This window comes from Peromyscus californicus, unplaced genomic scaffold (genome assembly GCF_007827085.1).
Source record: "Peromyscus californicus insignis strain IS unplaced genomic scaffold, ASM782708v3 Scaffold_3__1_contigs__length_106647218, whole genome shotgun sequence".
In the NCBI taxonomy this organism is placed as follows: domain Eukaryota; kingdom Metazoa; phylum Chordata; class Mammalia; order Rodentia; family Cricetidae; genus Peromyscus; species Peromyscus californicus.
Genome location: NW_026294551.1, coordinates 26,760,132 through 26,825,836, shown reverse-complemented (window position 1 = coordinate 26,825,836; position 65,705 = coordinate 26,760,132). Strand labels below are relative to the sequence as shown.

At 46.3% G+C, this 65,705-nt stretch overlaps 3 protein-coding genes across 5 annotated transcripts; 2 read left to right on the top strand and 1 right to left on the bottom strand.

The window, feature by feature from the left end:
* The first annotated feature begins 16,438 nt into the window (after positions 1–16,438).
* On the top strand, positions 16,439–21,017 carry Gip (gastric inhibitory polypeptide). Its single transcript, XM_052756485.1, has 4 exons — positions 16,439–16,524; positions 18,877–19,023; positions 19,573–19,662; positions 20,903–21,017. Exons 1-4 carry the CDS (start codon positions 16,439–16,441, stop codon positions 21,015–21,017), a joined length of 438 nt encoding a protein of 145 aa, XP_052612445.1.
* An 8,516-nt stretch (positions 21,018–29,533) lies between these two features.
* On the top strand, positions 29,534–40,605 carry Snf8 (SNF8 subunit of ESCRT-II). 3 transcript variants are annotated; one of them, XM_052756312.1, is made up of 8 exons: positions 29,537–29,676; positions 29,950–30,000; positions 33,319–33,457; positions 35,919–36,023; positions 37,673–37,745; positions 38,600–38,741; positions 39,548–39,622; positions 40,376–40,605. In XM_052756312.1, exons 1-8 carry the CDS (start codon positions 29,623–29,625, stop codon positions 40,511–40,513), a joined length of 777 nt encoding a protein of 258 aa, XP_052612272.1. In that variant the 5' UTR covers positions 29,537–29,622; the 3' UTR covers positions 40,514–40,605. The 3 variants fall into 3 exon arrangements, with proteins under 3 accessions (XP_052612273.1, XP_052612272.1, XP_052612274.1); XM_052756313.1 differs by lacking the exon at positions 35,919–36,023 and having other exon boundaries at positions 29,534–29,676; XM_052756314.1 differs by lacking the exons at positions 29,537–29,676; positions 29,950–30,000 and adding an exon at positions 35,735–35,795 and having other exon boundaries at positions 33,369–33,457.
* A 1,254-nt stretch (positions 40,606–41,859) lies between these two features.
* Ube2z (ubiquitin conjugating enzyme E2 Z) lies at positions 41,860–60,692 on the bottom strand. Its single transcript, XM_052756311.1, has 7 exons — positions 59,837–60,692; positions 57,871–57,943; positions 55,741–55,928; positions 53,175–53,286; positions 49,068–49,180; positions 47,890–47,980; positions 41,860–43,806 (listed from the first exon to the last, which is right to left on the bottom strand). The coding sequence occupies exons 1-7, from the start codon at positions 60,166–60,168 to the stop codon at positions 43,636–43,638; spliced, it is 1,080 nt and encodes a 359-aa protein (XP_052612271.1). The 5' UTR covers positions 60,169–60,692; the 3' UTR covers positions 41,860–43,635.
* Positions 60,693–65,705: the final 5,013 nt, after the last annotated feature.

The window sequence follows — 65,705 nt, the reverse complement described above, 5'->3', positions numbered from 1 at the left end:
TTTCTTCCCATGAAGCAACAGGAATTTAATATTACGAGCTATTAGTTGCTTAGTCGGGAAAAAAAAAAAATGTTTTCTGTCCACGAAGGTGGGAGACAGCTGCGTCTCTGTCCCCACACGCCCTCCCCGACATCCCCCAGCCCCCACTAACTTCGTATTTTGTCAGCTCTTGATCACAACGTAATTTTTAACAAGCTAAACCAATGAGCTGGAAACAGTGCCTGCCACATAGTAGGCACTCACAGTAAACATTTTTGAATGAAAGAAAAAAACTGCAGAGTAAAGAGAACTAGAGAAAATTAAAAGTCCAGCGGGGAGGGATTCTCTTGGCTAGAATGTGGGGATCTGTTGCCTGGGGACTTTTCTTAGTGGTGTGTGTGTGGATTTTTGAAAAGGGCTAAAAGATGGTCGCAGAAGCTGTCTGCAGTAGTCTTTGGGTCTTCATAAATAGTAACTCTGTCTCCAAACCTTTTGTTATATTTATTGGGGGACGAGGGAGAAGGTACCTAGGCAGGACACCCCAGCTCCCAAAAACTTTAGCAAACTGTTTGTTTCATTTACTTTAAATCTTTAGGGGTTGATAAAAACCCTTCTCAGATAATCTCCCTGGGTAATCAAACCACTGTTCCCTTTCTTCCTAAAACAAAAGCAACTTAACACTCAAAAAAACAAAAACCTCTACCCGGACTTCTAATCTCCTACAAAATGCAACCCATCGTTTGCTATCCTAGAGTTCAAGAAAACCCAAACTAATATAAGTAGTAATTTAATTCAATTCCCTTTGAGTTTTTTTTTCCATGTAAGAAATAAATTAATTTAAAAATTTTTTTCTTTAAATGACAGTAGAAGAAAAAAAATAGAAAACCTAGAGTAGGCTACTTCCACAGTCTATTTTTAAAATCTCTTAAAAAATTATTTCATTAACAAAGTACCAATTATTTCTATTCACAGATTCTTTTTCAAAGTTAGCTGTTTCACTAAATTCTAATCCTCTCTCCTCCCTACCCCTTCCCCCCACAAGACAGGGCTTCTGTGTTTACAGTCAGAGGCTGCAAAAGTTTTTAAAGAGCCCAGAGTAGTGGCAGCTGGGGTAAGATGCAATCTCCAGCCCCCACAGGAGTTTTGCCTCAGTGACCTGGCTATTTTAGGTTGAGACTGGGGGAACTACATGGTGTTGACTAACGATTTATCCCTCCTCAGTGGATGTGCCCAGCACTAAAATGAACCTGCCAAAGGGTTGTGTCTTGCTAGGACTCACATTCCTAGGTGGGTATAAGGGGATAGAAGACATTTCAGCTCCCTTTACTAGAGTTTTGCTTTAGTTTTGACATTAAAAACAAACACTGTGTTATTTTTCCTATTTTTAAGAAAAGATGAATCTTCGCAGAAGTTTCTGTACGAGTTAAAAATATTCTGAAGGAGAAATCTCTCTTTAACAACTGCATTTATTATGTAATAATAATATTCACAATTACAGTTATTATACTCCTTGCTTTTTGTCTCCTTTTCTTCCTGCTCCTACTTCATTTCTTTCCTAAAGAAGTGTTTGGTCAGCTCCCCTCTAACTACAAAATCCTGAAACTGGATTCCATTTTAAAGATGGAATTCTGTCCATTTTCCTTCAAAATGAACATGCAGAGAGAAAAAAATATAAAAGAATAAAGCCACTTTTTACAAAATTGAAAAGTGAAAAAGCAGTTCCAAAAAAAATCTAATGTTTTTATTGTCACACAAAATTCAACTTAGTTTCAAGTGTTTCAACGTTTTTCAGTTTGTAATAGTTTTATCTTTTTCTGTCTCCGTTTTTCACTGCTGTAGCATGGCCCTTGTTACACTGCCTCAAAGTTTTAATAACTAACTGTTTTATCCAGGATAATAGGGACAAGTAATGTACTGTTAGAAAAATACGTTGCAGTATTTTTAAACTTTTCTAAGTAGTGTAGGAGGAACAAATAGTGCAGAAGATATATTTTTGTAGATTTTTTTCTGCTTTTGTATTAACTCCTTTGGATAAATACCCAATATCCATATTGCAATTTAAATCTAACATTTACCTGTGATTTCTATCTTAAAAAATTTGGTATGTTCTATAAAAGAGAGGACACACACACCAAAAAAAAAAAAAGACAGAAAAAAGAAAAGAAAAAGAAAAAACCTAGAAAACTATTTAGGGAAATTATTAAAATAGAATTCCTTATTTTGTGTTTTCTAATGAGTCATAGTTAATTTTAATATACTTATGGTTGATACGCAAAATAAGTGAAACATCTCCTGAGGACTCTGACTTTAAAGTTTCTGGAAGTTTTGAGGTGCTTTGGGTCTGGGTTTTATTTTGTTTATTTTTGTTGTTATTTGCTTGTTTTATTGTTGTTACTGCCTTGGGATGTTTTCTTTCTTCCTGCAGTTGGAAGTGTGGTTCTTTTTAAATGCCTATAAACTTTGAGAAAGTGTAAATTAGTCCCAGTTTTTAAAAGGACAGGCAGCATTTTCTCCTGTCAAATAAGTAAGGATAATTATGTGTTTAGGATATCTCATGAAATAGAAGAGAACCATAGGCAGAAAAGACATTTTCCTCATTCAAATCATCATCCACTCAAAAGGGTTTCAAACCCTTAAAGGAGTGTGCTTTTAATTCTGGAGCTCGGAGGGTTCAAGGGAGAGAAGAAGAACTTTAAGAACAATTATTTGTTTTACTGAGTCAGTGTGTGTAGAAAAAAGCCTCAGAATTAGTGTGGAAACCTTAAAGCAAGGAAGTAAATACTTTATTCTAGTAAATACTTTTTTTTTTTAAATACATGTTTCCAAATTCATTTGCTAATAAACTCCTCTATTCTGCCTGTTTGGTAGGGTACAGCAGTCTAAAACATTCTTCATACTCTTGCAGCTTTTGCTTTTTCTGTTTAACTCCAAAGTCATTTGGTCAAAGATAATGAGCAGTTTTGTCTCCTGTTGAACAAAGTGCAAAACAGGTCCCTGGTTTCGTTTGTAGGAAACTGCACAGTTCCAGAAGAGACAAATGTTGTTTTCCCAAATAAAACAAATTATGAAAAGAGTGAATCTATACCTAAATATTATTTAACGTGGAGGTAGTAATGAGGTCATTTTGTACTTGAAATCAGAGTTATCGTCTAAGTATTTAAAGTATTTTGATTAAAAAGGGATGCCTTAGGATGTCAAGCCAGATGAAGTTAATTCAAGCTTAGCTACCAGCATCTATGCATTTCTAAGAGAATGTTTTTCTAGCTAAAAAGTAAATTATTTTCGTTTGCTTTTTACAAGTTTTATTCTTAAGATGACTTGATTTTCCTAATGTTACTTGTAAGGATTCCTCCACCCCCAGGAGCTGCCTCACATATTGCAAAGTTCTTATGGGAAAATGTTGCAGTGAGTTTTTAGTTTTTCATTTAAAAAATTAGTACACGGATCACTTCACTAGTATTTCATCACACACACACACACACACACACACACACACACACACACACGGGGTTCACTAGTATTTCATCACACACACACACACACACACACACACACACACACACACACACACACACACACGGGGTGGGGGAGGGAGGGATCATTAGAAAACACTTCACTTTGTTTCCATGTACAAACCAATTTTACAAACAGAAGGGATTCAACCCAAGTGTTTTGTTTTTACACTGGTTGTTCGACTAAACCAGGATATGATTCCTGGTTTTCAGCAGTTAATTTGGGGAAAATTTTGATTCAACTATCTCTCCCAGAAACACTCCAAATTAAAAAAAAAAAAAAAAATTCTTACTCTGACGACTAGAATTTCCACTCTAGAACCTAACATGAAAATATTTGTTCAGCCTTTCTGTGATAAATTATTGAACCATTTATTTTTCACCCTTTCATTTCTGCAATGTGCTTATACAGTGTGCAGGAGACAGAGCCTAGAGTTCTTTCTAAATTGCTTTCAAATGAGGCTCTTGATCCCATCCCTTTCCCTTCCTCTTCCTCCCAGCCCCTCCCCCCCTTCCTCCCCCTCTCCTTTGGTTCCTCCATTTTTCTTCCTGCTCCCGACGACACTGTCAGTTCCTCCCCTCCCCCTTTACCGTCGCCCTCTTTTTCAGTTTTTCTGTCTTCTTTGTTGCCCCTCTCTCCCGGGTTCTGGTGCTGCTGCCCCTCTGCCCCTCAACTCTGCTCTCCCCTCTGATTAATCAATATGCTTATCCACACTCCTTCTTCTTCCCCTTTCCCTTTCCTCTCCCACTTGTTAGCATTCAAACCGTTATCTCTGGGGCCAGAGGGGATGCAGAAGTGCTGGAATTGTCTTACACACCAAAATGAGAGAGGTGCCTTTTTGTTTTTGTTTTTTTGTTGTTGTTGTTTGTTTTTTGTTTTAAAGACGAACCCAGAGCTCCTTCACCCCTACATTCCCAGCATTCACTGGAGAACGGTCACAGGACACTTTGACATTTTTTGTATGGCTTTTCCTTGTCTTGTGTTGCTTAAGATTAATTTTGTTATTAGTTATGTATGAAATCTTTGAGAACAAAGACTGTGGATCACCCAGGGAGTTTATCACGATGCTGACAGATGTCCACCAAAAATACATTGAATAAATCACTATATAAGAAGAGGTGGACAGTGTGATTAGATAAAATGCTGCTTTGGGCTGTTTGCCTTTTTATTTATTTATTTATTTTTTTAAGTAAATGACAGTATAGCACAATCACACTGAAAAGGCTGATTGGTCTACACAAAGAGCAACCATGGGCACCTCTGGGCTTGTCATGCCCTAGCTCTGTGCTCATGGCAGTCCTGTGCTGGATATCAACTGTTGAACCTGTTTCCTGAGTTGAGTCAAACAGCCTGAGCATCCTTCTGCACCCAGGGTTTCAGGTAGACAGGCAACCACATCAGCTGCTTGCCACATGCCTTCCTGTACTGGATTCCCCGGGGCCAAACAGCCAGGCGAGCAATCTCCAAGAAGGGCTCCACTTAAGGCTTGCTGCTGAGAGCCATTGTAGCATCTTCCTTCTGGGACTGTCACTCATACCCATTAACCATAGAAAGATGACTTATTTTGTTATGTCATTCAAAACTGTCACTTTGAAAGAGCTTTTCTTGGTGATCCCCCAAGCCCTCTGGGGTTCCCTTCTTACTTATATCAGCTAGTTGGTAACTCAATGTTCATACTAAGAGAAGGCAAAAAAAAAAATGTTTGTAGTGACCTACGTTGAAACTAAAATTAAGCATGAAAGTGTGATTGGATTTTAAAAAGAATTCTAAGATTCGTTACTAGAAAGAATATAGTGAAATAGTACAACTTTAACCCCAGAACTCAAGGGGCAGCGGCAGGCAGATCTCTGTGATCTACAGAGTGAGTTCCAGGACATCCAGGGCTATGTACAGAGAACCTGTCATACATATACACACACACCCATGTCCCATGTGGTTTTATGAAATAATTTTTTAACCTGTTGAAAAGGAGAGCAATTTTAACACAATAGGAAATACCCTTTAGCCAAGTGGTATGTGCACTCCTTTAATCCCAGCACTCAGGATGCAGCAGCAGAGACAAACAGATCCCTGTGAGTTCCAGGCCAGCCTGGTCAACATAGTTCCAGGACAGCCAGGTATATATAGTGGAAGGAAGGAGGGAGGGAGGGAATAAGGGAGAGAGGGGAGGAGGGAGGAAAGAAAGAAGGAAGATGAAGACACTCTAACAGCAGGGAATGATGTGCACATTAGCCCCTAGAGACATATGCAACATTATCATGGCCAGTACCTTTACTCAAAGGTAAAGATGCTTGTGAACAAGAACCTGAGTTCAGTCCCCAGGACCCATGTGGTATAAAGAGAGCACCAATTTCTGGAAGTTTAAACACCCACACACAATAAATAAGTGTAACAAAAGGTTTTAATAAAATAATATTTCATGCAACACTTGTCATAACAGAACTAGAAACCCCCAAAGCCTGCCATAACGGTGTTGTGGGGTAGCCATGAGCAGTGACGTGCACCAGCAGTACGGCTGACTCACGGTGATCCAAAGCTCTGGGAGTGAGGAATTACACGCCTTTTGGTTCTAATTCTATAAGTTCAAGAATGCATAAAACTAAGCAGCAAATTGTTTAGCTATACATCCGGAAGAAGTGAGGCAAAGAAGAGAGAGAACGCTAGACACGAAACTGCAAAATGTGCTTGGTTCCTGCAAAGCAGCTCAGGGCTGATCCCAGAAGGACAAACGGGGCACTTTGAAAGTATTGGGGTTGTTCGAGATCTTACTCTGAGGGGCAGCTATGTACAGGATTTAGCGATGTTTGGGAAACTATATAAACTTTGTGTATTATCTCTATTCATTATAGATAGTTCATAGTGGAGTCCTGTGTGTGATTCCAGCACTTGGGAGATGGCAATAGGAAGCTCAGGAGCTCAGGTCCATCCTTGGCTATCTAACGGTACGTTTGAAGCCAACCTGGGCAACATGAGACCCTGGTCTGGGGGGTCGGTGTGTTAAATCAGAAGTCTGATAAGAAACCACAGCAGTGGGAGGGTGGTTGAAACACTGAAATAGGAACTCTGATAATTCTCTTTGGGAATATTACTCACCAACGTTCTCTCTCTGGTCTCATTCCCTCCCTTCTCATATTTTTTAAGACTTCCAGACAGAATTCACCATATTATTTACTGCAAACTATTAAAACGTCAAATGAATATTCAAATGACCCGTCCGTGAATATGCTTATAACCCGGGTCAGGAGTAGTTTAGAATTGTTTGTTGTCTCAATTCGATGGCACCAGAATTTCTCCCATTAGCACCCAAAGCTGAGGGTTAACTGCAGCTTTTCCAGCTCAATCCCGATGCGGCCTGACTTTAGCTAAGCGTCTGATTAATTATGCATGTCGTCATAGTAAAAGGAGATGGTGTGTGCTGAGACTCAGGGCCCACCCTATGCACAATGGAGGAACAATCACTCGAGTCACACCTGGTCCCTCCGTTCTGGACCCTGAGGCATATCACTCCTCTCAAATCCTGAGTCTTTCTTTTCATTAGATCCTCTGGAATCCTCTGGAGGTGAAGCCAGGGAGTCTCCTTCACCAGTTCTGGAGTTTCTTCCTGTGGGATCATGTTCTCCAACACACTAGAAACCACAGGGCATCATCCGTTCTGCTTCCTCTCTCTAAGTGAGTGGTTCCCATTATTTTCACCACACAGACCCTCTGTTATATCTCCATGAGCTCAGGGGTTTGAAAAATGTTATCTATTGAAAAATTCCATTGATCAAATAATAACAAAGGATTCTGTGGCCCCACAGAACATCTGCTCTACACAAATTGCAAAATTCCTCCAAAAGCAAAGACACTGAAATTTGCCCATACAAGCCTGGTATGGTGACCTTCACCTTTAATCTCAGCACTCAGGAGGCAGAAGCAGGTGGATCTCTGTGAGTTCGAGGCCAGGTCGGCAGATCTCTGTGATCTACAGAGTGAGTTCTAGGACACCCAGGGCTGTGTAGAAAGACACCATCTAAATAAAAAAGAAAAAAGGAAGAAAGGAAGGAAGAAAATTGCCTATACAGCCTTGCCTTTCTTCCCTCCTAGAGTCTGGTCTTTCTGGAGTTGGATTTTTAAAACATAACCTTGGACCAGTTCTCCTTTTCTATCATTTTCCCAGGAAGAGTTTGCAAAGAACTTTTCAAAATATGGCAAATAACTATGAACCAGATTATATGGTTGTTTCTATTAAAAATGTTATTTCATGTTATGAGTGTTTTGCCTACATGTATGTTTGTGTCCATACGCATGCCTGGTACCCTTGGAGGTCAGAAGAAGGCATCAGTTACAGAGAGTTGTGAGTCGCTATGTGGGTTCTGGGAACTGAACCTGGGTCCTCTGTATAAGCAACAAGTGCTCTTCACTGCTGAGCCATGTGTCCAGTCCTGGTTTCCATGTTTTCAAACGTCATTGTGTACGTGCATGGATTCTGTGAGTGCGGGTACAACGTGTCACGGGATGCTTAGGAACATCAGAAGACAGCTTTGTGAAGGCTGATCTTCTGTCTCCACCCTGATGTCGATCTGGGGAACAAACCCAGGTTAGCAGGCTTATACAGCAAGGGCTTTAACCACTGAGCCACCTTGCCAGTCACACTTTGTGTTTGTTTGTTTGCTTGTTTGTTTTTGTTCTGGTTTTTCGAAACAAGGTTTCTCTCTGTAGCTTTGGAGCCTATCCTGGAACTCACTCTGCAGACCAGGCTGGCCTCGAACTCACAGAGTTCTTGTGCAGACCAGGCTGACCTCGAACTCACAGAGCTCTGCCTGGCTCTGCCTCCCGAGTGCTGGGATTAGAAGCATGCGCCACCACCGCCCAGCTGCCAGTCTCACTTTTTAAAAATAACTGTTTGCAGGTTGGCGGTGGCGGTGGCGGTGGCATGCTGAGAGGTTCGATATTGAGTAGGTAACCACGGCTGTGTGAGTCTGGGGTAGGTTTTCTGAGAGCAATGCGCTCTTCCGTGGCTATTGGTAAGCTCAAAGAGGAAGGGTCTCTGACAATCATTTGCCACCAAAGCTGCCTGAGCCCAGTGGCTTCCGAGGTCATTGTCTCACGACCGAGAACAAGAAGGACACTCCGATAAGGAGTGAGCAGAATGAACATAGATTTACCAAGGGAAAGCAAGAACGAACTCCCCAGAGTGGGAAGGACCCCAGGGAGGAGCACTCTGTGCTGTCACACAGTGGGGACTGGATGGAGTCTGAGGTCATCTCGGTTGTGATTGGCCTTTTTTCACCATGTCACTGGCCGAGTCAGTAAGAGGTCCACATACATTATCTTGCATCTTGTTCCCTCAGCCCTATTTAAGAAGTGCTCCAATGTCAGTCACTCAATCATAGGAAGGATTATGGGTGCTATATGATTAGTTCACGATCCACTGCAGGCCCTTCGTTTTCTTTCTTTCTTTTTTTTTTGGTTTTTCGAGACAGGGTTTCTCTGTGTAGCTTTGCACCTGTCCTGGAACTCACTTGGTAGCCCAGGCTGGCCTCGAACTCACAGAGATCTGCCTGGCTCTGCCTCCCGAGTGCTGGGATTAAAGGCGTGCGCCACTACCGCCTGGCTTCTTTCTTTCTTTCTTTCTTTCTTTCTTTCTTTCTTTCTTTCTTTCTTTCTTTCTTTCTTTCTTTCTTTCTTTCTTTCTTTCTTTCCAAGACAGGGTTTCTCTGTGAAACAGTCCTGGCTGTCCTGGAACTCTCTCTGTAGACCAGGCTGGCCTCGAACTCACTGAGATCCGCCTGCCTCTGCTTCCCGAGTGCTGGGATTGAAGGTGTGCACCACCACCACCTGGCAAGACCCTTTCTATGTACAGGGAGTCAACTCCTGTCTCAAGTTGATGGGTGCAATAACCATGTCTTATCTAGAAGACAGCATTTTACACACGACTCCCTATCCTCTTACGTGTCCTGCTGCCTGCTCCCTGAGCCTTTAGTCGGGGTGTGGAGGGAATAGAAGGGATGAGATACAGATGTCCCACTTATCACTCAGCAGTCAGTTCTTCTCAGCATTTGATCAGTTACGAGTGTCTGCATCACCACGGCCCACTGCAAAAGGAAGCTCCTCTAACCAGTCAGTGTTCAGAGCACCTTTGGGTATAAACACAATTTTAAGATTTATTCTTGTTATTTGGAGGGGTGTGTGTGTGTGGTTGCAACTGCTTGCCCAAAGCCAGAAGCATTGGATTGCCTGGAGCTGGAGTTATAGGCAGCTGCCAGCAGCCTGACATGGGTGCCAGAAATCAAACTCGGATCTGTCTTCTGCAGGAGAGCAGAGCACACTCCCAAACTGTGAGCCACCTGTCTAGTGTGTGTGTGTGTGTGTGTGTGTGTGTGTGTGTGTGTGTGTGTGTGTGTGTAGTGGGTGAGGTACCCACAGAAGTGAGCTACTGGGCAGTAGATTTTGTTGTTGGGTGGTTGGTTTGCGTTTGAGTGTTTTTTTTTTTCTTTGTTTTTGAGAGAATATCTCCTATAGCCCAGGATTAGTCTCAAACCCACTACCTAGCTAAGACTGACCTTGAACTTCTGATCTTCTGGCCTGTGCCATCCAAGTGCTAGGATTACAGGCATGTGCCACTACACACAGTTTATACAGTGCTGAAGATCAAAAGCAGGAGGCCGCCGGGCGGTGGTGGCACACGCCTTTAATCCCAGCACTCGGGAGGCAGAGCCAGGCAGATCTCTGTGAGTTCGAGGCCAGCCTGGGCTACCAAGTGAGTTCCAGGAGAGGCGCAAAGCTACACAGAGAAACCCTGTCTCGAAAAACCAAAAAAAAAAAAAAAAAAAAAAAAAAGGCAGGAGGCCGCCGGGCGGTGATGGCACACGCCTTTCTTTAATCCTAGCACTAGGGAGGCAGAGGCAAGCGGATCTCTGAGTTCGAGGTCAGCCTGGTCTATATAGGGAGTTGCAGGACAGCCAAGGCTACACAGAGAGACCCTGTCTCTCAAAACCAAAGGGGGGGGGGAGACCAAATGCAGGGCTTTATTCACACTTGACAAGCAGGCTGTCAACTGAGCTCCGTCCCCCAGCTCCTGAGATGGACTATCTAAACTGATTCCTGGCAGTAGACAGCCAGGGAAGTCTGTAGGTAGTCTATTCTGTTTTGAAAAGCCCTCTGGAAAGAACGTCTTTTCATGTAAGTGAGTTGGACGACGGGACAGGGGGACATGTTAGTGACTGTGCCAGGGGTCCTTCTGGGAACCAGAGCAACCAGATGACACATCAGCAAGCTTTGTGTCACCTCTGGCCTCCCGCTCTGCAGGAGGTGGAGGGGCATCAGAGAGGGATGTGGCTTTCTGAGTCAGCCAAGGAGTTTGGAGACCAGAGTACTTCAAAAGCAGAGTCCAGGGCAGGGAAGGTCTGCTCTGAGTCAAGTCGCCACGGAAGCAAGCTGGACCTGGAATGTCTGTTTCGGGGAGGTGGTGGTGAGTCACCGGTTGGGGCTGAAAGAGCCAGCAATCTGAGAGAAAACTGCTGTTGTTCCAGCTCAGAACCCAGGAGGGGCCAGGGAGTGCGAGCTTGCTTCTCACATCATGCCGCAGTACACGCCACTTCTCTCGCTCCTGTGCGTGTGCGTGTGCGTGTGCGTGTGCGTGTGTGTGTGTGTGTGTGTGTGTGTGTGTGTGAGAGAGAGAGAGAGAGAGAGAGAGAGAGAGAGAGAGAGAGAGACAGTGTTTCACACTGTAGCTCAGCCTAGCCTGGAACTCACTTTATGTCTAGACTAGCCTCAAACTTGGAATTCTCCTGCCTCAGCCTTCCAAGTGCAAGTATTACAGGCAGGACCCACCACATCGGCTTCTCTCTACCTCATTTTGAACTGCTGATTTTCAGGGGTCCCTCACATCTCCTATTTTACACATTCTCTTCACCTGTCTAAGTTTGGGGCCGGTTGAGGTGTCCTCATGACTCACATTGCCTGTGTCCTTTGACCCCTCACATCCTGAACCTTCCTGCAGTGAAATAGGTTGAAGGGCACTCTGCTCCCTCCTGAGCCCGCCTCCTGCCTCCTCCCACCTGAAACCACACCCACCGAGCATCAGGGCTCTGCTCCTTTTGGTGTGGTCTGGCATGCTGGGATGCCTCTTGGCTTGGATTTATTGAGCTATTTTGATAAAGTCCTGCAGGCCTGTGCTGAGGGTGCCAAGTAGTGGAGTGCATGCTTAGAATTCGTAAAGTCCTGGGTTTCATCCTCAACACCGCAACTAAAAGGAAAAAAATTCTATCAGGTCTTTCCAATCTCCAGAAACTTCCCAGGACTAGCTCCTCCACTTTCCTGCCTCCTAAGGCGCCCTTCGGGGACCTGTGGCTAGCTAGCCCTGGGATGTCTGGCTTTTCTCTGGTCTCCACGCACCATCTCCTCTTTGCTTCTTGTTGGTCCTGGGAAGAGGAGAAATTTCTAGACTTCAGCCCACCACTTGCCCTTCCCAAAGCCCAGGGCACATCATCTTTGATTTGCCCATTTCAGGGCACAAGAACTACCTCATGATCAAGGAGAAACTTTTGTTCATGGTACATGCCGGCAATCCCAGGGTTTTGGAGACTGAGGCAGCAGGGCCACATAATTGAAGCCATCCTGAACTACAAAACAAGACTCTGTCCCCCAAACCAAACAAGCTAGGTGTAGTGGTTCGTTCCTGTAATTAAGCATGGAGGAGGCTGAGGCTAGAGGATTTCTGTGGGTGGCCAGCCTGGGCTATATATATATATACATATACATATACATACATACAGTTTCAGGACAGCCTACGCTACAGAGTAAGACTCGTTCTCAAAAAAGCAAACAAAACAACAACAGCAAGACAAAACTGGGCCCGGTAGTGCATGCCTGTAACCCAAACTCTCGGAAACGCCAGAAGAATCAGAAAACCAAAACCATTCTCCGCCATAGAGTGAGTGAGTTAGCCTGAGGCCGAGCTGGGTTACCTGAGGTCCCCGTCTCAGACAGACAAACCGGACATGGTGGCACCCCCCTGTAGTGCCAGCACTAGGAAGGCTGAGGCAGGAGGATTACCTCAAGTTTGAGGCCAACCTGGACAACAGTAACAACAAAGAAATCGAGGGGCAATTGGCAGACAGCTGCAGAGTCCGGCAGAAAAGGAGCTAAGACTGTTCCCAACCCTGGACAGAGGACTCTCTTGGTCTTGGGAACTTACCACAGAGCCTTCCTTCACTACGCTTTGGCCCCAGATTCCAGGGCCCAGAGAATGGTGTCTACTTTTTTCGGATACCCTCCACCTTCAAACAGGAGTGCCCAGGCTTTGATGCAACCCCCCACACAAGCCCATTAGCTAGGTTTCTCAGCAGGGTACAAGATCTCAAGCAGCCCCTGCCTCCCCTCTGGAAGCTAAATCTACCCTGACATCTAATCTCAGCCTGTTGGTAGCTGGGAGATGCAATGCAAAGCTTGCTCCCAGGGAAGAAGGCTGTCCAGATGACCAAGTGATGGCTGAGTAGGCGGCCTGGGTTTCCAGGAGGCAGAAGGGAGCAGTCTTTCCAGTCCGGTGACCTCTCATCCCACAGGGGCACTTAACTGCATACTGCATCTTCCACTGAGGCCACCAGAGCAATAAAGTGACCTAGGTCAGCCCCCGGAGCTAGGGCAGGACACGAGCTTGCTAGGTTAAGGGTTCCAAGAACCAGTATGTTGAAGAAGGAAAGGTTCAACGAAGAGGCCTTCCGGGGCTGTCAAAATGGAGTCCGAACCCTGTGGCCAGAGCCAGGCTCTAAGGACTTGTGGAAAGGCAAGGAAAGCTTTTCAAGGGTTTTTGGACAGAGGGGGAGACAGCCCCGAACCCCAAGAAACTTCACTATGGTGAAAGGATGTGGTCCTTTGTCATGGCTCCGTCTAGAGAGCCTTCAGACCCATAAGGGACAGAAGGCCCTGTGTCAGAGCTCAGAAGTGACCTCAGAGGGCCCCACGAAGATAAGGGAGGCAAGAGAAGGACAAGCTTTGGCATTTGAGGAGGGGCTCGGGTCTAAAAACAAACAAATTGTCTTTCTTTTCAAGACAGTGTTTCCCTGTGTAACCCTGGCTGTCCTAGAACTCACTCTGTAGACCAGGCTGGCCTCTGCCTCCCAAGTGCTGGGATTAAAGGTGTGCACTACCACACCTGGCTTTTTACAACTTTATTTATTTATTTATTTATTTATTTATTTATTTATTTATTTATTTATTTATTTATTTAGTTTTTCCAGACAGGGTCTCCCTGTGTAGCCCTGGCTGTCCTGGAACTCGCTCTGTAGACAAGGCTGGCCTCGAACTCACAGAGATCTGCCTGCCTCTGTCTCCTGAGTGCTGGGATTAAAGGCGTGTGCCACTACTGCCTGGCTCATTATTTATTTTGAAGATTTGATGGTTATGAGTGTTTCGTCTGTCTGTCTGTATGTATGTGTACTATGTGTATGGGGTGGGCCACAGAAGATGGCACCAGATCCCCTGGAACTGGAGTTATGGATGGCTGTGAGCTGCCATGTGGGTGCTGGGAACCAAACCTGCGTTCTCTACAGAAAGAACAAGAGCTATCCAGCTCCTTGATATTTCTTTTCATGGATGGATTAAAATTGATTGAGTCAGGGTCTTGTTATGTACCATTTGCTGTCTTCAGACTGGCATTCTCTTCTTGCCTTTGCCTACCAGATGCCAAGATTATCAACATGCACCACTATGCCCAGCCTTTTTTATTTTATTATTATTATTATTGTTGTTGTTATTTTTGGTTTTTCATGACAGGATTTCTCTGTGTAGCCCTGGCTGTCCTGGAACTGGTTCTGTAGACCAGGCTGGCCTCCAAACTCAGCTGGGACTAATGACTTGCACCACCACTGCCCAGCCCTTTTTATTTTTTGAAATGGTTTTATTGTATAGTCCAGACTGACCCCAAATTCTCAGCGACCCTCTTTCCTCAGCCTCCTGAGTACAGGCATACTTCACCATGATTGGCTCATAAATCTTTACAGGGCGCTAGGGACGTAACAGCTAGGAGCATGCTTGCCTAGCATGTACAAAGCCCTGGGTTCGATCCCCAGCACTGCACAATCTCAGCATTTACGAGGCAGAGGGAAGAAGACCAGAGGTTCAAGGACATCAGCTACCTATCAAATGAGACCAACTTGGGCTATGTGCCTAAAAAAAAATCTGTGGAGGGAGTTAGATCTTTCTGGAGACTCCAATACATAATTGTGCCCTGTGATCCAATGTCATCCCACCCCAAGTAGGAAACCATGTGACTGTAAACTCCAGGTTCACCAGAATTACTAGGAGTTCTGAAGACACCCACCCTGGGTAGCATCATTTCTGCAGTGTCATCATGACCAATTAATATCTGCTGTGATGAGTTAGCTGCTCTCGCTATGACCTTGAAGCACCCCTCCTAGTGAGACAGCAGCTAACTGCTACATCTGCCTATGACCTTGAAGTACGTGTCCCTTGGGCGTGGCCGCTTGGGACCCTTAAGAACTGGGATGCTCAGATGCGGCTCTCACTCCTTCGTGGTTTGGACGCTGAGACGGACCAGGCAGATCTCAGACTAGACAAATCAGCGTGGGACATAGCTGGCCTTTCCAGGACCCTACGACAAATCTTCAGTGCTGTAGTGAGTTAACCCCTAACAAATCCCTTTGCTCATTAAGTAGGCTCCTTGGATTTCTCGCATTCATCCATATCTGGGATTCAGACTACCATGGTCTCTTCTGTTCCCCCAGAAGTCACCTATGGCTTTGCGGGGATGCCCCCTCCATCAGAGAGTGCCACTTCAGTTGACCCTCACCGAGGTAACCCTTTCTACCCACAGCACCCAGCAGGAAGTAGGGCAGAGAACAGTGGGCCCTGTGCCCAGAAAAGAAGAGGGGAGAGGAAATGGGGTGCTCCAACGACCCTGCCCACCAAGCAGGTTCCAGATAGGGCTGGAGATACCCAAATGTTAATCACCTATTAGCACAGCCCAGGTGGAAAGGAAAATGTCATTAGGTGTACAATGGGCTTCTCTGGGCAGGGGCAGTGGGCTTGAGTGCCCGAGATAAGAGGCTTTCAGGCTAATCAGCGGCACTAAGGTGCCTGGATATAAAGAGGCTAAGAGAGGGTCTTGAAGCAGGATCCTGAGAGCCAACAGAGAAGAGGAAGGGACCCTATCCTGCCCTCTGGAAGAGCTAGAAGAGCAGTGGGGTAAGAGAGAGCCTGGGATATTGATGGGCTGACCTGGGAGGAAGTGGGTCTCCTGGCTCCTTACTGTCTCCTTGTCCATACATGAATCCAGGAGACAGTTCAAAGGGATTCCTAGGAAGACCAGATCTTGTAGCCTTAGGCTAGATCTGGCTTTCAGGGATCTGGAGGAAGGTTTCTTGCTCTGCTATCTCTCCAGAAGACTGAAAGGGGTCCAGACCCCAGAAAAAGTTCAGATGAAACTTTAGGAAGAACTTCTGAGTTGTGATAGTTAAGTTCAAGCGTGTGTGTGTGTGTGTGTGTGTGTGTGTGTGTGTGTGTGTGTGTGTGTGTACAGGATGGTTCTCTGTGTGGTTTTCATTTAGGGGAGGGATATGATGGCTGAGTAACAACTTAGATGGAAGCGGGAAGGTAGGCTGCTGTGAACTTCGTTAGGGCTTTAAAGGGATAATCTTGCCAAATCCTATCCCTGTGATGTCTGGTAATGAGCCAAGAAGGGAGTTCCCACCACCTAGGCCTTTGCTACTTTCTTCCCAGACCTTCCATCCCACCCTACTCAGAATCCACAAAGCAGGATCAGCTCTGGGTCAAGGCCCCATGTCCCTTCCAGTCACTTCATGTAACCCCACTTGTTCCTGCCCCGCCCCAGCTCTCAGCACTCACCCAAGTCCCTGCATCAAGGGGTCTCTTAGATCCCGGCCCCCTCAGAGCGGTAACGGCGGCCCTTTTTCTTTTCAGCTCGGGCACACAACCTGAGAAGATGGTGGCTATGAAGACCTGCTCTCTGCTGCTGGTGCTCCTCTTCCTGGCGGTCGGGCTGGGAGAAAAAGAAGAGGTTCAGTTCAGGTAGGAGTGGGAGGAGGAGGGGGGCTGGAATATAAACTGGTTTGGGCCAGGGGCGGTGAGGAAGGGAGGGGATCCAGCCTGAGAGGAGGGAGGTTAAGGAGGAGAGCCAGCCTGCAGCCCCAGCATGCAGTGAGGAGAGAACTGGAGAGTTATTTATTAAGAGTTCCCGTTGCAGTGAGAAAGACGGGGGTTAGCTAGGTCTGTGGAAGGACTTTTTGGTGGCAGAGTCTGTAATGTTGGGTCTCCCTTGTGAAAACTAATGTCGGTCATGCCTGCATACATTCACTCAGATCTCACAGGAGCTTCCTGTGCACCAGACCCAGGTCAGAATACATGTGAACAAAGGTCCACTGATGGCTCCTGCCTTCAGTGAGCACATGGACCAAGGCAGACACAGAAAAGAACCACATAAACATGTCACAGAGTGCAGTGGACCAAAGCAGAGACAGTGACAGGTTAGGGCTGAGCGTGGCAGGTCAGTTCTATAACTCCAGCCCTTGGCAGGCAGAGGCAGGGGGATTGAAAGTGTGAGGCTAGCCTGGGCTACATAACAAGACCAGAGTCTGGAGGGAGATAAAGAGAAAGAAAAGGAGGAAGAGAAAAAGGAGGAGGAGGAGGAGATGAGGGTGAATATAGCCAGGGCTCTGATAGTGTGTTTGATGACTGAGGCAGAGGCTTGTCAAAGTAGGACTGGTTTCTCTCAGTTGCAAGGATGGTCCATGTACCATACAGAGTTGGCACATGTAAAGTGGGAGGAAAAGCTGTCAGTAATAATTACAAGGAGGGCAGATCTTGTGTTTGATAAGAAAAAGACTCGGGATGAGCAGTAGTGGTACACGACTTTAATCCCGGTACTCGGGAGGCTGAGGCAGGCAGATCTCTGAGTTCGAGGTCAGCCTGGTGTACAGAGTGAGTTCCAGGACAGCCAGGGCTACACAGAGAAACCCTGTCTCAACAATCAAACAAACAAAACAAACAACAACAAAGTCCAGGAATGGTACACATATCTTTATTTCCGGTACTCTGGAGACAGAGGAAAGGGTAAGTTCCAGGTCAGCCAGGGCTACAGAGGGAAACTGGTGGTTTGTCCAGACGGGGTCTCTCTGTGTAGCCCTGGCTGTCCTGAGTCTCACTCGGTAGACCAGGCTGGCCTCGAACTCAGAGATCCAGCCTGCCTCTGCCTCCCAAGTGCTGGGATTAAAGGTGTGTGCCACCACGAGGCTAAGAGTGGTAAAACTCTTTTCTCTTTTCTCTCTCTCTTTTTTTTTTAATTTTCATTTATGTGCATTGGTGTTTTGTCTTTATGTACGTCTGTGTGAGGGTGTCGGGTCCCCTGGAACTGCAGTTACAGACAGCTGTGAGCTGCCATGTGGGTGCTGGGAATTGACCCCTGGACCTCTGGAAGAGCAGCCAGTGCTCTTAACCGCTGAGCCATCTCTCCAGCCCAAGAGTGGTACAACTCTTACCTGGCATGTGCAAGGTCCTGGATTTGATCCCAGCACCACAAAGAAGGAGAGAGGAGGGCTGGAGAGGTGGCTCAGTGGTTCAGAGCACTGGTTGTTCTTCCAGAGGACCAGAGTTCAATTCCCAGTTACCCCCATGGTAGCTCACAGTCTAACTCCAGTTCCAGGGGATCCAGCACTCCCACACAGATATACATGCAGGCAAAACACTAATGTACAAAAAATAAAAGTCAGTTTTAAAAAGGATTAAAAAAAAAAAAGATCTGGGAGGCGGTGGTGCACACCTTTAATCCCAGCACTCATGAGGCAGAGCCAGGCGGATCTGTGAGTTCGAGGCCAGCCTGGTCTACAGAGTGAGCTCCAGGACAGACTCCAAAACTTGCTCTGATCCACCTGCCTCTGCCCCCTGAGCGCTAGGATTAAAGGCATGCGTCACCACCCCCCAGCTTTCTTTTTCTTTCTTTTTTTCTTCCTTCCTTCCTTCCTTCCTTTCTGTCTGTCTTTCCTTCTTTCTGTATCTATTTGTTTGTTTGTTTATTTATTTATTTTGAGACATGGTCTTTCTATGAAGCTCTGGATGTCCTGGAACTCACTGTGTAGACCAGGCTAGCCTTGAACTTATAGAGATCTATCTGCCTCTGCCTCTTGAGTGCTGACTATTATTATTTCATTTTTACTATTATAGAGATGGTCTCTTGCTACACAGCATAGGCTGGCTTTGAACTTTCAGTGATCCTCCTGCCTCTACCTTCCAAGTCCTGAGATTACAGCTCTCACAACCAGCTGAATTCACTTTGTTACTATGAACCAAAGGACTTAATCAAGCAATATGGTCTTCCCAACCTTTGTCCCTTCACTGGTATCCTGGTTTCTATCTCTTACCTCTCAGATCCCATGGTAAATTTGGTAGCCCCGGGCCTCGGGACCGGAGGTATGCAGAGGGGACTATCATCAGCGATTACAGAATTATCCTGGACAAGATCCGCCAACAAGAGTTTGTGAACTGGCTGCTGGCCCAGAAGGGGAAGAAGAATGAGTAAGGGACTCCCTACCCCCCTCCTGTCCCCATGCCGAACTCTGCTGTGCTTACACCACCTCCTAGGAGACCATATGGGCTGTGAGGTGCTCAACTCCACAGTCGCCTTTCAGTCAGTGAGGATGAGGAAGTGGCCAGGGCCCTGAGACTCTGGGCAATAGAGCAGTCTGGTGCAGGATGAGGTGTTCTCCCAGCCTTTATTTCTAAGGGGAGGAGCCAGAGAAAAGCATGGAAGCCCCAGGGGACTCCAGAGGTCTGGGGATGAAGGCAGGAGGAGCTGGGTTGCCTGTTTGCTGGTGGCTACTTTGGACTCTGGGAATAAACCACTACTGTGTCTCTCCCAACCTACGCCAAATCTCGTGCTGCTGTTTCGTCAGTGATGGAGGCAACTGACTACAGGCGGAGGTGGAGGTGGGGTGTTAGGCTGTAGAGTAGAGGAAGAGGCGCCATTGCTCCTGCTGGGTATTAAAGATCCCAGCGTCCCCGGGTGGGGGAACTTCAATTGTTCCCTCCAGCAGATTCACACCCAAATCCTCTTCATCTCACCAGCTGGAAACACAACATCACCCAGAGAGACGCCCAAGGCTTGAAGCTGGCAGGACAATCTCAAAGAGATGAGGAGACAGAGGGACAGCAGAGGTGAGTCCACCATGAGGGGAATCAGGCTCCAGCCCCCAGGCTTGGCTGCACCCTGTAGCAGTCTTTCTTCGGGCCGCCAACCAGCTCCCAAATCATGACACAGGACGTAATATTAGTTAAGAATGCTCGGTCTTAGTTTAGGCTTGTCCCACCAGTTCTTATAACGTACCCTGTTTCTCTTCTCTTCATCTACATTTTGCCTTGGGGCTTTCGTGCTGTATGTCCTACTCTGTGTCTGGCTACCTGGTGACTGGCTGGCTGGCCCCAGGCACCTCTTCCTCTCTCTTATCTTCTCCCTTTTCTTCTGAGGCTAGCTTTTGGCCGGTCAGCTTTTTTTTTTTTTTTTAAGACGGTTGTGAGCCACCATGTGGTTACTGGGAATTGAACTCAGGACCTCTGGAAGAGCAGCCAGTGCTCTTAACCATCTCTCCAGCCCCTGTTCAGCTTTTCATTAGACCAGTCAGGTGCCTTAGGCAGGCAAGGTGAAACAGCAACACATCTTTACATAATTAAACAAATGCAGCATCAACAAATGTAACACCCTTTATACAGTGAAAGTAATATTCCACAACAGCTCCCTCTCAGATTGCAGAGGAGGGCAGGGACCCCACAATAAGCACCCCCCCTTCTCTAAGAGCTCAAAGGGGGGGGGGCTCAAAGAAGTGGAGTCCTGGAGGACCCCTGAGGGCTTTCTAAGATCTGTGACTGAATATATACATGGATTCCACTGTACCAAGGGGAGCAGGGAATGAGGGGCCTCAGGGTTGGCTTCTCCCTCACAAACCTCAGGAAGTCTGTTTGGGAGACCAGGGCATTCCCCCAAAGCCAGACCCCTGGAATCAGCCACTCACTCTGAGGAACTGATGAATGTGAGGCTTAGGGATGTTCTCTCTGGGGTCACTGGGACGCATTCTCAGATGCTTTCAGAGGTGAGTGGATAAGTTTACATCACTGAAAAACCGTTTTGCCTGGACTGAGGATCCTGTATTCTCTGGGTCAGCAGAACTAGGTAGGGCCCAGTACAAAAGAGGCAGGAGATCTGAGGGTGGAGATAGCCCAGAGGCAAGGCAACTGGCTGTGTTGGCTCCTTAGCACAAGCTTTAATCCCAGCTCTCCAGGCAGAGGCAGCCCAACTTGGTTTCCCTAGCGAGTTCTGGAATAGTCAGCCAGTCAGGGCTACAGAATGAGACCGTGTCCGAAAACAAAACACCCAGACCCCTGCCGTCTGTCTCCCTTGCAGCTCCTTGCCCAAGAACTCCAGTGACGTAGATGTGCCGAAGGACTTGCTGTTTCAAGAGCTGCTGGCCTGGGTGGTGGACCAAATAGAGCTCTGCCAGCTCAGGTGGGGAGCATGAGAGGTGTGGGGGTGTTGCAAGGTTGTTAGTTAGAAGTTTAGGCTTCCAGGTGACAAACACATTCAGATTTGTGTGTGTTTGTATCTCGCTGTCTGTGTGCCCATGTATGTCTTGTTGGGTACTAAACCCAGGGCTTTGCAATTGCTAAGCAGATGCTCTACCACTGAGCCCATCCCCAATCCTGCTTGCTTATTTGCTTAGCTCAGGTTGGTCCAGAGCACCTTGTGTAGTCTAGGTTGGTCTCAAACTCATGATCCTCCTGTTTCCCCAGTACTGGAATTATAGGTGTGTGACATGACATGCACTGTTATCCTTAGACCTCGTTCAGATCTTCGTCCTAATACACACTGGCAAAGTACTTCCTTACCCTTTCAGAACCTCAGAGTAGTTTAAATCAGAGCTATAATGGGGGGTGGGGGGAGTGTCTCACACCTGTCACCTAGCACTTGGAAAGCCTGGTCTACAGAGTGAGCTCCAGGACAGTCAGGACTATTACACAGAGAAACCTTGTTTCAGGAACAAAACAAACACCCCAAAAACTTGGCAGGCAGAGGCGGATGGATCTCTGTGAGTTCAAGGGAGTTCTTTGCTAGCACTCCCATCCAAAACAAAAAAAAAGCTAGGGTTGGGGTGGGGAGGTGGCTCAAGGGTAAAAACCTTTGTGAAACCTAGAGATTTTGGTCTCTGGGACCCCCATGATGGAAGGAGAGGACTGAACCCTGCAGTGTGTTCTTGACCCTCTGTGGCATGCACGCTCATGTGCACACACAATAAATCAACGTAATAAAACAGAGCAGAGAGGTCAAGCAAACGAAGAGGGAGAGCCACGTATTTGAGGGCCGAGCAGTATTGCCGCTACCCTTACTTCCAAGACGTTCTCCTCAGCTTCCTCTGTCTGCCCCCTCTGTTCTCAGCTCGCTTTCCCTCCTGACCTTTGGGTTCTGGCACCTTCTCAGGGATAGGAACCCATATTTATTGGTGCCATATTGCCCTGCTCCATAATCATGGTTCGTCCCAATGGCCGTCAGCTAGGTTCTATTCCAGAGCGAGGGCCTCCAATCACGAACCTCATGGTGATAGAGGACCTTGATCCAACACACCAAAACTAAAACACACCCAGACTTTAATAATGGGAGCTGGAGAGGGAGGGAGGGAGCAAGTCTGGGTGCCCTCCAGAGGGTAAAAAGGGAGAGAGGGCTCAGCGGGGAAAGTGCTTTTGAGCAAACATGAGGACCTCAGTTCGATTCCCTGCTCTTAAGAGAAAGCCAGGACCACAGCACGCCTTTAACCCCAGTGTTGAGGCGAATCCAGGCAGAGCACTGGGCATGGCCAACTGGTCGAGCTGATCAGTGAGCTCCAGGTTCACCAAGAGAGCCTTCCTTAAAAAATAAAGTGGGAGCCGGGGGTGAGGGGGGGGAGGCGGTGGTGGCGCACGCCTTTGATCCCAGAACTAGGAGGCAGAGGCAGGTGGATCTCTGTGAGTTCGAGGCCAGCCTGGTCTACAGAGTGAGTTCTAAGACAGCTAGAGAAAATAGCAAAACCTCATCTTCAAACAGTAAGGTGGACAGAGGCCGGAGAGACGGCTGCTGAGTGGTTAAGCACTTGCTGTTCTTCCAGAGAACGTGTGTTGTGTTCCCAGCACCTACATGATGGTTAACAGCCATCCATTAACTCTAGTTCCAGAGGATTCTTCTCCAGTCTCCACAGGCACTGTGTCCACATTGCGCACACACATACATGCAGGCTAAACACCCAAACACATAAAAGGAAATAAATCTTTTTTAAAAAAATTAAGGTGGACAGCAACCTCTGGCCTGCACATATATGCATGTGCACACACATGCACAGATACATGGGTACACATGAACATGTACACATACAACACACACACAAATATGGAATGTGATCAAGCCAGTGGAGTTGAGAAATCTCTGTAGGAAGGTGAGGAACTGTCTCTGTATTTTGTGAATGATTTTGAATACTGATAAATCATTTAAAAAGGTCATTTGAACCTGGGAGATGGTGTCAAATGCCTTTAATCTCAGCACTAAGTAGGTAGAGGCAAGCGGATCTCTGTGAGTTCAGGCTGGCCTGCTCTACAAAGCATGTTCTAGGACAGCCAGGGCTACACAGAAAAACCCTGTCTCGAAAAAACAAAAGAAAACAAACAAAAGGTTATTTGCAGGTAGGAGTGGTTTATCTATGCCTGGGTGCCAGGATAAATTTGCTGAGCTGACTCTAAGTTGGTAACCAACCCCTCTTTTCTTGCCTCCCCTCTTCCAGGTCTCAGTGACTGACCTAGCCCAGAGTGGACTCTGCCCTTTGCTTGCTCAGCTCCTGCTTCCGCCCTGGTCCAAAGTCTCCGAGAGAACCAAACAATAAAGTCTTGAGCTGAAGTAAATCCTTGTGTCCACTGTGAAAACTCATTCAAATGTCAGCTGAGCACTCACAGGGCATGGCTGGGTGTGTCCATGCCTCCCAAGGAAAAAGGACACATCCAGTTATTCCTCTGCGCATCCTCCAAGCATACTGGAAACTGTATCATCACACAGGCAGGAGGGGTTCTGTCAGAATCACTGTGTAAGCAAACAGACTTTACAATGGCAGACCTTCATGCTAACCGAGCATGACGTTACAAGCCTGCAAAACCAGTGCTGAAGAGGGTAAGGTAGACGATCTGGAGCCTACAGGAGACTGTCTTAACATCTCAAGAGCAAGCAAGCAAACACAAAAAAGGAAGGGTCTTCTTCAATACACGGGCCTCCCAAGTGGCTGGAACAAACATGCCAGCAGTCCTTCATCTTTAAACACACAAGCACATTACTAATCACACAGTGTGCTGAGTCATGTGGAGAAAGACAGAAAAGTCCTTTCTAGATGTCATGGGGTGAGAAAACAGCCCTTCAGCTGAGGCTGGGAGGGCCAAACAGTGAGCCGGTGAGCTGCAGAGAGCACTCAGTGGTAAGAACAGGAGGGCCAGAGTTTGGTTCCCAGAACCCTCATCCAGTGGCTCGCAATGGCCTGGAACTCGTGCTCCAGGAGATCCAACATACTCTTCTGGTCTGAGAGAGTAAGCACACTCCCTGCACATACCCCTGCACAGACACACATACACACACATAAATTAAAAAAACAAAAACTAAGTGCAGATGAATTGCTAAACAGTCTTATTAAAAAAAAACAACAAACAAACAAACAAACAAACAAAAACCCTGGAGCCAGGTATTGGGGTGAATTCTGAAAGATCAGAGAAGCAGAACCAAGCCACAGCTACCTCACCTTGCCAGCTTCTCAGCCAATCCTGTTTCCTCAGACTGGAAGCCTCTGAGTCCTCATCTGAATGGATCTCAGCTGAACTGCTGCTAAAAGCTAAAAGCTTAAAAAGCCTCTAGTTCCTGGTCCTCACACCTTATAGACCTTTCTGCTTTCTGCCATCACTTCCTGGGATTAAAGGCGTGCGTCTTTCCCAAGCAAGACATGAGATCTCAAGTGCTGGGATTAAAGGTGGGTGTCACCATGTCTGGCTGTTTCCAGTGTGGCCTTGAACCCATCCGGATCTCTGCCTCCAGAATGCTAGGATTAAAGGCATGTGCTACCACTGCCTAACCTCTGTTTAATATGGTGGCTTTTCTGTTCTCTGACCCCCAGATAAGTTTATTGGGGGTGCACAACATATCAACCGAAACTAAGTCAATAAATGGGAAGAACAATGGGGAGCACACACACACACACACACACACACACACACACACACACACACACACGAGCGGAGGTCTGACAGGATTCAGGCCTCAGAGGGATGGCTCATCCTGAACTACGGCACCAGAGAAGATGAGAAGATTGCTGCAAGCTTGAGGCAGCCTGGACTGTAGTGAGAGGGTGACGTAGTGGGACCTTGTCTCAATAGAATAAAATGTTGGGTGTGGTGGCCCACATCGTTAATCCTAGCACTCTGGAGGCAGAGGCAGGTGGATCTCTTAGAGTATGAAAATCAGTCTGATTTACATAGTAAGTTCAAGACCAGCAAGGGCTACACAGTTGGACTCAAAAAAGAAATTTAGCCTAGAGTGGTGGTGCATGCCGTTAATCCCAGCACTCAGGAGGCAGAGGCAGGCAGATCTCTGTGAGTTCAAGGCCAGCCTGATCTACAGAGCTAGTTCCTAGTTCCAGAATAGCCAGGGCTACACAAAGAAACCCTGTCTCAAACCAAAAAAAAAAAAAAAAAAAAAAAAAAAAAATATGTACTTTACAAATATAATTTGAATATAATTATTTTGAGGGGTAGTTGGACAGATGGCTCTGTGGTAATGGGGAGCACTGACTGTTCTTTCAAAGGATCTGGGGTTCCATTCCTAGCATCCACGAGACAGTTCTCAACTGTCTATAATTCCAGTCCCAAGGGATCTGATGCCCTCTCCTGGCATCTGAGAGCACTGCCCACATATGGTATACACACACAAAGGCAAAACATACATATACATAAAAATTTTAAATGTTTGAAATATTCTTAGATTTTTAAAATTATTACTGTTATTACCATTATTATTATTATTATTATTATTATTATTATTATCATCATTATTTATTATTTACTTTTTATTTTCCAAGACAGGGTTTCTCTGCTCCTTTGCTGTCCTGGAACTTGATTTGCAGACCAGGCTGTCCTTGAACTCAGGGATCTGCTTGCCTCTGCCTCCCAAGTGCTGGAATTAAAGGGGTGTGGCACCATGTCCTGCTGATTTCTAAGTTTTCATGGATTTTTGGTGATAGTTTTTTCCCTTCTAAACCTCTGCAGCTTCTGAAGTCTGTATCGTGCAATTATGGGCCCGTCTTTGCTCAGAGGGTTATTTTACTCATTCTCCCTCCCTCTCCCCTTTTGAGAAGCTAGGACTGGAACCCAGGACCTGCGCAGCACCTGATGGCTAGCTATACCTTCATCCTTATTAAGTAGTTTTTACATTTATTTATTGTGTATGTGCACACCTGTGTGTGTGTTAGCATGCATGTGTGTGCACTGGAGCTCCTGTGGAGGACAGAGAACCAAGAGTTGGAGAACTTCCACCACGCAGGCTCCAGGATTCCAATTCTGGTATTCAGCCTTGGCATCAAGGCAAGTGCCTTTTGATGCTGAGTCCTCTTGCCATTATTATCTCTAATGAAGCTGTCAGAATTTATTAAAAATAGGTTTTAGCTGGGCAATGGTGGCACATGCCTTTAATCCCAGCAGTTGGGAGGCAGATCTCTGAGTTTGAGGCCAGCCTGATCTATAAAGCAGGTTCCAGGACAGCCAGAGCTACACAGAGAATCCTTGTCTCAAAAAAAAAAAAAATCATTACTATTATTATTATTAAATTTTTATTTTTATCTTTTTTTTGTTGTTTCTTTGTTTGTTTTTTGAGAGGGTCTCCCTATGTAATTCTGGCTGTTTTGAAACTTACTCTGTAGACCAGGCTGGCCTCCCACTTAGAGATTTGCCTGCCTCCGCCTCTGGAGTATTGGGAATTAAAGGCATGAGCCACCAAGACTGGCACTTAAAATCATTTTTTCATTAATTTCTTTCTGTATGTGAACATTGAAGCTCCCCACAGGGCTTGTTTGTGTGGGGAGTGGATATGCGGTGGCATCCATGAGGAGGTCAGAGGACACCTTGGAGGAGTCAATTCTTTCCTTCCATCACGTAGGTCCCGGAGATCAAATCCAGGTCTTTAGGCTCAGCCATCTCATCTTCTTTGCAGGTTTTGTCTGTTCTACTTTGAGACAAGGTCTCATGCAGCTCATGAGGCCTCTTGCTGGCTGTGTAGCCAGGACTGGCCTTGAACCTCTGATCCTCCTGTCTCCCAAGAGCTTGGATTACAGTTGTGCTTACCTTACCAGCTAGAAATTACATTTTTGTCTGTTTGAGACAGGGTTTCTCTGTGTAGCTCTGGCTGTTCTGGAACTCACTATGTAGAAGCTAGTCTTGAACTCTCAGAGATCTGCTTGCTTCTGCCTCCTGGGTGCTGGGATTTAAGGTATAAGCCACCAAGATTGGCTTAGAAATTACTTGAAGAAAAGGTTTATTTATTTTACTTTATGTGTATGAAACATTTACACACATATGTGATGTATACCACATGCATACCTGTTGAATCCTCCAGAACTGGGGTTATGGATAGTTATGAGCCACCATGTGGGTGATGGGAATCAAGCTCAGGTCCTCTCTGCAAAAGGTAACATTTGCCCTGTGCACACTTTTAGTCCCAGTACTCGAAAGGCAGAGGCAAGAGAGTATCTGTGAGTTCCAGGCCAGCCTGGTCTACAGAGCTAGTTCCAGGACAGCCAAGGCTACACAAAGAAACCCTGTATTAAAAAACAAAACATAACAAAAAAGTAACATGTGCTCTTAACTAATGAGCTGTCTCTGCAGATCCTAGAAATTACTTTGTACATGGGCTTCGTTTTACTGATTCTTCATTATAGAACTTATTGTGGAAGTCACAAAGTTGTTCTGAATTCCTCATGTGCACAGTGGCATGCGTGCCCACATACAATAGTAAAAAAATAAAAAAGAATTGAAAAGAATTTAACATCTTAGGGAGATGTTTGGATCTACATTTGTGGGGTCTTGGATGTCTGAGGGGAGAGTCGAAGAGTTAAAAAGAGTTACAAACTTTTTTCTCCCTTTGTTTGTATAATGTTCTTTCTACAAACCAGCCATTGTAAAAGGCTGTCTATAAACACACTTTATTTATTTATTTATTTATTTATTTATTTATTTATTTATTTATTTATTTATTTATTTATTTAGTATACAGTGTTTCTGTCTGCGTGCATGCATGCCAGAAGAGGGCATCAGATGTCATTACAAATGGGTATAAGCCGTTATGTGGTTGCTGGGACTTGAACTCAGAACCTCTGAAAGAACAGCCAGTGCGCTTAACCTCCGAGCCATCTCTCCAGCCCTAAACACAATTTTTAATTGCAATGATCTCATCTAAAGCCTCATCACCACTCTGTTTTTTGTTTTGTTTTTTTGTTTTTCGAGACAGGGTTTCTCTGTGTAGTTTTGCGCCTTTCCTGGAACTCACTTGGTAGCCCAGGCTGGCCTCGAACTCACAGAGATCCTCCTGGCTCTGCCTCCCGAGTGCTGGGATTAAAGGCGTGCGCCACCACCGCCCGGCATTCATCACCACTCTGTAACATAGTAGCAGGTGTTAACTGCGTGATGCTGTCTCTGTGAGGCAATTAGAAGTCCATGCAGGGAGCCCGTCTGCCACAAGGACAGAACCCTTTTTGACCTAATGAAGCTTACTTGTTGGACTCTTTTGCAGAGATTCTGAGTTGGATTAAGAATTTACAGCTGGAGAGATGGTTCAGAGGTTAAGAGCACCAACTGCGCTTCCAGAGGTCCTGAGTTCAATTCCCAGCAACTACATCGTGGCTCACAATCATCTGTAATGAGATCTGGCGCCCTCTTCTGTATACATAATAAATAAATCTTTAAAAAAAAAAATTTACAGCTAAACTGGGCGGTGGTGGCACATGCCTTTAATCCCAGTAGTCAGGAGGCAGAGGCAACAAGATCTCTGTGAGTTCCAGGGCAGCCTAGTCTACATAGTGATTTGCAGGACAGCCAGGGCCATGAAAAGACCCTGTCTCAAACAAACAAAATCCCATACCACCAAAAAGAATTTACAGCTAGGAACTTGAATTTGTGCCAGACTGCCTCAATCATAGCTAAGTCCTAGTCTAGGCAGTTAAGTAAGTAATTTAAGGCAGATTCCCGAATCTTTTGTGAAATACAGTAACAACTCAGGAATTTGAGGATTTTGAGAAAATACGAAACAAAGCAAGTTGTGCAGGGCGTGGCACAAAACTTTCAGAGTGCTGCTTCTTATTCTAAGAATATTTTATTGCTGGGCGGTGGTGGCGCACGCCTTTAATCCCAGCACTCGGGAGGCAGAGCCAGGAGGATCTCTGTGAGTTCGAGGCCAGCCTGGGCTACCAAGTGAGTTCCAGGAAAGGCGCAAAACTACACAGAGAAACCCTGTCTCGAAAAACAACAGCAACAAAAAAGAATGTTTTATTATTGACTTTTGCTCAAGGTGGCTCCCTCAGCTGGGCGTGGTGGCACATGCATTTAATCCCAACATTCTGAAGTAGAGGCAGGAGATCTCTGTAAATTCGAGGCCAGCTTGGCTTACAATGTGAGTTCCAGGCCAGCCAAGGATATACAGTGATGTCTGGGGGGGGGGGGGGGAATGGCACCTTCCATGGCCAACACTGCACTTGGTGATGTCCCAGAAGCATCTGTTGCTCTGCAGGCCCTGGAGCCACGGAACACCAGGCACCAATCTTCGTGGGATGCATAGACAAATACAACAGACGCTAGGGTTCGCGCCTTCGACGTCGCCTGGGCTTCGTGGAAGGCGGCCCCAGCAGAAGGCGAGGCTGCCTCCCCACCCCCCCAAGACACGCAGACTCGCGTCCGGAAGTGGAGGCGTGACTTCCGGCGCGCGCAGATGACGCACCGCACAGGGCTTCCGCGTTGGGAGCCGGCAGGATAACCTGGGCCGAAGAGAGCTGGGGTCCCGGCTGCGGGACGGCCCGCGGGCCCGGGGTGGGGATGCACCGGCGCGGGGTGGGAGCTGGCGCCATCGCCAAGAAGAAGCTCGCCGAGGTGAGCGGGAAGGAAGCCGGGCCACAGCCTACTCTGCCCGCGAGACACCGAATTCTCCCGGAGCGGAGTTCTCTTCCCCTAAATCGCCTCCTGACAATCTGTAGAAGACAGGCTTCCCCGGAGCCCGGGAATGAGTGCCCTGGAGTGTCAGGAAGCCGCCGATTAAATCATTATTTAAGGCAGATCCTTGCCCTTACATACTAAAGCTGTGGCAGCACAATGGGAGCCTTAGCGCTCACTGTCTCAACTCATGCGGGTCTTTTTGTCTGACAGGCCAAGTATAAGGAGCGAGGGACTGTCTTGGCTGAGGACCAGCTGGCCCAGGTGAGTGATTGTAAGGCTCCAGGCAGGCAGGGAGAGCGAACAACGCTGGTCAACATACCTTTGATGGTATAGATTGTCTAGACTGAAATCCAGGTTTCGTTTTAGGGAGATTTGCTAATGATAGGTAAGATTTTTGAGTGATTAGACTTGTGCATCCCCTCCCTTTTTTGTTATTTTACTTTTTAAGATGGTGTCTCACCTTGCGATTCCCCAGTCTCATTCCTGTGTAGCATATGCTACTCACCACTCCCTGCCCTGTATTCTTTACATATATGGTCGTGGTCAGTCCTCATTACAATTCCATGTCAGTGGGCTGGGAATGTAGCTCAAAAGTAGTGTTTGCCTAACACGCACAAATACTTGAGTGCCATTCTCAGCACAACAAAAGTTTAAACACATTTTCTTTAAAAATAAGGATAACTTCTCCCTAAGAATACTAATATTTATTTGCAAATATCATTGGAGTGGGAATAGCATAGCATTAGGAAAACCTAAGCAAGTTGGATCCATGAGCATGTCTGAAGAAGTTGAGACAAAAACTTTTTATTTTATGTTATTGTTTTGGTTTTTCGAGACAGGGTTTCTCTGTGTAGCTTTGGCTGTCCTGGATCTTGCTCTGTAGACCAGACTGGCTTCGAACTCAAAGAGATCCACCTGGCTCTGCCTCCTGAGTGCTGGGATTAAAGGCGTGCGCTTGAGAAAAAGTTTTTGAAATCATTAATATTACATGAGATATTTTAAATGATAATCTTTAGTCACAATGATTTATTAATGGTGTTGTTCAAGTTTAAACGGTCTGTTGGGCAGGTGCCTTTTTTGGAATTTTGTATTATTTGTTTTTTTGAGACAGGCTCTCTATGTAGTCCTGGCAGTCCTGGAACTCCTGGAGATCCTTCTGCCTCTGCCTTCCAAGTGCTAGGATTAAAGTCATGTGCCACAGTGCCCAACTTTTTTGGTGGGGACAGTGGTTAAGGTTTCACGGTGTATCACTGGTATGGAATCAGCTGTGTTGACCAGGCTGGCTTTGAAATCAGATATCCACCTGCCTCTTCTTTCTCCCCACTGCTGAGATTAAAGGAGTACATCAGTACACTCAAATCCTTTATTATGGTGTTTTATTTTTTTGTTGTGCTTTGTATTAAACCCAGGGACTGGCATATGCTGAGTATGTGTGCCATCACTGAACTGTACCTCAACTCCCAGCCTTTATTTTAAATATCTCACAATAATGAAAATATGCCTCATCTGTTGAACCTGACAGTTATAAGAACTGGGCCCACACAGGAGGATGGATAAGTGATAGGTGCAGGTTCCTTCTCTAACATCACCTTTTGTGTATGGACTCTGAATGCACTTGGGTATTGTGACTGGTGAAGAGGAGGAGGTGGATCAGCTCGAAATGGGGCTTGTTTTAGGGGAAGGTTTGAGACAGGGTTTCTCTGTGTACCCTTGGCTGTCCTGGAACTCAATCTGTAGACCAAGCTGGCCTTGAATTTAACAAAGATCCACTTGTCTCTGCCTCCCAAGTGCTGGAATTAAAGGGTGCACCACCACTGCTCAGCTTTGTTTTTTTCTTTTAAGTCATGATCTGTAACCCAGTCTGGCCTTGAACTTGAGATCCTCCCTATTCAACATCCCAAGTGCTTGACCACATTTCCCAGCTAGATTATGCTTCTAAGAAGCAGTTATTTTGGGGCTGGAGAGATGGTTCATCAGTTTAGAGTGCATGCTAATCTTGCAGAGGACCTGGGTTCGATTTCCAGAACCACATGGCAGCTCACAAGTGGCTATAATTCCAGTGGCTATAGTTCCAGGGCATCCAAAATCTTTTTTTTTTTTTTTCTTCGAGACAGGGTTTCTCTGTGTAGTTTTGGTCCTGTCCTGGATCTTGCTCGGTAGACCAGGCTGGCCTGGAACTCACAGAGATCTGTCTGGTTTTGCCTCCTGAGTGCTGGGATTAAAGGCGTGCGCCACCAACGCCTGCCCCAAAATCTTATTACCTCCTCAGGCCCCTGTACACATGTGGTACACATATATACACTCAAACATTCACACATAAGGTAAATAAATATTAAAAGATAAATAAATAAGGCTGGGTGCTGGTGGCTCATACCTTTAATCACAGCACTCAGGAGACAGAGGCAGGGGATCTCAGATTTCGAGGCCAGCCTGGTCTGCAAAGTGAGTTCCAGGACAGGCTCCAAAGCTACACAGAGAAACCCTGCCCTGAAAAACCAAAACAAACAAACAAACAAACAAACAAACAAATAAATAAATAAATAAAAGAAAGCTCTTGTTTCTAGGGAATGTGGCACATAAGCATTAACTGAGAGTGGTTATTAAAAGAATAAAGAGATTTCTGGTAATTTTATGTGGAAAATGAGAAAGAGACGTTGGGTCAGGAATGATTCCTCTCGGTGCCCTGAAAGTTGTTCTTTGTTAATTGGGAAAGAGAGAGGGTGATGCAGATAAACAACTGGTCATAATATCCCCAAGGTTACAGCTGGCTCTGGGCTGCAGCGTGCTCCACCGTACCAGTTCCTTTTCTGCAGTTGGCTCTAGGAGGGACAAGAGTTAAAGGTTCAATAACCAATGCAATCCCAATCCTTAGTCCTCAGCCTTTCCATCCAGCCTTTCCTCTAGTGGCTAAACACAGATTGTTTGATGTACCTTCAGTTGAGTGGATTTCTCCAGCGAGGAGAAAAAAGCACATTCGACGTCCATGTTAGTATCAGGACAGGGACACATGAAGACAAATACAGGTTTTAGAATGGAGGAGACAACATCATCTCCTTTCTGCCTTCAACACAACTGTGCAGAAGGGTAGATGGGGGGGAGAGCACAGAGCGGAGCATCACTGCACATGCCTGTAATCTCAGGACCTGGCAAGTGTGAGCAGGAGGATCAGGAGTTCAAGGTCATCTTCCACTAATATTACAGTGAGCTCAAGCCCGGCTGGGCCCCATGAGACTCTGTCTCAAAAAAAGGACAAAAACAAAGAGAAAGCACAGAATAAACAGGGTCATTATGGCCTGAGGGAAACTGGTTCCTTTTTTTATCATATTTGTGTGTAGTGTCTGGGCTCCTGCCACATGTGAGGAAGTCAGAGGACATTTACAGGACGTGGCTCTCTCCTTCCACCATGTGTGGTCCAGGGACAAAATTGAGATTGTCAGACTTGGCAGCAAGTGCCTTTACCCCTGAGCATCTCACCAGCCAGAGACTGGGTATTTTAGACTCTTCTCTGCCTCCGGGCTGGGAACCTGTCTGTCTTTAGCCTTGGGTTGCTCTGACCTCCCCGCTGGTCTTTCTTAACAGATGTCAAAACAGCTGGACATGTTTAAGACCAACCTAGAAGAATTCGCCAGCAAGCACAAGCAGGAGATCCGGAAGAACCCTGAGTTCCGAGTCCAGTTCCAGGACATGTGTGCTACCATCGGGGTGGATCCTCTGGCCTGTAAGGTTATCTGTGGGGCCGGTGTTCTTGTAAGACCCGTAAGGGCGAGAAGCTCTCTGTGGTCATCACCTCGGTGGGGCATCTCTAGATGGGCCTGCAAGGACATACGGAGGATGTGTGTTTAGGGAGCATGTAGGAGGATGGTGTCTGCCCTTCTGGTGTGGAAGGTGGAGAGCCTGGAGTGCAGGCTGTAGTCTGTGGGTATCGACTTCCCTTGGACAGTTTGTAGGGCACCTTTTGTTTCTTCCTGACTTTCCTCTTATTATTTTAAAGATTTATTTGAAAAAAAGTATTTTACAGATTTATTTTGATTATTTTTAAATATGCGTATGTAGGGTATGATGTGCACGTGAGTACAGGTGCCCTCTGAAGCCAGATCCCTTTGGAGCTGGAGTTATAGGCTGTTGTAAGCTGCCTGACTTGGGTGCTGGAAAGGAACTTGGGTCCTCTGGAAGTGTAAGAAATGCTCTTAACTGCTGGGCCATCTCTAGCCCCATAAAGAGAAGAATTTTCCTCACTATGTAGACTGTAGACTTTCCTCACTCTGAGCCTCCAACTCAGAGATCTGCTCACCTCTGTCTCTCTAGTCCTGGGATTAAGGGTGCGCGCCACCACACCTGGCCTTGTCTATCTATCTATCTATCTATCTGTCTGTCTGTCTGTCTATCTATCTATTTATTTATGTGTGTGTGTATGGTTGTTTTGTCTGCTTTTTTTTAAAGTATTTATTTTTATTTTATGTGCATTAGTGTATGTTATGTCTGTATGAGGGTGTCGGGTACCCTGGAACTGGAGTTACAGACAGGTGTGAGCTGCCATGTGGGTGCTGGGAATTGAACCAGGGTCCTCTGGAAGAGCAGCCAGTGCTCTTAACTGCTGAGCCATCTCTCCAGCCCCTTTGTTTGTTTGTTTGTTTGTTTGTTTGTTTATGTGTGTGGTCGGTTTGTCTGCTTTATTCATTCATTCATTCATTTATTTATTTATGTGTATGGTCATTCTTGCCTGCTTTATTAATTAATTAATTAATTTGTTTGTTTGTTTATTTATTTGTATGGTTGTTTTGTCCGCCTGTGGACCACCTGCATGTCTAGTGCTCAGGGAGGCCAGAAGAGGGCTGAGTTACAGTTGTGAACCATCATGTAGGTGCTGGGAACTGAACCTGGGTCCTGTGGAAGAGCAGCCATAGCTACTGAGCCATCTCTCTAGTCCCAAGAGAACAATTGTTTGTTTTGTTTGAAGTCAGGGTCTCTCTGTGTTACTGCCCTGGCTGTCCTGGAATTTACTCCCAAGAGAACAATTTTAATGACAGCAGTACCGGCTCATGCCGTCAGTCAGTAAAGGGCCGTATGAAGGAGAAGATAGTCTCTTGATTCTGTCCTACACAGAGGTCAAGTACCATTGGTACTTTAAAGGATGAGTGGTCCCTGACTCAGGGTGCTTTTGCCCACCCTTAAATTTTTTTTTGAATTATTTTTAGTCATGTGTATATATGTGTGTATTGTTTAAACTTATGCCACATGTGTGCATGCCTTCAGAGCCTAGAAGGGGCTGGTGGACCCCCTCATCTGAGCTCATAGGTGGTTGTGAGCTGCTTGACACAGCTGCTCTGAACCTGGGTCCTCTGGAAAAACAGCCGGTGCTCTTAATTTGCTGAGGTATCTCCAGTGGCGTGCACCTCCCATCCCCCACCCCCCTTTTGAGAATTTCAGTATGTAGCCTAGGCTGGCTTTGAACTCAGGGTCTCATGTAGACTAGGTTGGCTTCAAACTAGCTGTATCTTATACCTCTCAAATGTTGAATCACAGGTATATGCTGCTCTAGCTCCCTTGAATGCATTTTCAGTTCATAGTGAGGGGTTTACTAGGACATGATCCCATTGTAAGTGGAGGAGCTCTCTAGACAGCTTGTGTGTGTGTGTGTGTGTGTGTGTGTGTGTGTGTGTGTGTGTGTGTGTGTGTGTGTTGCAGGTCAAAGGACAACTTTGGTTGTTGTTTCTCAGGGTCTGGAAATCACTCACTAGCTAGGCTGGCTAGCAAGTGAGTCTGGGGGATATGCTTGTCTGCTTGTCCTGGGTCACAAGCACATTCTACATGCCTGGCTTTTTTTCAACATGGACTCTAGGATCAAACTCAAGTCCTCACTTTACCAACTGAGTTATTCTGCTACCCTCCTACCCCCACTTTGAGACAGAGGCTCATGTAGCCCAGGCTAGCCTCAAACTTGCTATGTAGCTGAGGATAGCTTTGAACTTGCTTATCCTCCTGCCTCCCCCTTCAGAACGCTGGGATTGCAGGTCTACACTCTGCATCGAAGTGCCTGGCTGAGAAGCTCGTCAGTAGTAAGTGAGGCGGGACTTTGGGTTAGGTAGGAAGACTTCCCACAGGCTAGGAGCTTTAATACAGTATTCAAAGAAGAGAAGGGATGACAGTGAATAATACAGCTCTTATTTTCCTGTCTTTAGCTGGAAAAGGGTTCTGGTCTGAGATGCTGGGCGTTGGGGACTTCTATTATGAGCTGGGTGTCCAGATTATTGAAGTGTGCCTGGCCCTGAAACATCGGAATGGAGGTAAGGGGGGTTGGGTCTTGTGGACAGGGCTTCTGATTTTCTTTCTAAAGTCCTATAGCTTGCAAGCCTGCAGTCTTGAGACATCTTAGTTGTTTCATGTGGTTGAGTCCCTTGCTGGTCTCCACAGCCAAGGCTACGTAAATATGGAGGCAGGAGGTTGGCCCTGTACTCGAGTGTACCCTCATCTGGGTTATGATGTTCTCATTGTGACTATAGGTAGACCTATAGGCCTGATCTGCCTCTGAAGTATGTATCCAAAATATATATATATCATCTCTTAGCAGGTGATGCCTGCTAAGCCTTTGGGTTACCAGATTTATGACCTTAAAATTGGACATCTGGGGCCAGTGAGGTAACTCAGCATGTAAAAGTGTTTGCTGTGAAGCCGGGAGGTGGTGGTGCACACCTTTAATCCCAGCACTTGGGAGGCAGAGCCAGGCGGATCTCTGTGAGTTCGAGGCCAGCCTGGTCTACAGAGCGAGATCCAGGACAGGCACCAAAACTACATGGAGAAACTCTGTCTTGAAAAACCAAAAAAAAAATAAAAATAAAAAAGACATATTTGGGTCTGGAGAGATGGCTCAGTGGTTAAGAGCACTGACTGTTCTTCCAGAGGGCCCGGGTTCAATTCCCAGCACCCACATGACAGCTCACAACTGTCTGTAATTACAGTTCCAGGGGATCTGACACCCTCACACAGACATACAGACAGGCAAAACACTAATGCACATAAAATAAAAATAAATTATAAAAAAAAGTGTTGCTGTGCAAGCCTGATTACATGAATTCAACCCCTGCATCCCACATAAAAGTGGAAGGAGAAAACTGACTGCACAGAGTTGCTTTCTGACTTCCATATGTACATCGTGGCATGGCCACACAAATATCCCACACATAGTACAGACACACACAGCAATAGTAAATAAAAATAAAAATAAATCTTGCTTCCCAGTAAGGGACACACTTGTAATTTCATCACAAAAATATCAGGAAGAATCACAAATTGGAGGCCAGCCTGGGCTATTATAGTAAGGTAAGGCTACCTAGGTTACATAGTAACCCTGTCTCCATAAAACAGAACAAAGCCAGGGCTGGTATAGCACACCTGTTATCCCAAGCACTCAGGAGGCTGAGGCAGACAGGTTTCTGTGAATTCCAGTCGAACCAGGACTATATCGTGAGACATCCTGTCTCAAAGAAAAAAAAAAAGGTTCAGTTACTGTGAGTTGTTGGAGGCCATCTGTCCCACATAGTTGGAGGCCTGCCGTGGCTACCTGACAGAGACACTCAAACCAAACAACAATCAAATTGGCCCTCTGGTAGTGTCATCTTTTTGTTGGTTTGAGACGAGGTCTGGCTGGCTGTGTAGCCCAGGCTGGCTTGGAACTCATGGTCTGTCTTAGTCTCTTGAGTGCAGGGAATCTTGGGGTAGGCCACCATGCTTGTCTGCCTTCATTTTCAGATTTTCCTGGGCCCCCCAGGAAACGAGGTCTCAGGCCTCGCTGTTTTGGTCCGACCTGTTCCTTTAGGAGACTGAGGACTAGGGTGACATTTGTTCCTTGCCGTTGACTGGAGAGGCTGTCATGTATTTCAAGTGGGTGGAGCCATCTAGGTGATGTTTTCATTTTCTTTCTGTCCCTCTCCAACAGGTCTGATAACTCTGGAGGAGCTACATCAGCAGGTGCTGAAAGGAAGGGGCAAGTTTGCTCAGGATGTCAGCCAGTAGGTCCTGCTTCCAACCCCTTGGAGAACTAAGGAGTTTTTTGAAGAAAGGGTCTCTGTGTAGCCCAGACAGCCCTGGAACCTCACTATGGAGTCCAGAGTGGCCTTGAACTCCTGATATCCTACCCACCTATCCTTTTTTTCTTTTAATTTTATGTGTATGGGGTTTTTTGACCACCTGTATGTCTGTATACTGTGTGTATACAGTGCCATGGAGGCCATAAGACAGTTTCAGATCCCCTGGAATTGGAGTTAGAGATGGTTGTGAGCTGCCATGTGGGTGCTCTTTCAGAGGACCTAGGTTTGAGTCCCAGCACCCAAGAGACCAGCCTCAGATAACAGCTGAGACCAGGAATATTGGGAAAAAGCAGTGGCAGAAGACTGCAAGCTGTGCTCTGTGCACATCAGTTTTTCAGAAGGGAGGGGGAGCTAGTATATTCAAGGAGTTGAGTCTGCTCCAGGGCACCGGAAGGGCATTCAAACCCCTGATGTCCTTCCTCTGGCAAGGGGTGTGAACCTCTTTGTGTGTGCTTAGCACAGGTTCTGTGGGTTTTCTTTTTCTCTTCATGAGTTGCAACTGTAATCAGAAAATGTTGCAGTAATCAGCTGCTGCCCCTTTAGAAATGGTCAAGGGCTCTCATTTGTAGTTCACACTACAGCCTGCTGGCCCTTTGGTCACTGTTGTTTTTTTTTTTTTCCTGGAGCTGAGGACCGAACCCAGGGCCTTGCGCTTGCTAGACAAGCACTCTACCACTGAGCTATATCCCCAAACCCCTTTGGTCACTGTTTTACTTACATATCTGAGTGTCGGGCTGATCTGCCAAGGGTCTTTAAGCTGCTCTTCCTCACTCTAGAGACGACCTGATCAGAGCCATCAAGAAGCTGAAAGCACTGGGCACTGGCTTTGGCATCATCCCTGTGGGCGGCACTTACCTCATTCAGTCTGTTCCAGCTGAGCTCAATATGGATCACACCGTTGTGCTGCAGCTGGCAGAGGTAGGGTGTGCCTTCCGAGTGCTGAGGGGCAGTCTGGGCTGGAGTCGGGAACAGTTTCCTCCCGTCTACTGCTCAGGCCTTTTGCAGAGACTGTCTCATGGATGAACTACTCATGCCTGTGCTCAGTCAGCAGACATTTATTGAGCAATTACAGTGCAAAGCGCTTATCAGGCTGCAGGACAGAGAGGCTGTCCCTGCCCTTGAGTTTAGTCAGGTAGACAGACATGCAGACAACTCAGTTTCTTGGGGGCAGACCGACCCTCTGATGTCTTAAACTCTTTTGTGGATTCCTCACAAATTTAGAACTTTGCCAGTCCCCCACCTCAGTTCCTCAGCATGCCTGAAGCATAAACATCCCCCATCATCCTCATCTTCATGACATAGGGTAGAGGTGTTCATTTTTAAATCTGTAATGTAAAACAAGATAAGCAAGGGCTTTCCGTGTTGGAGGATGGGTAGGGTGAGGTGGTGCAGCGGCTTCATGTTTAACTATTTAGATGAAATTTATGACAATCCCTGTTCCTTTTTGGTTAACCATTCTGAATCTTCTCTTGGCATACTGGGGAATTCTCTGTGAAGGTGTAATTTGGTATCTTAGTGCCACGGACCCCAGTTTTTAATGTTGAATTGGCCAGTCTTTCTCCGTCCTCTCTCCAGGTCACCTCTCTGCTGGGGACTTTCCTATTCTGTGTGTGCTCAGGCTTGTTGAAGGCAGCCTGATCAGATAGATGTCCTGCTTCTAGGCAGGTGCTATGCTCCAGGGAATGAACGCTAACTGATTCAGTTCCTATTTTTCCTTCCTCCAGAAAAATGGGTACGTGACTGTCAGTGAAATCAAAGCCAGTCTTAAATGGGAGACGGAGCGAGCGCGGCAAGTGCTGGTAGGTGACAGAGATGGCCCTGAGGACAGAGCAGGCAGCCTTGCTTTATTAAACCCTCTTACCTTGAGGCCTGCTACTGTAGCACTAGCAGAAAACTTAGCATCTCTGCCGGTATCACTGAGAGGGCAGAACTTCCTGAAGCTGGTCTCTTACCTTGATAGGCACACTTGCTACCAAGGGACCAATGATACCCACTAGCTTTCCTGGACACATGAAACCTGGAGCTGTTGGTCAGTTATGACAGTAATATAGTTTGTACTGGAAATTATAGTACAGAGCGAGGGGAATTGGTAACCACTTAAGATAATTACTTCTCTGTAATTACAAACTGTATATTGTATGGTGGATAATTTTGTAAATACCTAGGCTAAGAGAGAATGAAAGAACACTATTTTCGTACCTTTTCCTTATCCCAAGCCATCCAGAACTCTGACCTCTACTTTGCTCTGGGGAGCTGGAGACAGAAGCAGTGACTTTGACACCATATAGCACAGACTGCTGGAGCTTTGCATTCTTTCCACTATCTCCCATTATACTGCAGCTGGACAAGTTAAAATACCTGGTGCCATTTGTTCACACCTTGGCCAAAGCCAAACACAGCATTCCCACGTGCGTGTGTGAACAAATGAAAAAGGCACATGTAGCATGCCTGAGAACTTTTCAGAAGCTAGAGGAGGTGTGGGGGTGCCTAGCTCTCCAAACTTCCCCATAAATCCCTTTCCTCAACTCTCTCATTCCTCTTCTTTCCTCTAGGAACACCTGCTGAAGGAAGGACTAGCCTGGCTTGACCTGCAGGCCCCAGGGGAGGCCCACTACTGGCTACCAGCTCTCTTCACGGATCTCTACTCCCAGGAGATCTCAGCTGAGGAAGCCAGAGAAGCCTTCCCTTGACTGTGTGGAGAGGTACACAGCAGCAGACCAGGAGGGGACCTGCCTGTGAATAAACCTGGACAATTTTGTTTATAAAAAGTTCATTCCAAGTCCTTCTTTGTCCCCCCAGTATTTATTTTTAAAAGTGCCTTCACATTTCATCTGTTTTGTTGGAAGCCTCATTCATCCAGTAAGGATAACTCAGTAACAGATAGCAGCCAGCACATAAAAAGATGTGCACCAACAAATTCACAGTGCCAGGCCACGACACGGTGTCACATGGCTAGCCTAAAGAAAGCTGAGACAAGTTACCACTCCACTAATGCAAACCTCTTTCCATCCCTGCGGGCCTAGGCTCTCACAGTAAGTCACTGTGACTTATCTGCAGTGTCTTTTTTTTGTTTTTGAGACAGGGTTTCTCTGTAGTTTTGGTGCCTGTCCTGGCTCTCACTCTGTAGACCAGGCTGGCCTCAAACTCAGAGATCCGCCTGGCTCTGCCTCCTGAGTGCTGGGATTAAAGGTATGCGCCACCACCAGCCAGCTTTCAAGGGTCTTCTGTAGAGGTTCTAGTTTGAGACTGGAATCTGGTGCAGTTCATGGGCAAGTCAACACTACATTTTGTTCAAATTCCTCACTAGCTCCTGACCAAGTCCTGTAGACTCAAGGTGGGGATTACCGAGTCCCTACCTTATGCTCTTTCACATACACTGCCCATTCGCCCTTTAAGCAGGTATCTCATTTCCTGGGGAGTGAATGCCAGAGGCTGTTGGCATAGGCAGTGCCAAAGCCAAAGCCTGGCTCTACTAGCCCCAGAACCCATTTCCCCTATCACTGCTCTCATGGCCCAGGCTGGCAGGACATAATGTGCATTGGATATCTCCTACACTCAGGATCAACCAAGAGGAAAAGCCTTGCCTCAGAAAGCAAGATTCTCTCACAGCAAGTGAATGAGGTGGCAATGGGGAAGAGGCTCGAGTCCACAGCCCAGTATTCCTCAAGTGCTGGATCCGTACCTGTACACTGAGATACAGCACCTTCTCCATACAGAGAAATCTTTCAGCAGACAGCCTGGGCCCATCTCTACTCCCATCTGTCCTCATAGGACACGCTCAGTCCCGAAAATTATTTTTGAATCCACTGAGGGTTAGTTGTTCCTTTCATTGACTCCTAAGGGCATAGCATATAAAAAAAGCCCCTCCATTTCCAAATAACATAATACTAGCCATAGTTTTCTTCCCACAAACATTCCAGTTTTCAGTGTCTAGAAACTGAAGATTCCCCTCCTATAGTTACTTGGCCCCGGTGAGGTATGGTGAACACTGATTCCATGTTTTTACACAAACCCTCCCACACCCACAGGCGCTTCCTCCTTCTGCCAAAACAAACTTTATTGCACCAAAAAGGAAAAAAAAGAAAACTTCATTTATGTACAGTCAGATATAAAGACATCTCTTTGACTCCTGTGCATATATTTCCTCAACTTAAGATTAGGGCATAAAAGTCAGGCTGCTATGCCGGACATGCTCTGCCCCATGGCAGGGCCAAGGAGAAGATTGTCACTTGAAAGTGGGAACACTTAAATGGATGACAGACAACACTGGACCCACAGACCAAAGGCATTCTTCTCGGCCCTGGACTAGCTTTGGGAATGGAAGAGGGAAATTGGAAGCAGGGTCCCTTTTCAAATCTCCACATCTGACCCAGCCTCCAGGTAGCCTAAACAAACTTCTGCTCCCCAAGTGGACTGTTTCCATCCAGTTCTCGGCTTTCTGCCCTCCCAAGAGGTCCCTCTTTGTGCCCTATCTTCTCCCTGTCTCTCCACGGGAGTCCCATGATCCACAAGGCAGAGACCTTTATAGCAGCGGGCAGGGCAGTTCTCTCCCTTCCTCAGGGCTGGACACTGACCAGGAGGTCTGCATCCCATGGATCACCAACCACCTAGTAGGAGTCGTAACAGAAAACCAGCAAAGTGTGAACTCTCTCAAACTGGCAAGGATGGATTCTTCTGACTCAACCAGCTGAAGGATCACTGTAGCTAAATTGAAAAAAGGTACAGAGCCAGTGACAGAAGGAAAGGTGAGGGAGGGGTTTCCAAATTCCCAGTCACAATCCCATCCTGCCACTGGCTCTCCATGCTCACAAAGCCCCAGGAGATGGAGGTGGAGATGGAGGTGGGGCTGAAGGGAGAACAGGGACTACAGACTGGGATGGAAACACAAAAGGACAGCTAAACAAAATAGGGACTAGCATCAGTCTCCCCGTGCTCTACCCCAAGAAAAACACCCTCATTGACTAGTACTCAGGAAAATCTGTGAGAGACTATTTTATGTAGTGGCTCAAATCCCATTCACGCTGCAGCTGCCTGTGCTGGGAACCTTTCAAATCAGTGATTGTGGGAACACAGTCAGCAGCTTCTTCTGACACCTGTGCAGGCTTCCCAGAGCCCTGGGCTAAGTCCCAGTGGGATTTACCTCTACCTGTAACCTAAAATGCTGAGGAAATGGTGCGAGGGAGGAAGGTGCTCAGGTGCTAGGTAAAGCTCACTATCAGCAGCCCAGACTCCACCACTGTTCCTTCTCTTTGGTCTGTCTAGAACAGTGACTATATAAATTAGGAAAACAAAGTTTATGCTGGCCCATGGGAAATAATGGGGGAAGGGAGAAAAGGGTGTTGGGAAGCCCTGCTTCAAGACTGAAGACAAACAGTTAACCAACCAGACTGCGTAAGCGTCACGGACAGCACCCCCACCCAAACTCCCAGATATCCCTATAAACCACTTGGGCATGCTCCCTCTTGGGTTCTCATTTTCTGTCTTCTCCTATTCCTAATTAGCTGGCCCTGCAGAGAGGTGTGTTGGTTGTTTAGCTTTGCCAGAGGCCATCACTCCAGGCACTCGTGCAAAAGTACCCTGGCCCTGACCCAGGATTGACTATAGTCCCAGGTGCTCCAGCACCAAGGAGGTCAGACTGGGAACAGCCCCACTCCCACACCCTGGGATTGAGTTTGCTTGCTTCTTGCCATCTTGCGGGATGCCGGGATGCCGACACTTTTGAAGGGAGATGCACAGTGCTTCTCCATCCCTGGGGTGAGGGGAGGGGCTCTGCTGGGACTCTCGAGTTGGGGGAGGGGCAGGGGAGCAGGGTCTAGACCCTCAGGCTCCCATGCAGGTCTGTTTCTGTCCCAGAGGAGCTGCTATCAGAGTCCATTTCAGCGTTCTCGTTATGGAGCCTCTCCAGCACTTTCTGCCGAATCACTCCTAGACGCATCAAGAGGGACTGGTAGTCAAAGTGGCCCCGCTTCTCTCCAAAAGGGTCCTGTGGGGGGAAAAGGAGACAAGGGTATGGAAGATTCAAGTCTACAGCTCAGGCTAGAGTGCAGCTTTGAAAGGCAAGCTCACCTTCTGGGCCACAGAGCAGAGGAGCGCACAGCGCAGCACAGGGGTCCAAATGACAGTTACTGCCCCAAATAGGTCCAGCTTAGGCTTACGCTAAAAACATGTCTGCATTCTCAAAGGAAGCCAATATGCAGAGAGGACATGGGGGAGTTCTGGGAGGTAGCAAGGAGAGTGTAAGGTGGGTCTGTTTTCTTTTTAATTTTTTTTGAGATTTTTTTTATTTTATGTGTCTGAGTACATTGCCTGAATGTATGTTTGTGCAGTACATATGTGCAGTGCCCATGGAATCCAGAAGACTGCTTCAGATCCCCTGGAACTGGAGTTATGGACAGTTGTGAGCTGCTATGTGGGTGCTGGGAATCAAACCCTGGTCCTCTGGACGGGCAGCCGGTTCTTTTAACTACTGAGTCATCTCTCAAGCCCTGAGGGCCTGTGTTTTCATTCAGCTAACCTCAAACTCAAGAAAATAATCTCCCTCCATCTTCTGTCCTCACAGAGGACACTCTGCTTTTTTAAGGTCACAGGTAGGTCTAAACTCAGCACTGACTTCCTGATAAGCACCTGCACTCTTTCCCCAGAGATGTGCACTCCTATCCAGGTTCCTGGGCAACGCTCCAGGGTCACCTAACCTTGATCTCAGTCTGTGTCCTTTTGTGTCCTCTAGATCAAAGATCACTAGGCTTTTTTTTTTTTTTTTTTTTTGAGACAGGGTCTCACTGTGTAGCTCTGGCTGGCCTGGAGCTCACTTTGTGAACTACACTGACCTTGACTTCAGAGATGGGCCTGCTTCTGCCTCTCTAGTGCTGAGATTAAAGACACGTGCCACCATACCCAGCCAAAGATCACTAATCATTTTGTAGATGTAACTGTCTTCAAAGTATCAAAAGTAAACTATAGTTGGAGTGGAGTATATTAAAAAATAAAAAAAGGCCGGGTGGTAGTGGCGCACGCCTTTAATCCAGCACTCGGGAGGCAGAGCCAGGCGGATCTCTGTGAGTTCGAGGCCAGCCTGGGCTACAGAGTGAGTTCCAGGAAAAGGCACAAAGCTACACAGAGAAACCCTGTCTCGAAAAACCAAAATAAATAAATAAATAAATAAATAAATAAATAAACAAACAAACAGAATTTTTGAAAGTAAAATATAGGAGTGAGTTCCAGGTCAGCCAGGGTTACATAGTAAAACCCTATCTTTAAAAAAAAAAAGAGGTGGACATGGCGGCACATGACTTTAATCCCAGTACTTGGGAGGCCAATCTCTGTGAGTTTGAGGTCAACCTTGTCTAGAAAGTCAGCCTCAGAACAACTAGGGCTATTACACAGAGAAACCCTGTCTGGGAGGGCGGGGGCCGCGCCGAAAGGCTATACAAGGATTGAATGGCAGTAAGTCCAAAAAACTACACAATTTACACTATTCCCTCCTCTGTGCATTCCTCACAAAAACCCCTTCCAGTTTTTTCTTTTATGGTTATAAAGATTCAGTCTCTAAATCCCATGAATTCTATGCAAGTGTACTACAATGAACTATATCCTAAACCAACTTCTCCTATTAGTAGCCAAACATCAGTTTTAGGAGGTGTCAGTGGGTACCAGTCATGGTCGCTATAACAATGGCCTACCCTTTCATTCCCAAGGGTTATAGTCCTCGAGGCTGGAGTCTATCTTTACTTGGGGACAATCAGTTCTTCAAATGTTCTTCACCCTTGGCAACATTTCCCTCACTCCCATCTACCTGCTCCTCCCATTCCATCCCTCACTGAACACCTGTTTTCCTTCACAACCTGAATGGTGGTGATCACTACCAGTGACATTTCCTCACGGAGAACAGACTTGGGCAGGCTTCCTCCAATGTCCCCTAAAAAGCAGTTCGTGAAACAAGTTCATTCTTAGCCTGTCATGTCTTTTGTCCTCAAGCAAGGCAGGTAAGCAGACAGAGAAACTACCAAGAACAAACAAGTACTGTTAAGGGTGCTGCAGAAATAGAAACAGTCCGAGAGCTGGATCCAGAAAGCCACGAGAGCTTAGTCAACTGTCTAATTCATCCCAATCTCATTTTTCTTTTGGGGGCTACAAAGTTTGAACCCAGGCTCTTCCTCCTGCCAGGCAATTCGACCACTAAGCTAAAATCCTCAGGCCTTTATTTGAAGAAAGGGTCTCCTTACATTACCCAGGCTGCCTGCCACCATCTCTCCAATAACTGAGACTCCAGGTATGTACCACCACGTCTAGCCAAGCCATCCCATTTCTAAACAAGACCACCAGCAAGGAACCCAAATCCACTGAGCTGATGCTCCAAGATAGGAAGACTCTAATCTTTTAATCAAGCAGATGAGTCTATCCATGACTTGCTCAGTAACACTCTCTTTGCTAAAACAAGCCCCCCTCCCCCACTTTGGGGAGGAGTTTTCAAGACAGAGTTTCTCTGTGTAGCCCTGGCTGTCCTGGAACTTATTTTGTAGACCAGGCTGGTCTCAAACTCAGAGATCTCCCTGGCTCTGCCTCCCTAGTGAAAACAAGCCCCTCTTAAACTGGATATAGTGGTACATGCCTTAATCCTAGCACTTAGGAAACAGAGGAAGACAGATCTCTGTTAGTTCTAGGCAAGCCTGGTCTGCTTAGGGTTCTAGACAGCCAGGGCTACATAATGAGACCTTGTCTCAAAACAAATAAAGGCCTTTCCTTAATCGGTATTAAAAAAAAAAAAAAAATTCCATCAGGGTCTTACTATGTAGTCTAGGCTGGCCTCTAACTCATAGCAATTTTCTCCTGCCCAAGCCTCTCAAGTACCAGGATTACAAAAATGCATCACCATGTCCTGTCCGTGCTTTTAAAATTATTACTGTATGCATGATCTGTGTGTGTATGCCATGGCATGCATACTGCAGTCAGAGGACCAAGGACAATTGTAGTGTCAGTTCTTTCTTTCCTCCACCTTTACATGGGTTCCACAGGTTAAATTCAGGAAACCAGGCTTGTGTGCCAATTGCCTATCCACTGAGCCATGTTACTGGCCCCATCACAGCCTATTCTTAGATGAAGCTAGGACACATTTCCCCAGTACAAGCAAAGAATGAACTAGTTACCACCTTTAGAGTAGGAATCACCACGACACCACACACTATGGCTACCCTAAACTACCTTGTCCTGTGAGCTCTTAGGGTCAGGCACAGAATTCTAACTCTTTATCATCTTTGAGACTCTGAGCAGTCTAGATGTTCTTGTCAGAGTAGAAAGGACTAGACTAGAAAGGAAGGGGTTATGATGCACGTTCCAGAACAGATTGTTCCCACTTGACTGAGGATGACTATGTCATGACTAGAAACCATCTCTATACACATTCTGAAGCAAGCCAGTTTTTTCTCTGGCTTTGGCTTCAGTTCCTCAAACAACAAAGGATTCTTTAGTTGTGACATTTTATGAGATGTGAATGTAACCTGTATTGGGGGGGGGGGGGTGTTGTAGAATATTATTTTAAGGTGTGTTACTCTTGTTTATGTTGCATTTGTTTAACTCTGTGAAGCTGTGTTACTTTGCCTGTCTAATAAAGATAGTCTGATGGCCTAATAAAGAGCTGAATGGCCAATAATGAGGCAGGAGAAAGGATAGACAGTGCTGGCAGGAGAAAGAAGATACAGAAGGAGAAAACCGAGAGGAAGAAAGACGTAGTCAGAGAAGGTGGAAAACTCCAGGGGCCAGCCACCCAGCTACACAGTAAGCTACAGAGTAAGAGTAAGTAAGAGTTACAGAAGTAAGAGAACAGGAAAAGCCCAGAGGCAAAAGGTAGACAGGATAATATAAGTTAAGGAAAGCTTGGCAAGAAACAAGCCAAGCTAAGGCTGGGCATTCATAATTAAGAAAAAGCCCTTGTGTGTGATTTATTTGGGAGCTAAGTAGTAGCCCCCGCCGCTCCCCGCAAAAAGAGCAAAAACAGCCAACAACAGGGAGGAGGGGGATTTTTCGTGTTCCGTGTAGGGCTTCTAGAACTAGCAACAAGAGATTGTATTACCTGCATAGTCTGGCCTTGAAGATGCAGGCGATCTTTGCAGGCCACCTCATAGAAGTCATAATACTCCAGGAAGGACTTTTCCATCACACCCCTGGGAATTGAACAGACAAGCCAGAAACATGAGGTACAGGTTCCCCTTTCACTTCCTAATCTTAGATTTTTTTTTTCTTCTTTTGGTTTTTACAAGACTGGGTTTCTCTGTATATCCCTAACTATCCTGGAACTTGCTCTATAGGCCAGGCTGTCATATCTGTAACCCTACTGCTCTCAGGGAACAGACAGGTATTGAATCCCGGGTTCTTGTTGGCCAGCCAATCGAGCAGAAATGGTCAACTCCAGCTTCAGTTAAGAAACCCTGTCTCGCCGGGCTGTGGTGGCGCACGCCTTTAATCCCAGCACTCGGGAGGCAGAGCCAGGCGGATCTCTGTGAGTTCGAGGCCAGCCTGGGCTACCAAGTGAGTTCCAGGAAAGGCGCAAAGCTACACAGAGAAACCCTGTCTCGAAAAACCAAAAAAAAAAAAAAAAAAAAAAAGAAACCCTGTCTCAAAATAAAATAAAACAAAAGCCAGATGTGGTGCGAAACGCCGTCTATCTCAGCACTCAGAAGGCAGAGGCAGTCGGATCTCAGAGTTTAAGGCCAGCCTGGTCTACAGAGCGAGTTCCAGGACAGCCAGGGCTACACAGAGAAATCCTGTCTTGGGGGAAAAAAAAAAAACAAAACAAAACTAACAAAAAAAGAGAAAGACCCAATGTTGACCTCTGGCTTCCACCCACCCACCCACCCACAAGTGAGTACAACAAACCGCACAACCAAGGAGAGGCAGATAATAAAACAAAGGTTTGGGGCTCAGTGTTAGATGTAGGTCTGGAGGCAGGCATGGTGGCACACACCTTTAATCCCAGAACTCAGGAGGCAGAGGCATGTAGATCTCTGTGATTCAAGACCAGCCTGGTCTACATTGAGTTCCAGGACAGTCAGAACTATATACTGAGACCCAGCCTCAAAAAAACAAAACAAAACAAAACAAGCAAACAAGAAAGAATTAAAAAAAAAAAAAAAATCCACCCTTTTCTCCTTTTCTGTATCTCCTAACAATGGACTCTGATGCAAAGTCCTCCCAGGTGCAAAGTGAGTCTCTAAAATGGATGGACACTTAGTGGGTCCTCTGGACACATACCGTAGGGGTTCAGGGCAGGGGCACTTTCCCTCCATCATGTCACAGACAGCCACTCTGATGGTCTCATGCCGGATACATTCATTATAGTTTTTACTGTCTCCTGGATGTCTTTCCTGTAATTTGAAAGACACCATAGTACTCATTTAGTCAAAGAGAAAAGTTAGTACAAAGATACTCAGGGTTAGTACACACACAGTCCAAGAACATCTTACTCATTGTAGGACCCTTGACCTCCTTATATATAAAAACACCCATTCTATTATAGGTCAAATGATAGTAATCAGTAAACTAGATCCATTAGATTTATCCTGAGTCTCAATATAAGGCCTATTAAGTAAGGATTAAGCGGGGAACAATTCTGGAACTTCCTGGTTAGTTCCTTTTCATGTCTGTAGTGTTCTACCATCACTAACTACTGTAAATTTATCAAAGGAAGAACCTTTAAACTTTTCAAACAAAAAAGTCAAAAGTTGGAGGCTAGATATATATAAATAAGTTATAAAGCACTTGGCCCTAGGGTTCTATCCCAAACATTCATATATGCATTATGCACTCACAAGCACACACACAGATTAAGCCTGGACCACATTAGACCATCTGAAAAACAAACAAAAACCTCTATTACCTCACTTGAAAACTAGGACAATAGTTACCTTATAGTTAGCATAAACATTAAACAACACACATATAGAGGAAGAGCACAGCCTGGAATACAGCATTACCCTTGGCAAATGTGCATTTCCTATGCCCTTTCTTTGGCAATGCAAACTAGAACATTCCTTTTTTTTTTTTTTGGTTTTTTTTATTTATTATTTTTTTTTTTTTTTGGTTTTTCGAGACAGGGTTTCTCTGTGTAGCTCTGCGCCTTTCCTGGAACTCACTTGGTAGCCCAGGCTGGCCTCGAACTCACAGAGATCCGCCTGGCTCTGCCTCCCGAGTGCTGGGATTAAAGGCGTGCGCCACCACCGCCCGGCTTTTTTTTTGGTTTTTTGAGACAGGGTTTCTAGGTGTAGCCTTGGCTGTCTTGGAACTCACTCTGTAGACCAGGCTGGCCTTGAACTCAGAGATCCACCTGCCTCTGCCTCCCGAGTGCCGGGTTTAAAGGTGAGTGCCACTACCGACCAGTGGGAAATATATTCTTGCCTATACTAATGACTAGCTTCTTTAACTACACCAATAATATAGTTAATATAGTACACTTTCGATCTCCAAAATAATAGATAGCTAGAGAAAGACACTACTGGGATTCTCACTATTGGGAAAGACTGAAGCAAGGAGATTAAAACTTCAAGGTCTAGTGAGGTGATATATTGTGTAACTAATATATAAAGCTTATTTGGGGATCAGAGGGCAGAGCCAGCCACTAGATTAGACACAGAGGCAAGACAGTGGTGGCAAACACCCTTAATCCTATCACTTGGGAGGCAGAGGTCCTTTCTGGATCTCTGTGAGTTCAAGGCCACATAGGAAACAGAGCTAGGCAGTGGTAGCCCACACCTTTAATCCCAGCACTTGATATCTCATGCCTTTGCTACCAAGTATTTGGGAAGCATACACGCCTTTAATCCCAGCAGTAGGAAGGAAGATGGCAGGGCACAGAAAGGTATATAAGGCATAAGTAAACAGGAAGTCTCACTCTGGAGGCTGAGGAGTTGGTAAGGTGAGGTTAGCTGTGGCTTGTTCTGTTTCTCTGATCTTTCAGCTTTCACCCCAATATCTGGCTTTGGGTTTTCTATTAATAAGACCGTTTAGCAATTTGTGAGAGTATTGGAGAGATGACTCAATAATTAAGAGCACTTGCTGGTCTTCCAGAGGACCAGAGTTTAGATCCCAGCAATCGTATCTAGCAGCTCACAATCTCCTACAACGTCACCTCCAGGGGACTGGACACCCTCTTCTGGCTTCCATGCCATGTGCATATGTGCATACATGTACATCATACAACATGCACTCAAGTACAAGTAAAAACAATCTTACGGGGAAAAGTTCAAAGTCTGCTTGGAGTATAGAGAATTCAAGACTAGCCTATTCAACTCCAGAGAACCTGTCTCAACATAAAAAATGATGGGTGTGGTGGCACACACCTTTAATCCCAGAACGCAGGAGGCAGAGGCAGGAGGGTCTCTTGAGTTCAAGGCAGTATAGTCTACAGAGTGAGTTCCAGGACAGTCAGGGCTATAAAAACAAACCCTGTCTCAAAAACAAACCAAAACAACAACAACAAAACAGCCCAAAAGAAAAACAAAAGGGAAATTCAAAAAAGGGTTAGCTCATGGTTGAGTTTCCTAAATTCAACCCTTGGTACCATGGGGGGTAGGGGCAAATAACAGCTAGCTTAGCAGGGCAGTAGTCACTATGGAGCACCTTAAGGCTATGCTGTAGAAACTTCAAAACCCCCCTGGCATGGAGCTGGAGAGGTGGCTCAACAGCTAAGGGCACCTGCAACTCTTCTAGAGGACCAGTGTTTGATTCCCAGAACCCATATGGTGGCTGATGTCTGTAACTCCAGTCCCAAGGCATCCAATGCCCTCTTCCAATTCTGTGGCCATCAGGCACTCAAGTGGTGATGGGTGATATCGATCTGTATGCTGTAAATGTGTTGCTCTGATCGGTTGATAAATAAAATGCTGATTGGCCAGTAGCCAAGCAGGAAGTATAAGTGGGATAAGCAAACAAGGAAAATTCTGGAAACAAGAAGGCTGAGTCAGGAGACGTCAGCCAGCCACCCAAGAGGCAGCATGTAATGGCACACAGGTAAAGCCACAGAACATACAGAGTAACAAAAATGGGCTGAGTTTAAATGTAAGAGCTCGTCAGTCGTAGGCCTGAGCTAATGGCCAAAGAGTTATAAATAATATTAAGCCTCTGTGTGATTATTTTATAAGTAGGCCTCAGGACTGCAGGGCCCAGACAAGACCAGAGAAACTTCTAACTACAAAGTAGTGCACAGACACACACACATACATACAGAAAAAAAACCCATCCATATACATACATAAAATAAATAAAAATTTTCTAAAGCATGCTCAGAACTGATTTACAAATGACAACATTTACTTTCATTCACTAGGTTAACTCAAACCCAATTTTTTTTTCTCCCCCGCCCCCCTGTGTAGTCCTGGCTGTCCTGGATCTCACTCTGTAGACCAGGCTGGCCTCGAACTCACAGAGAACTGCCTGGCTCTGCCTCCCGAGTGCTGGTATTAAAGGCGTGTGCCATGGGTACACCAGAGTTTTTAAAAGTGAAAAGCACTGTGGATAATTGCACTGCCCGGTGTGCGCGCGCGCGCTCTCCCTCCCTCCCTCCCTCCCTCCCTCCCTCCCTCTCTCTCTCTCTCTCTCTCTCTCTCTCTCTCTCTCTCTGTAAGTCAGGGTATCACTATTAAGCAGTCTTACCTGGCCTAGAAATCACTACATAGACCTTGGTAAAAGTGAAAAGCACTGTGGATAATTGCACTGCCCGGTGTGCGCGCGCGCTCTCCCTCCCTCCCTCCCTCCCTCCCTCCCTCCCTCCCTCTCTCTCTCTCTCTCTCTCTCTCTCTGTAAGTCAGGGTATCACTATTAAGCAGTCTTACCTGGCCTAGAAATCACTACATAGACCTTGGTCACCTCCACCTCACAGAACCACCTTGCTTCTGCCTCCCTAGTGTAGTACTGGGATCAAAGGCATGCTTCACCATACCCAGCGGTTACTGTAATTCTTGCAAATAAAGGACATCCATGTCAGTTCCCTTTTTAACTCTCCTACAGCTAGCTGTGTTATGTGGGGCTATCCTAGTAGAAAAAGAGAAAGACTCGGAGCTGGAGAGGTGGCTCAGTGGTTGAGAGCACTGGCTGCTCTTCCAGAGGTTGAGTTCCATTCCCAACAACCAGATGGTGGCTCACAATCATCTATAATGAGATCTGGCGCCCTCTTCTGGTGTGCAAGCATACATGCAGGCAGAATACTGTATACATAATAAACAGAGGGGGGGGGGGAGGGAGGGAGGGAGGGAGGAAGGAAGGAAGGGAGTGAGGAAGGGAGGGAGGAAGACTTTCAAGAGGTATCTCAGAGCACTTATAGCCCCCGATATTGCAGGCCTCAGCACACAGCCCAACAGTCCTTACCTGTTCAAAGCCTGGCTCGTTGTGGTAGGGATTCTCAGTCATCAGGGATTGGATGGAGATAAGCACAGAAGAGATGCTCTGGGCTGGGCTCCAGGCAGGGCCAGTCCATGTACTGCAAACACAGCAGAGGAATGGGAAGAGGGTGAAGCAGAGAACAGCCAGGGAACCCTGACAGCAGCAGCATCACCATCATTAGTGACTCACCGTAAGTTTCTCTTTCACTTAATACTTGGAAAATTCCCAGCCTTGTCTTAGTCTCATTTACCAGAACAGTCAGTGCCTACAACCTTGTCAATTGAGAACACAAGAAAACGGAGAGCAAACAAGACAACTCTGAAAAGACTTTGGGCTGGAAAAGAAACAGCAGCTAAGGACGATCACCGCAACAAAACAAGGATCAAGTTAAGGAAACTAACTCTAAAGGTTGTCTAAATGTTAACCTCTGTGACTTCAAAAGGCTTCTGTATTTATTGGTGTGACAGGTGGAGGAGGGAAAACAGCTAACCAGAGGCACAAAGGTGACTGAAGGAGTGTCTATGAGGCTACATGTTGAAGTTCATGGTCAGGGACTCAGCTCTGTAACAAGCCAAGCAGGGTAAGTTCTCTGAAGATGCACAACTCTGCTAAGATAGAAAGGAAGATGCATCTTCAGAATGTGGACAGTCTGACAATATCTGAAACCACCAGATGGAAAACAAGTTGAACACCAGGGAAATACCCCACACACTTTTTTTTAAAAGACTGGGTCTTGGAATAGTCATGGCTATTCTCAAACTTAAAAGCAATCTTCCTGCCTCTGTCTCCTGAATGCTAGGGATTATAGGCATGTACTATACCATTCCTGACTAAACCACACCAGGCATTAAAGAGAGCGGGAGTGGGTCACTTGTACAGTAGTGCCTTTTTTTTTTTTTTTTTGGAGGTAGGGTCTCACTAATGTTGCACTAACTGTCCTAGAATTTGGTACATAGACCATGCCGGCCTTGACCTTACAGAGATTGACCCCACCATGCATGGCAGGTATCTATTTTAGCTCAATTAATTACAAGATGCCATGAGAGATAGAAGCAGAACACAACCTGAGCCAAGACTAGCTTACTGAACTGAGCACTGCCCTTTTCCTTCTACTCTTGGGACGGCCCAGGTCAGGGCTATGGGACAGTAACTTCCAAGACTGCTCTCTCCCAGGGTTCCCTAGGAACTCGCTCAGCCTTCTACTCCCCACTTTACACATGTGGGAATTCAAGTCAACAGGGTTAGTCCATTCCATTTCTGTCAGCAGGCAGCCAGCCCAGCAGTTCTTTCTAGGTATGAAGAAAAGGAATTAGCCAATAAAGCTAATGTAGCCAACTAAAAATGTGTAATTTTTCTACTCCATGATTCTTAACTGTAAAGTTGCTATTTCAGGATGGGTCTTCTTTTCCATGCAACAAACTTCCGCCACTCTCATCCAACCACTGTTCTTTGCCTGTTCTGTGTATGAGCTGTTAAGTGTGAAAACGGCTTCTTATTACCTTACTGAGGGAGAACCTACCACATACCTTTCAAGAACAAATTTCACACCAAACCCAAGACTCAACTGTCATATTACCAAGGGGCACACACATACACCCAATCCCACCAGCAGAGACACTCATGGAGCCTAATAAGATGAAGGACTTATTATGGCAATCTCCTTCAATGGGACTTCCTGGCTGTCACCTAACAGTATATCATATCCTTAGATTTCAGAGTTGTAGAAAAATACAATCCATATTTCCAGTATGTTTCAGCTGCCTTTCTCACACCTAGAAATGTGCTGGATGGAAGAAAGAAACAGGATCACCTGTTTGGCCAACTTTCTCAACATTCAATTCATATTTATTCTCTACCTCAAGGAAATCTGGACCACAAAAGAGCAATCTAAAACATGCTACAAGACACTTCATTCTGAATTTTAAACTCACAAAGGCAGCTGATACAGAATGAGTAAGAACTCCACACAGCAACGCCCCAGTAGCCCCCAGGGAGTGTACCAGAAACCTGTCCTAACTGACATGCTTTCTAAGCTCAGATTTCTTTACTCAATTGTTAAATTATCATTATTACCACCACTGCTTCCAAAGGCACCCATTAAGAAACTCCAATCAGACACCCACTACATGAATACAACAGTCCTGGAGCCTTTCTCAAGTCTCATGGGAAAAAATAAGGCCCTAATGTCCTAAGGGAGTAGTTTTCAAAGGAGTATACAGCGTAATCACTTGCACAGCCCCTAAAAGCAGACCACTGGCATGTCCCAAAATTTCTGACACACTTCTAGAATGGGACCTCCAAATCTGCTGACACTGTGTGGTAGCTCTTAAGGACCATACTTAGTAAACCACTTCATAAGACATTCCTTGTACGTAATAATTTAATTTTGCTCCTTTCCATCTAAAATGATACCAGCCAGGAACCATCCTGAGAACTGAATATTCGATCACTTTTATGCTCTGGGTTCAGATGAGGAACCTAGTTGACAATGGCTGCTCTAAAGTGATTATTTGCTAATACCCAACTCGGCCACTTAGAAGTCTCCTCTTACCCTAGAATACTCAAGCAGACTTTCCCATTGCGGTAGAAGTTGGGGTTAAACCTCACTGTGTTATTGCCCGTTGTCATCAGTTTGACCCGAGGTGGGTGGATGGGATAGTCGGGTGGACACCGAAAGACGAACAGGAAGAAACCCCCTTCATAAGGAGTGTCAAATGGGCCTGTGATCAATGCATGAATCTGCAAAATAAAACCCCATCTCAAAATTGTGAGGTGATGACCCACCACAACCCCTCCTGGCTTCCACCTGCTACCCCCACCAGAAGCAGTGACCATCAGCATGCATTGCCTGGTGTTCATATTCCACGTCCTCACCATATAGAATGAACTAACTGCCTGGGCTCACTCATATAAGTAGGTCTTCAATTTAAGGAAATCCCACTATAGTGGAGTAGCTTATATTCGAAAGTTAAAGCCCGAGGTACAAAGTACCCTAGTCAATATTACCTTAAAACAGTTTGTTTTTTTCCTATGAAACCTCCCTGATTGGTATATGGACAATAAACGGAACCTAATATGTCAAATAGCAATTTCTTACGTTTAAGAAATGAATATACGTTTTTACTGAGATGTTTGAATTTGCCAAACAAGGTTAACCATGCTTATGATGCAACTCCACTCTCTATTTGTATGACAGGAAGGGGAAGTAAGACGAATGAAAGAAAGGGATTGGAGGTTACAGCACCAGTGCCAATAACAGCGAAGAACTAATGACTACAATGGATGCACAGGGCATCTGCTTGCTTCCTCTGGAGGATCAAAACTATCTCGTCAAAGATACAAAAGAACGGGAAAACTCAGAGTCCACTTACAGCTAACAGACCATCCCCAACACTGTTGTAAAAAAATAGATAAAAAATAAATCGGTATTCCTTCAGACATAACATTAAATTCTCTTCCTCCACAAACCATAATTACTGGACATAATTTCCCTTCAAGAAGAGAAGCAAACCTGAGCTGACTCAATTCTATCTCTTTTTTTTTCCCTCTGTGTAGCCCTGGCTGTCCTAGAACTTGCTCTGTAGACCACGCTGGTCTTGAACTCAGAGATCCTCCTGACTCTGCCTCCCAACTGCTGGGAATAAGGGCATGCGCCACCACTGCCCGGCTCAATTCTATCTCTTTTTCAAAGGCTGCTAACGACTTAAGTATGCTAAGAATTTAAAGAGCAAAAGGGAAAGGACCTTGCACTCCCATGCCTCAAATCTATAATCCTACCCTGCTCTGGCAACACAGGAGGTTATATTCTAGTCTGCAAACTCTGGAATAGTAAAGTCAACTGGCATTAATTCTAAGGCCTCAAAGATTAGCATATTACTCTAGCATTTGACTAGACAGCACGTCCCAGGAAAAACATTTCCAACCACACGAAAGCAAAAAAAAAAAAAAAAAAGGGAAAAAAAATCAATTCAAAATAAAAAAGTAACAACAATACAAAAGTTTGAGTTTTTACTTTAGGAAATCTAAACCCATTAGTTTTTGCTTAAAACACTGGATTTAGGATATCTGATTTCTTCCCAACATCAGCTTATGTGCAAATCCACTCCTGAGAGAGAAGTCTAGGTATATATGCCAGAGGAATATGACCATTATGTAGGAAGCTTTCTGTGTAGAAGACAAGAGAGGACAGTCTCTAGAGAAGGGAGACACTCCAAATCAGTAAGAATAGAAGCCTTTATACCACAAACACTTAAACCAAGATGGCTTCATCCCCAGCCTTCCCTGTACCTGACTTGCAGTACCACAGTAAAAATCAAGATGCTAAGATGGAACAAGAGCTGGGGGAAAATGGACAGGGGACCGTAATTTATCACGCAGGGCGGAGCACTGGAGAGGGAAAGAGTGGCCTGGTAATAGCTAAGCTGGAACAAGAGGTACATCTTGTCAATCTGGGGATTTCCCAAGCCAGACAATACCTATGTGTACCCTAATAACACACCTACTTAAGATTCTGCTCCACTTCTCACTGTGTAACTTTGGGCAAGCCACTCAATTTCTTGGGGTTTTGATTTCTTCATCTATATAATGACAGGAAAGCTAAACAATGTTTTAGGCTCTTTCAACTTTGTGGGTCTAGTTTTCCATTAATTCCCCTGCCCCCACCCCCCATCAAGTTACATACCTTAGTCATGTCAACAGTATCAGGTACAACGAACATTCCTGGAGGAGGCTCCTTATAAATGGACATGATATCCCTGTATAACATCAAAAGAGGTTGGAGGAATGAGGAAGGAAATGGGAAAACCCTTGAGCGGGACAGTTATTATCACCTCAATGAGCCGAGGGATTCGAGAAAGTGGTGCTTGGTACCACAAACGTTTGCACTGTCTTGTTGGTTGAGAAATCTCATCTGAATACTTGTCAGGCAGACAAAGAGCAAATTATTATCAAAGGGGCATTGTTTCCTGGGGGTTGGGGGAGGTAACTGAGAAGAAATGAGCCAATATCCCAACGCTATCAGTTATCACCCTGGAAAAGCCACATCCCACTTACTTCTTCTCACATGTAAACTCATTTACTTCCCATCTAGCTCCCAGATTCCCAGGTACTACACCTCTGAGCACAGAGATTTTCTAAAAAGTAATTGGGAAGACATCAAGTCTACTACAAAACTTGTTCCATAAGCCACATGGTGGACCTTTGCTGGTAAGGAGACTGTATGAAGCCAGCAGGAGCAAGTCTACCCTGACCTGTATGTCCAGGAAACTAACAGGATAGAGTTCTTCATGTTGTGGAGAAGGGAACTCTCTGAAATCATCAGAATTTCATATCTGGAAGATGACATTTAGTAACTATGATAGACGAAATTTCTAGGTCATTATCTAATCAACTAGAATGGATCAGTTGAGAACTACCTCAAGAAAAAGTCAATTTTGAGGAAGTCAGGGACATGGTAGGGTAGTAGACATGTTCAGGCCAAACTCAAAGGTGTATCAAAACTGGGAGAATCCAACAGCCACGGAGCTGAATTAGAGTTTAAGTTTGAGGTAGCAATCTCTGTGAAGTTGCTGTTCTGTATCAGGCACAGTGCCAGGTACTTTACAAGCATGGAGTCATTTCTTTTTTATTAGAAACTTGAAAAATATGTAGATGGGCAAACACCTGAAGGGACTTGGAATGTTCAGGATAATACCTATACGGGGCATGAAGAGAGTCAGTCTGGTCATCAGGAAACAGGTTCCAGAATTAACAGCTCAATAGTGTTACCCCTTCCTATGCAATAGGTATGATACCATGTAAGCACTTGTGCAAAAACACGTTCATCTATGAAGTGATATGATCTAAGATCAGTCACCCAAGAAACACAAGCACAGAAAGGCAGTCGGTCTTTTGTTCCTATTTTGAACAGAGTACATCTGCTTCACAAAAGTAAACCAGACAATCCAGGGGGAAAATAACAGGGGAAAAGTTCTTGAATAGGGTATTACAATCCAGAGTGATACTGGGAGAGGGAAGGGACGCTGAGTTTCTGGAACAGGTGTGAGAGTGGGATAGCTTTGGGGAGACCGGAAAAGGGGGTTCAAGAGAAGATCTGGAAAGTCAGGGAGGCGATCTAGCTCAGGGGAAGGGACCATATGGTGGGGGTTTGAGGCAAGGGAAGGTAGAAGGGAAGGCTGGCTTGAGTCTACAAGTAGGCAATGCAGGCAGAGCATGTTCCAAGCGGGGCTCCAGAAGAGATGAAGGGGGAACCTATGGGTGGGGCCTGAGGGCAGCCTCTAGGTAGGCTGGTGGGGCAGGGAAGAGGGGAGGCGCGAAGGGCGGGACCCAGTGCTACTGAAGAGCAAAAGGGTCGAGTTTCGGGTGAACCGGAGGGGGTAGGGATAGAGCGTCCGGAACCGAGTCGAAGGGTCACCGGAGGTCGCCAAGGGGCGGGGTAGGCCTGAGGGCACCCCTAGATCGGTCTGGGCGTGCAGGGCTGAGTGCTGAGGGGAGAGAGGCAGACAAGGCACTAAAGCCCGGTCAGCGGAGGCCGGCAGGGTCTGGGCCTGGAAGACATGAGGCGGGAGTGAGCCCCGATGGGGAAGAGGGGGGGCGGGGAAGGTCGAGCCCTGGAGCTCCCGGCTGAGGGAGGAAAAACCCGGGCTCACCGCTTGATCCGAAGTAGACACTGAGGCGCGGTTCGCTCGCCGTCCCAGTCCGAGCTGAGCGTGGGGTCCCAATGGCTAAGCAGCGCGGCCCCGTGGGCAGCGGCCGAGGGCGGGAGTCCTGGCAGCGGAGCCAGGCCGCTCCCCGGCCCCCCGGCCCCGCCCGCCGCCGCCGCCGCCGCCCACACATCCGGCAGGAAAGGCGGCCCGAAGCCGCCGCCGCCGCCGCCGCTCCCGCTAACGCCGACCACACCGGCAACACCGCTCGCCCCTGGGCCTGCCGCCCCGGCGCCCGCCGTCGCCGTCGCCGCCTCCTCAGTCGGACTCTCCGCCATCGCTGCTTCGCTTCCGGGACTGCTCAGCAGCACGTCCGCCGACCAGAGCGGCCGCTGCTCCCGCACCACCGAGAGCCGGGCCAGAGTGTCCCCACCCTCCGCTTCCCCAGCCCGGGCGGCGCTGGCTCCGCCCACCTCCTCCCGGACCAGCGAGAGGCGTGCTGCCAGAGCGTCCACCCACGGTCCTCCAGGGCTGGGGGCGGGGGCTAGCGGACCCGTCGTTTGAGGCTGGCGCTAGTTCTGAGGCTCTGGCAGCCCAGCTTCCTGGAAGGCTTCGTGTTCAAGTGTTGATCTGGACGAAGGAAGTTCAGAGACGATGGAGAGAGCCACAGTTTCTCCTTTAAAGGGAGGGACCATCGGATGCTCTTCTAGGGTAGGACTGAGGTCCAGCTTCCCTGTAGGACGCTCGGAGGGAGAGCTACTAATTTAGGGCGCTTCACGTCCCTACAGCTCTGTGAGGGCTCCTGATTCGTCGTCTTCCCTTTGACCGAGGACTACTGTTGCCCCCTGCCTGCGGCTGGACCAGGAGGGAAAACGGAATGAGAAGCTGCGAATGAAACACCACCTTATTTCTGTTTATTCAATATTTATTTATGAAAGGCCTGCTTAAGGTCAGGAGCTGTTGCTAGGCATTGCCCTGGAGATAATGATACAGAAGTAGACAGCTTGGTAGCGGGAATCAAACGTCAAGCTTGATTTCAAGCTCAGTGCCCTTTTCTCTCTGCTAACACTAGAATTAAGGGGTTTGAAATTCTGGATTTCTTAGAACTATGCTGAGATTTGTAATAAGAAAATTAATTCTATGACTAAGGGGAAAAGACCTTAAACCTTGTCCTCCCGACATGAATATGAGAGTGTGTGTGTGTATGCTCATAATATTGCCAGAAAACCAGTGTACCACATGACTGAGAATTTAGACAACCCTTCCAGCTGGACTGAGGCAGCATTCATAACAAACAGACTGATACTTCTACAACCAAGTGTATGAAGCTTTTTGTTTGTTTTTGAGACAAGGTCTCCAAAAATAGCTGCTTACCTCAGCCTCCCCGGTGCTGAGAGTACCTGCATAAACCACCACACACAATGAAATATTCATATTATTTTCAGTACATTTATGAATACTCGTTTTGAACAAATAGCCAGAGCCTCACTTTGGATTACATTTCCCCAACATTCTACCCACTACCCCGCCCCCAAAGCCTGGCTCCTATGATGGCACACATGCCTGTAATTCCAGCACTAGGGAAGCTGAGGAGACAAGAGGGTCGTGAGTTCCAGAATAGTTGGTCCCACAAATTGAGTTCAAGGTCAATCTAGGCTACTATGTGACACCCTGTCTCAAAAAACAAAAACCAACAAATGAAAAGCCTGGGTTTCGAGCCAGGCAGTGGTGGTGCAGGCCTTTAATCCCAGCACTGGGAGGCAGAGGCAGGCAAAAAGATCTCTGCAAGTTTGAGGCCAGCCTGGTCTATAGAGTGAAACCCTGTCTCCAATAACCAAAAACCAAAAAAGCCTGGGTTTTCTTAATTTGTGGTCTGGAGATCTGGAAATAGCCAATACTTTATTCTGTTTTGAAGCTGCCTGCCGTTAATTGAGTGCTTAAGGCCACACACTTTTTATCTGCTTTATCTTATTTATTCCTTTCACCAGTTCGATGATGTAAGACCTGTTATTAGCCTATTCTGACAGGTGGAAAGACACCAGGTATCCAGAAGGTCAGTCACACATGTGGTCACACTGAGAGCAGGAGACAGGGCTGTATCTGACTCCAGACGAGTTCAAACCGCTTCGTGCTCCTGTCACTCCCACACTTAACTACATTTCACCTTGTCATTTAACTAATTATGGTCCTTCCTTCGGGATGAGTTGCCCTGTCCTCTGCACCCTAAAACCACACACACCCGGGGCTCTATCTTGTTTGTTACTTGTGAATTCAGCATAGGTCTTAGTATAATTTATCTTAGGGACTTAACTTGAGTGTTTTGTGTCTGTGTACCATGTGTGTGCCTGGTGCCCATGGAGGTCAGAAGAGGGAATTTTTGGATTTCCTGTAACTGGAGTTGTGGATGGTTGTGAAACCCTATGTGTGTGCTGGGAACCAAACCTGGTTCCAGTCACAGAGGCCCCAAACCTGCCTTTGGAATGGAAGGATTCCTCGGTCTATTTTCACTTCTACGACACTGTTCTCTTCTCCCTCCATCTCACTATATAGCAAGATTAGCCTCAGATTCCCACTGATCTTCAGCCCCCTGAGTGCTAAGGTTATAAATGTGCACCACCATGCCTGGCTAAAACACTTTTCAAGTTCAGGGTCTGGAAATGATAGGGCAAGAACCAGGATAAGATTGCCTTAGATTCAGAAATAAGAGGTTAGGGTCTTTGGGTTGGTTTGAGACAGGGTTTCACCCTGTAGCACAGGCTGGCCTCAAACCTGAAAGGATCCTCTTGCCTCAGCCTCCAGTGCTAGGATACAGGCCTCTGCCACCATGCTTGCCTAGTTGAAGAGATTTGATTTTTAGAGCCAGGCCTGGTATCACAATCCTGTAATCCTAGCACTTGGGAGGAAGAGGTAGGAGGATCAGGAGTTTAAAGTCACCCCTGGCTATATATCTTTGAGGCCAGGCTGGGTTATAAGACCCTTTCACTAATACACTCCCCAAAAAGATTAGGGTATTTTGTTTGTTTGAGACAGGGTCTCACTGTGCAGCCCTGGAACTGACTGTATAAACAAGGAATCTACCTGCCTCTGCCTCTCCAGTATTGGGATTAAAGGTGCACTTCATCACACTTGGCCAAAGATTACTTTTTAATGTGTGCAACATCCTACCTTTAAGTCCATATTTTTGCATTATACAATGTTGAAGATACCACCCCTTGAGGCTTTTCTGAGGATGTGAGTCATGATGTCTGCACCAGCAGGGTTTTTCTGTATAGCCCTAGGTGTCCTGGAACTCTCTGTAGCCCAGGCTGGCCTTAAACTCACAGAGATCCGCCTGCCTCTGCCTCCTGAGTGCTGGGATTAAAGGCGTGCGCCACCAAGCCCCACTGCACCAGTGTTTTTAAAAGTAACAAGCACAATCCCTGACTTGTCTTCTCCTTTCTACCTCAAGTCCCCTTTTTTAGACAGTCTCACTATACAGCTTTGGTGGCCTGGAACTCACAGCAATCCACCTGTCTCTGCCTCCCTGGTACTGGGATTAAAAGCATGTGCCACCATGCCCAGCTATTTTAGGCCTTTCTACATATACTTTCCTGCTTAAAATACTCTTCCCCTCTGCTCTACCGTAAGAAATTTTACTTAACCTCTCCAAACCTCTACTCCTCATAGTAAAACTGGGACAACTGTAGATTCTAAAAGCAGAAAACGTGATAATAAATGGGCACAATGACTGCCCAGGGCTAATAATAAACTCTTATTATTCTTACACATCCTTTAAAGCCGGTTGGAATTCCACTTTCTCTGCCAAGCCATAACATTTCCAGGCATCTTATTATTAGCATTAGTTTTAATTACCCCTCTTCTGGTTCTTATGGTTGGTTATTCATGCCTTTATTATTATAGCGCTTGCTACTTTATTTCAGTGGTTTGGTTACTCATGTCTGGCCATTGGCTAGGCCTCTTCTAGAGTAGGAAGCCCAGGGCACCTGTCCTTCTAGCTCTAGGGCCATTAGGTTGCTGCACAAAGGTCAGCAGGATGGACAGGAGGCCCTGCATGACAGCCATTGGCCCTTCCCCTAGATAGTTCTTTAGCATTTCACCTCTTCTCCACCTCTTCCTTAGGTATTGTGTTTTTAAAGTGCTGAGCCAAACTTGCGCAAACCCCCTGCAAGTCAAGGCCTGAGGGACTGTGGAAGATGGCAGCTGCTTAAGGGGCCAGCTCACCCCCCTCCGGAGAGACCCTGGAGGCACTGACAGAGTGGAGGTGGGGATGATATGAGACAGGTGAACATAAAGGAAGTGGGCAAACTTCTTCCAGTGTCCATTGACTTTTTCAAGGCAACATCTGGCTCCTTTCCACAGGGAACTTGGCCAGAGGGCAATAGAATGCTTTCTGGAACTCTTTCTATGCCCTCTGGGGATGGCTGACTGTTGAGTCATAGGTGTCCGGCTCTAAATCCCCCCCCCAACTTCCACGATGGGTCAATAAAATCTGATAACACTTGGCAAGTGTCATCCTCATACAACAGAGGTTGACAGTGTTCAGATGGCCTTTCTGAAAAGATGCACCATGAAGAATCTTCTCCCACTTCCCAGGGGTGTGTGTCCCCATGCTGTTTGGGTACCTTTTCCCCTCCAGCACTCAAGCTTTTGTCTTGATGCGATGCCAAGAATACACGAACATTTCCCTACGAGATTATAAATCCTGAATTAAGGAAAAATCAGAACTTGGACCAGATATTTTAAAGCTTTTAATAATTGAAAATACTCGCCAGGAGGTAGTGGCGCACGCCTTTAATCCCAGCACTCAGGAGGCAGAGGCAGGCAGATCTCTGTGAGTTCGAGGCCAGCCTGGACTACAGAGTGAGTTCTAGGAAAGGCGCAAAGCTACACAGAAAAACCTGTCTCGAAAAACCAAGAAAAAAAAAAAAAAAAGAAAATACTCCCCTCCCCAAGCCCACACACATACATGAATATATTCAGTTTTGGTGGTGGTGTTTGAAGCAGCCTAGACATAGCCTGGGCTGGCTTGGACCTAGACCATGTAGCAAAGGCTGGCCTTGAATTCCTTGATACTTCTGCCTGCATCCTCCTGGCAGTACTGGGGTTACTAGCATAAGCCGCCACACTCATTCCCAATAGCTGTTTAATAATGTAATAAAGAACATTGCAGTAGGTAGAGTGCTTGCTGCCCAAGCATGAGAACCTGAGCCATGATCTCCAGCACTCACGTAAAAGCTAGGTTTGAGGGGCTGGAATGATGATTCAGCAATTAAACAGCACAGCACGGTCCTCTTGCAGAGGACCCATGTTTAGTTCCCAGCACCCACACTGGGCCGCTCACAAGTGCTTGAAACTCCAACTCCAGAGGATAAGACACATCTGACTAACTCAGGCACCTACACTCACACACACATACCCACACACAGACACGTGTACATACACATAATTAAAAGCATCTGGGGGGTTGGGGATTTAGCTCAGTGGTAGAGCACTTGCCTAGAAAGCGCAAGGCCCTGGGTTCAGTTCTCAGCGCTGGAAAAAAAAAAAAAAAGACAAAATAAAAGCATCTGAGCTCCAGATTCAGTGAGACTCTATGTCAAAAAATAAGTTGGATGGCGATAGGGTGTAGCTCTGTTGGTTGAATGCTTGCCTAAAGCCCTGGTCCCCAGCAACATGTAAAACCTGGCACACATACATGCAGAAGCACACATGTACACAATGCAAAATTTTGTAAATTATCTCATTTACACATATTACCCATATTGTTTTGTTTTTTCTCGAGACAGGGTTTCTCTGTGTTGTTTTGGTGCCTGTCCTGGATCTCACTCTGTAGACCAGGCTGGCCTCGAACTCACAGAGATCTGCCTGGCTCTGC

Bases quoted from the DNA above. Each gene is read 5' to 3' on its own strand.
- Ube2z (XM_052756311.1), bottom strand. From the start codon at position 60,168: ATGGCGGAGAGTCCGACTGAGGAGGCGGCGACGGCGACGGCGGGCGCC. The intron at 57,944-59,836 runs GTGAGCCCGGGT...GATGTTATACAG, and splicing joins TGTCTACTTCGGATCAAGCG to GGATATCATGTCCATTTATA. The intron at 55,929-57,870 runs GTATGTAACTTG...TTTATTTTGCAG, and splicing joins ATACTGTTGACATGACTAAG to ATTCATGCATTGATCACAGG.
- Gip (XM_052756485.1), top strand. From the start codon at position 16,439: ATGGTGGCTATGAAGACCTGCTCTCTGCTGCTGGTGCTCCTCTTCCTG. The intron at 16,525-18,876 runs GTAGGAGTGGGA...CTTACCTCTCAG, and splicing joins AAAGAAGAGGTTCAGTTCAG to ATCCCATGGTAAATTTGGTA. The intron at 19,663-20,902 runs GTGAGTCCACCA...TCTCCCTTGCAG, and splicing joins GAGACAGAGGGACAGCAGAG to CTCCTTGCCCAAGAACTCCA.
- Snf8 (XM_052756312.1), top strand. From the start codon at position 29,623: ATGCACCGGCGCGGGGTGGGAGCTGGCGCCATCGCCAAGAAGAAGCTC. The intron at 29,677-29,949 runs GTGAGCGGGAAG...TTTGTCTGACAG, and splicing joins CCAAGAAGAAGCTCGCCGAG to GCCAAGTATAAGGAGCGAGG. The intron at 33,458-35,918 runs GTAAGGTTATCT...TCCTGTCTTTAG, and splicing joins CGGGGTGGATCCTCTGGCCT to CTGGAAAAGGGTTCTGGTCT.